This window comes from Phacochoerus africanus, chromosome 9 (assembly GCF_016906955.1).
Source record: "Phacochoerus africanus isolate WHEZ1 chromosome 9, ROS_Pafr_v1, whole genome shotgun sequence".
In the NCBI taxonomy this organism is placed as follows: Eukaryota; Metazoa; Chordata; class Mammalia; order Artiodactyla; family Suidae; genus Phacochoerus; species Phacochoerus africanus.
The window spans coordinates 55,311,105-55,365,353 of record NC_062552.1 but is presented as its reverse complement, the minus strand read 5'-3'; the positions used below and the strand labels follow the sequence as shown (position 1 = coordinate 55,365,353).

At 47.3% G+C, this 54,249-nt stretch overlaps 1 protein-coding gene, 1 long non-coding RNA gene and 1 pseudogene across 2 annotated transcripts; 2 read left to right on the top strand and 1 right to left on the bottom strand.

Moving 5' to 3' along the window:
- Positions 1–10,853: 10,853 nt before the first annotated feature.
- Positions 10,854–13,985, bottom strand: LOC125136380 (myeloid-associated differentiation marker-like). The gene has a single exon (XM_047797148.1). The coding sequence runs from the start codon at positions 13,709–13,711 to the stop codon at positions 12,770–12,772; it is 942 nt and encodes a 313-aa protein (XP_047653104.1). The 5' UTR covers positions 13,712–13,985; the 3' UTR covers positions 10,854–12,769.
- A 507-nt stretch (positions 13,986–14,492) lies between these two features.
- LOC125135852 (uncharacterized) lies at positions 14,493–15,781 on the top strand. The gene is made up of 3 exons (XR_007137065.1): positions 14,493–14,813; positions 15,079–15,192; positions 15,366–15,781. It is a non-coding gene; the product is annotated as an uncharacterized LOC125135852 (long non-coding RNA).
- A 1,097-nt stretch (positions 15,782–16,878) lies between these two features.
- Positions 16,879–17,998, top strand: LOC125135982 (myeloid-associated differentiation marker-like; annotated as a pseudogene).
- The last annotated feature ends 36,251 nt before the right edge of the window (positions 17,999–54,249 follow it).

Genomic DNA, 54,249 nt, shown 5'->3' with positions numbered 1-54,249 from the left:
TGTGCCAGGCACTGTTCTAGGCACTGGACAAAGAGCAGAAAACAGAACGGACAGTTTCTGCCCTCATAGAGCTGACACTTTATTATTATTTTTTAATTTTTTATTGCTCAATGAATTCATTACATTTATAGTTGTACAATGATCATCACAATCCAATTTTATAGGATTTCCATGTCGCAACCCCAGAGCATCCCCCCACCCCCTGAACTGTCTCCTATGGATTCCATAAGTTTTTCAAAGTCTGTGAGTCAGCATCTGTTCTGCAAAGAAGTTCATTGTGTCCTTTTTTCAGATTCCACATGTCAGTGAAAGCATGTGATGTTGGCGTCTCATTGTATGGCTGACTTCACTTAGCATGATAGTTTCTAGGTCCATCCATGTTGCTAAAGATGCCGGTATTTTGTTCCTTTTAATGGCTGAGTAATAGTCCATTGTGTATATGTACCACCTCTTCTTGATCCACTCCTCTGTCCATGGACATTTAGGTTGTCTCCATGTCTTGGTTATTGAAAAGAGTGCATCAGTGAACATCGGAGTACATGTGTCTTTGCAAGCTGTGGTTTTCTCTGGAGAGATGCCCAGGGGTGGGGTTGCTGGATGAAATGGTAGTTCTATGTTTAGTTTTCTGAGGCATCTCTATACTGTTTTCCACAGTGGTTGCACCAATTGACAATCCCACCAGCAGTGTACCATGGTTCCTTTTTCTCCTCATTCTCTCCAGCACTTATTGTTTGTAGACTTTTTGATGACAACTATTCTGGCTGGTGGAAGGTGGTACCTCATAGTGATTTTGATTTTCATTTCTCTAATAATGAGTGATGTTGAACATCTTTTCAAGTGTTTCTTGGCCATGTGTATGTCTTCTTTGGAGAACTGTCTGTTTAGATCTTCTGCCCATTTTTGGATGGGGTTGTTTGTTTTTTTGGTATGGAGCTGCAGATGGTGATTATAAATCTTGGAGATTAATCCCTTGTCAGTTGATTCATTTACAAAGTTTCTCTCCCATCCTGTGGGTTGTCTTTTTTGTTTTGTTTAGGGTTTCCTTTGCTGTGCAGAAACTTTGAAGTTTGATTAGGTCCCATTTGTTATTTTTGTTTTTATTGTCAATACTCTAAGAGGTGGATCTGAGAAGATGTTGCTGTTGTTTATGTCAGAGAGTGTTTGGCCTATGTTTTCCTCTAAGAGTTTTATAGTGTCTGGTCTTATATCTAGGTCTTTAATGCATTTGGAGTTTGTTTTTGTGTATGGTGTTAGGGAGTGTTCTAATTTCATTCTTTTCCATGTGGCTGTCCAGTTTTCCCAGCACCACTTATTGAACAAGCTGTCCTTTCTCCATTGTATATCCTTGGCTCCTTTGTCATAGATGAGTTGGCTGTAGGTGTGCGGGTTGAATTCTGGGCTTTCTATTCTGTTCCACTGATCTCTATTTCTGTCTTTGTGCCAGTACCATATGGTTTTGATGAGTGTATAGTCTGAAGCCAGGGAGCCTGATTCCTCCAGCTCCATGGTTCTTTTTCAGGATGGCTTTGGCTATTCTGGGTCTTTTGTGCTTCCAAACAAACTTGAAAATGTTTTGTTTGAGTTCCATGAAAAATGTCCTTGGTACTTTGATAGGGATTGCATTGAATCTGTAGATTGCCTTGGGTAGTATGGTCATTTTGATAATATTGATTCTTCCAATCCAAGAGCATGGTATGTCTTTCCATCTGTTTGTGTCATCTTTGATTTCTTTTATCAGTGTCTTCTAGTTTTCAGAGTACAGGTCTTTTGTTTCTTTAGGTGGGTTTACTCCTAGGTATTTTATTCTTTTGGATGTGATGGTAAACGGGATTGCTTCCCTAATTTCTCTTTCTGCTCTTTCATTGTTAGTATATAGCAATGCCATTGATTTCTGTGTATTAATTTTGTATCCTGCGACTTTGCCAAATTCATGGATGAGCTCTAACAGTTTTCTGGTAGCATCTTTAGGATTCTCTAGGTATAGTACCATGTCACCTGAAAACACTGATACTATTACTTCTTCCTTTCCAATTTGGATTCCTTTTATCTTTTTTTCTTTTCTGATGGCTGTGGCTAGGACTTCGAAAACTATGTTGAATAGTGGTGGTGAGAGTGGACATCCTTGTCTGGTTGCTGATCTCAGCAGGAATTCTTTCAGCTTTTTACCATTGAGAATGATGTTCGCTGTGGGTTTGTCATATATGGCCTTCATGATGTTGAGGTAGATTCCCGCTATGCCCACTTTCTGAAGGGTTTTTATCAGAAATGGGTGTTGGATTTTGTCAAAGGCTTTTTCCGTGTCTATTGAGAGGATCATATGGCTTTTAATCTTCAGTTTGTTAATGTGGTGTATCACACTGATGGATTTGTGAATGTTGAAGAATCCTTGCATCCTGGGGGTAAATCCCACTTGATCATGCATGATGTACAATCCTTTTAATGTATAGATTGATGTGGTTTGCTAGTATTGTGTTGAGGATTTTTGCCTCTGTGTTCATAAGTGAAATTGGCCTGTAGTTTTCTCTTTTTTTGTGTGGTATCCTTGTCTGGTTTTGGTATCAGGGTGATGGTGGCCTCATAGAATGCATTTGGGAGTGTCCCTTCCTCTGCAATTTTTTGAAATAGTTTCAGAAGGAGAGGTGTTAGCTCTTCTCTAAATGTTTGATAGAATTTGCCTGTGAAACCATCTGGTCCTGGACTTTTGTTTGTTGGAAGATTTTAATCACAGTTTCAATTTCAGTTCTTGTGATGGTCCCATTCATCTTCTCTATTTCATCTTGGTTTAGTCTTGGAAGATTGTACTTTCCTAAGATTTTGTCCATTTCTCCTAGATTTTCCATTTTATTGGCATAGAGTTGCATATAGTAGTCTCTTGTGATCCTTTGTGTTTCCGTGATGTCCACTGCTACTTCCCATTTTTCATTTCTAATTTTATTGCTTTAAGTCCTCTCTCTTTTTTTCTGGATAAGTCTGTGTAAGGGTTTATCAATTTTGTTGATCTTTTTAAAGAACCAGCTTTTTGTTTCATTGATCTTTTCTATGGTTTTATTCATTTCTATTTCATTGATTTCTGCACTGATCTTTATGATTTCTTTCCTTCTACTAACTTTAGGTCTTGTCTGTTCTTCCCTTTCCAGCTGCTTGAGATATAAAGTTAGCTTGTTTATTTGAGCTTTTTCTTGTTACCTGAGGTGGGCTTGTATTGCTATAGACTTCTCTCTTAGAATGGCTTTTGCTGCATCCCATAGGTTTTGGAGTGTTGCATCTTTGTTGTCATTTGCTGCTAGGTGTTTTTAAATTTCGTCTTTGATTTCTTCAGTGATCCATTGGTAGTTTAGTAGCATGTTGTTTAGTCTCCACGTGTTTGTGTTTTTTGCAGTTTTTTTCTTGTTGATTTCCAGTCGTATAGTGCTGTGGTCAGAAAAGATGCTTGATATGATTTCAATTTTCCTAAAGTTAGTGAGGCTTGATTTGTAGCCCAGGATGTGATCAATGTTAGAGAATGTTCCATGTGCACTTGATAAGAATGTGTATTCTGTTGCTTTTGGCTGAAATGTCCTAGAAATATCTATTAAGTCCATCTGGTCTAATGCTTCATTCAGGGCCTGTGTTTCCCTGTTGATTTTCTGTCTGGATGATCTGTCCATTGCTGTAAGTGGAGTGTTAAATTCCCCCACTATTGTTGTGTTATTGTTGATTTGTCCTTTTAAGATTGTTAGCACTTGCCTTCTATATTGTGGTGATGCTATGTCGGGTGTGTAGGTATTTTAAATTGTTATATCTTCTTGGATTGATCCTTTGATCACTATGCAGTGTCCTTCCTCGTCTCATATAATATTCTTTATTTTAAGGTCTACTTTGTCTGATATGAGTATTGCTACTCCAGCTTTCTTTTGATTCCCGTTCGCATGGAATATTTTCTTCTATCCTCTCACTTTCAATTTGTATGTGTCCCTAGGAGTGAAGTCGGTCTCTTGAAGACAGCATATATATGGATCTTGTTTTTGTATCCATTCAGTCAGCTTATGTCTTTTGGTTGGGGCGTTTAGTCCATTAACATTTAAGGTAATTATTGATATGCATGTCCTTATTGCCATTTTATTAATTGCTTCGGATTTGTTTTTTTGCTCTTTTTTCTTCCCATCTTCTCTTGTTCTCTCATCTTCTGGTTTGATGACTATCTTTAGTGTTGTATTTGAGTTGATTTTTCTACTTTGTGTGTGTATCTATTGTTGATTTTTGGTTTGCAGTTACTCTGAAGTTTTGACATAAATATCTACATATACATGAGATTGTTTTAAGTTGTTGGTCTCTGAATTGCAAGTTCATCTCCAGTGTCCTGCCTTTGTACCCACCTCTTCTTGTGATTTCTGATTTTGGTGGCATAATTGGGCATGGATGATTTTGTGTCTTTACTGTATATATACCTTTACTAATCTGGGTTGGAGTTTTTCTCCTTTCTTCTTTTTTCCTTTCCTTAAGTATATCGTGCCACTCCCTTCTGGCCTGCAGAGCTTCTGCTGAAAAATCTGCTTATTGGGGTACCCTTGTATGTTATTTGTTTCTTTTCCCTAGCTGCTTTCAAAATTTTCTCCTTGCCTTTAATTTTGGTCACTTTGATTAATACATGTCTTGGGGTGTTCCTCCTTGGGTTTATTTCATATGGTTCTTGTTGTGCTTCCTGGATTTGAGTGAGTGGTTCTTTTCCCATGTTAGGGAAGTTTTTGGACATTATCTCCTTGAATCTTTCTTCTGTCCCCTTCTCTCTCTCTTCTCCTCCTGGCACCTCTATAGTACAGATGTTGGTGCGTTTAATGTTCTCCCAGAGTGGTCTGAGACTCTCTTCATTTGTTTTCAACCTTCTTTCTCTCTTCTGGCCACATCACTGATTTCCAGTAATCTGTCCTCCACCTTGCTTATTCTTTCCTTTGCCTCTGGTATTCTTCTGTTAGCTGCTTCTAGTGAATTTTTTAGTTCAGTTATTGTATTTTGCCTCTCTTCTTGTTTAAGCTTTATATCTTGTATTTCTTTGCTCAGTGTTTTCTGAAAATTATCCATCTTTGCCTCTGGTTTATTTCTAATGTCTTGCATCTTTTTCAGCATCAACATTTTTTCCAGGAGGCTGAGAATCTCCTCATCGCTTAGCTATTTTTCTGTTTTTTTTTCTTTCTCCCTTATCTGAGTTATAGTTCTCTGTCTTTTTATTTTTATAGTTTTTTGGTGTGGTGACCTTTTTGCAGACAGTAGAGTGGTAGCCTTTCTTCCTTCTTGTTCTGTCCCCCTTGTGGCTGAAGTTGGTACAGGGGCTTGCTGTAGGCTTCCTGATGGGAGGGACTGGTGCCTTCCCACTGGTAGGTGGAGCTGATTCCTATCCCTCTGGTGGGTGGGGCTTTGGCTCTGGATGGGGTTAGAGGTGGCTGTGTGCCTGGGGGGTAGCCTGTTTAGGCAGCCAGTTTGCTGAGGGGCGGAGCTGTGATCCCACCTGGATTGTTGTTTGCCCTGGGGATTCTCAGCACTGATGGGTGGGGCCAGATTTTCCTAAAATGGCCACCTCCAGAGAAAGGAAGGGCTGCTGAATATTCCTGAGAGCTTTGCTTTCAGTGTCCTTCCCTGACAACAAGCCACATTCAGTCCTGTTTTCCCAGTAGGTCCTCCAAGAACTGCAGTCAGGTCCGACCCAGATTCCTATGGAGTCTTTGCTTTGCCCTGGGACCCAGTGCACGTGAAAGTCTGTGTGTACCTTTTAAGAATGGGGTCTCTGTTTCCCCCAGTCCTGTGGAGCTCCTGTGCACAAGCCCCATTGGCCTTCAAAGCCAGATGCTCCAGGGGCTCTTTCTGCTAGTGCCAGATCCCCACACGTGGGAGTTTGAACTCTCACTCCTGTAGGTGAGTCTCTGTGAACTAGTTACTTTCCAGTCTGTGGGGTTTCCCAACAGGGAGGTATGGGGTTGCTTATATCACATAACCATCCCTCCTACCTCTTGATGTGGCCTCCTCTTTGTCTTTTGGAGTAGGATATCTTTTTGAAGGTTTCTGGCCCATTTGGTTCAAGATTGCTCAGCATGTACTTGTAAATGTTGTTGTTTTTAGGCTAGAAGTTGAGCTCTGCCATCCTTTTTTTTTTTTTTTTTTTTTTTTTTTTTGCCGTTTCTTGGGCCACTCCAGTGGCATATGGAGGTTCTTAGGCTAGGGGTCGAATGGGAGCTGTAGTCACCGGCCTTCGCCAGAGCCACAGCAACATGGGATCCGAGCCGCGTCTCTGACCTATATCACAGCTCACAGCAACGCCAGATCCTTAACCCACAGAAAAAGACCAGGGATCGAACCCGCAACCTCATGGTTCCTCATTAACCACTGAGCCAGGATGGGAACTCCTGAGCTCTGCCATCTTAATCCCATCTCCAAGCTGACGCTTTAGGGCAGGAGATGGATAATAAGTGAACCAACATGTAATGTCAGGTCAGTGGGTGATAAATGTCATGGCAAGGGAAAACAGGTGGAAGGAGCATTATTGTTGTGTGGGGGTTAGGGGGACAGTGGAGACTTCTCTATTGATGAGACATTTAAGATGCTGAATTAAGTGACTGGGCCCTCTGGTGACAACTTCTCATTCGTTTCTCTAGACCTGATCTCTACTGACATCCAACGTCACGTCCATCTCTCTTCCTATCTCTCCGTCTGCATGGCTTAAGGCACCTAACACTCATCATGTCCAGTCCAATCTCTTGAACCCCTACCACCAACTCACACTGCCCCTTCCCCATCTTTTCGTGTCTCAGCCAAGGCACCACCTTCAGAGATGCTCCTCACAAAACCCTCATGAATCCACCCACTCTTCTTTGTCTCCAGAGACACCACCTGGTCCAGATCCATCTCCTCACCTGGACGCCTGCCAGAAGCTTCTCCCTGATCCCTTCATCTCTGCGCTTTACCTCAATATCTGCCTTGGACTGAGCTCAAACTGAGGTACTTCGAAGGCTTCTCTTTGCTTTCTTAGGAGGAAGTACAAACTCCACAGGTCACCTCCAAAGCCCTGCAAGCTCAGACCCCTCCCCACCACTCCAGCCTCATCTCCTCCCTCTCTCCAGACACTGAGAACTCCTTCAGTTCCTCCTGGTCATCTTGGGGCCTTTCCCCTTACATCTCACCTGCCCCCAACCCTGAACTGAGACCAGAGCTCAGCCTGGATCACGCTTCCTGTGCTCAGTCAATGCCAGTCTAAGCCTTGGTTTCCTCATCCAGAAGTGGACATAATAGCTTTGGCTTTTCACCTTGAGGGTTCTTAATTACACACTGTAGAAATCATTTTGGCAATAAAAGCAGAGAAATACTGTATTAAAACGATGCTGGGTAGATTGGCAAATTATTAGGAAGGGATCAGGCCCACAAGAGGCTCAGACCAGGAAGGAGGGGGGCTGGGTAGCCAGGGCACAACCAGGGGCAGCTGGTCCAGGAGCCATGGCCATTGGAAATGCACACCGGATGCTAGCAGGCCGAGCACAAGGAATTCTGATCTGAGCTTTTACCTGTGTGTCACTGGCTCCTTAAGTGTGTGTCCAGACTTCACTTTGGGGGAAGGTCAATTTTTCCTACCTTCAAGTTTTTTATCGAGGGAGATGCCCAGTCTCATAAAAATTCAAATTATGGGCATGTCCTCAAATATGGCAGGGAACCCAGTTTCTTCGTGGTTCCCTGCATGCAGATGTTCATCACCCAGGACCAGGGGTTGTGAGGAGGATTCTGGGAGATAACATGTGAATCACTGATTCTCAGACATTTTCCCTAAAGGGCAGGAGGGATGGAATATAGACCAACCAGGAGGTCCAGGGGGTCAGCTCATGTTATATTCCTTCAACTAACCTCACGGTGCTCATCTGTCTCGTCAGCCCTGGGAATACATCAGTGACCAAAAAGTTGATATCCTTTCCTTGTGTGTCTGCATTGTAAGGTTTATCCCTGAAGGCTCCTATTTTACTTTTGAATATGAATGAAGAGCTTTTCATTCTATTTTACAATAGAAGCATAATAATATATCCATCACATATCAGGCTTTTTTCCAATACAATAGCAATAGCTTCCCAGTAAGGGGCAGGTGGCTGAGCTTCCCTGTTTGCTTGAAGATCAGACAACTGTGTCATTATGTGCTGTATTTGGGCAAGTTCTCCCTGACTCTAAGAACAAAGCTGAAACTGAATTTGTGGGAGGGGAGAAGATTAAGCTGGGCTGCCAAGGCCCTGGGGGAGGAGGGCAGAGGGTGAGATGGGGGACAACTGTGGACAGGCCAGCCTCTCCCAAGGTCCCAAAGCAAAACACTCAGGAAGTCCCTCCTTCTTCCTGAAGCACCAGAAATAACCACAAGCTCTCCTTAAGGAATTTGTATAAGGAGAGGTCCCAAAGGAAGGAGGCCCCTCTTCTCTCTCAAAGATGGATTGTGGAAGGTTGGTTCCATGATTTCCCAAGAATTTTGTCCATAGTCAAAGAATAAGAACATCTGTGCCCTGGGCTCTGTCCTGGACGCGGCTTGGGCCACAGTCTGGGTCTGGAGGCAGCTGGAGCCACTGCTGCCTGGAGGAGGCTCCGACCCGCTGGGCTGTGGGTGGGGCAGCTCTGGCTGCCTGCTGATGAGGGAGCTTCTGGCCGCTGCCCTGGGAGACAGGGAGCCCAGGCCAGGCAGGAGCAAGGGAAGCATCTGAGGCCTTGACACAGGGCTTCTCCATCAACTGTGGTGCCAAAGGGCTGGGGGAGGGCCTGGCCACCCAGCAGGTGGGCTTGGGGGCCACAGCTCCCCCTCCCCAGAGCCCTGGACCCCAGGCCCCTCCCTTCCCCTGCCTTTGGAGACAGGCCTGTGTGGGCATCTCTTAGCCCCTCCCCCAGCCTGCCCATAGTCCCAGAGGCAGGGACTATGGAGACCGTCTGGCCAACGAGCCTCCCCTGGACCTGCTTTTCCACTGGGTGTATTTTTCACACTGAAATTGGATTTTCTTAAAAGGTATTGTATTAATGATCTCACTGTGTCTCAATGGGTTAAGAACCCAAGAGAGTGTCCTTGTGGATGTGGGTTCGATCCCTGGCCTCCCTCAGTGTGTTAAGGATCCTGCTGTCTCCACACTTAGAACAGGCAGCGTGGGCAGTGGAAAGACCGCTGTCTGGGAACCAGGACACCTGGGTCCCGTCTTTACTCTGCCACACAGAGGGGTACTGTGGACAAGTCCTGCCACCTCCCTGGGGCCAGTGACACCTGCTCTATGGCAAGAAGATGGGACAAAACAAAGGGCTTAGCAGTCTGTTTTGAGCTCCAGGGTGAGGGGATTGGACCTTGCCTTGGAATCGTGACAAAGGACCCCTCAAACAGGAGGGATGGAGCAGCCGCCGTCTTGAACCATGAGGCTTGGACAGTGAGTCTCAGGTCAGCCCATTCCTGTGTGATTTTGTATTTTTGGTGGGGTTTTTTTTTTGTCTTTTTAGGGCTGCACCCATGGCATATGGAACTTCCCAGGCTATGGAGGAATTGGAGCTGTAGCTGGCGGCCTACCCCACAGCCCAAGGCACTATGGAATCCTTAAGCCACTGTGTGAGGCCAGGGATTAGACATGCATCCTCATGGATCCCAGTCAGGTTCTTAACCGGCTGAGCCACAGTGGGAACCCCCAGGGCAATTCTTCTACTAAAGCACAGAGGCATCACCATCCTCCTGGAAAGTGAGGTTCCAGGTTCTATTCAGTTTGCTTCAGGAAAACATAGGAATTTGAGGTTTCTGTCCACAAACTTGGGGAGGTCAGTGCACACTTGCTTGTGTTGATGAAATCCCTAATCAATTATCAATCATCAAAGAAGTGGGAAGTTTTATGTGAGCCAAGCTGAGGATTATAGCTGGGGAGACAGTCTTTCAGAAAGCTCTGAGATCTGCTCTGAAGAGCAAAGGGGGGAGGCCAGTGTGTATGTGATTTTGGGGAAGGGGTACATGCACCAGGCACACACCCTGGCAACATCACAGCTCTTCAAAGGAACAGACGTCTTAGTTAAGAGTTCTAGTGCCTTTCTAAGTATGGGAAGATGCATGATACTGGGTTCATACAAATTTCTCCTGAAAATATCTAAGGATCTGAGGGCCCGTTCTACCAGTTTTGCCAGAGCGCAAAGTGTCTCATCCTGATTTTAGCCCTGAATTCCTTGCAGGGTGGATTGTAGTCAGTGACTGCAGAGGCTAATGGCTTGATTCTTGTAGGTCTGGGTGGTGGGCAACGTTCCGATTTCACCATCCTCTACCTTTCAGGCTCTATTTCAACCAGGGTGTGGGAAGCATTTTATTAGCCTCTTGTCCCAGGGCACTAGGAAGGCTCATCCCGGGTCAGGTGAGGATTCCATCCATAGGCTCTCAGGCGTATTACTCACCTGGTCCTGTGACCTGCCGCCAAAAGCCTCTGGAGCACCTGTCTCACGGGTCCGTCAGGCTCCAGGACGTGGTTCCCTTTTGTTGCTCCTTCCCACACCTAGAGTCCCACTGTTACCACCATGGACCTTACAGAACCACAGACATCAGGTCAACCCTGTCACATCAGCTGGTCATGATTGTTTTGATCAGAGGCTCAGTGACACACTTATTAAGACAAGAACAAGAATCTTGTAAAAGAGCCCAAATACAAGTCCTCTAGCTAGTGACATGAACAAGGTCAGGAGTAAACAGGGCTGTAAAGAGAGATGGGACTGATGCCAGAAGAAGAAACATGTGTCTTTCTGGGTGAGTAGGTGTTTCTGCCCTTGGGGAGGTCTGGTTCAAGAGAATGCAGAGGCACCATGCACACTAGAGGGGAGGGGGGAGGCGCAAAGTACAGAGACCCCTTTTACGCTCCATATTTTCTTGCCTTGCCTTCACACGTGCATTTTATTTCATTTCATCTTCAGATTTGCCTGCCATGGGACCACCTCCTTGGGCCCTCCCCATCCACCCAACCTGCCCCTGGGTGAGGAGCTCCTGCTTCCTCCCAGCAAAGGAGTGAGAGGCAGCCGTGAGGGTCCCTCCCCTCCCCTCCCCTCCCCCACAGCTCTGCTGCCCTGGGCCCTCTGCCCTGCTGACACTGGGATGCTGGGCTCTGGGGCTTTGTGGCTGAGAGTAAAAGAGGAAGAAGGCCTGGGGTGACTTCCAGGCCCCCAGTTACTAAAAAGTGTTGCTGATCTCAATGCATGCACGTGTACACACACACACACACACACACACACACACTGATAAGCACACAGGCCCACACGTTAAAGAGAGAGGCATCTAGGAGCTGCAGGGCCCCTTCAAGAGCTAGAGGACAGGATGTAGAGCATTGGGGTGGGGCCTAACTCTAGTTTCCCAGGGCTGGGCCACTCCCTAGGCTCTGGCTGGGCAGGGGGAGGGGAGGCTGGGGGAGGGGCTCCCAGAGAGGGACTCTGGGGGGGAGGCTGGGAATCTTCTAGGCCTCTTCTGAGCTCTAGGCACATTGGAGGCAATTAGGGTTTGGTGATGTGTGGGGTTTGTGGTTTTTCTTTCTTTCATCTTTAAAAGGTTAAAGCATAAGGAACTGGCTGGATTTGGGATCAGGGACAAGGCTTTTCTCTATGTCTAGCAGAGGGGCTGATGTGAAGCAGAAGTTCCAGGGAATAAGAGAAATAACTGTATACATTTTAGAGATCGGATTATGCCTGAGTTTCAGAGAAGCAGGAGGCCATAGCAGAAGGCTAGAGGCACATGAAAAACACTCTCACGCCCTGCAGTTTCTTTGACTGTGGCAGAAGCAGTCCCCACCCAGCCCAGCCACCACCCCAAGAGAATTTGCAAAGAAACTTCTCCTTGAAGAACAGGGGCACCCAGCATTTTTGCCCTCCTAGCCAGAAACAAGAAAAAAAAATAAAACACCCAGGCTCACATCAGCTTTCAAGCTGGCAATGGCCATTTGCTTCTCCCTGCAGAGGCAGGACATGCTGCCTTTAGCACTGAGGCAGGAGGGTCACGTCCCTGACCCTCAAAAGTGCTCTAGACAGTTGTCCTAAAGACCTTGGCCTCCTTTGCCAGCTCCACTTTCGATTCCCCAGAGAGTAGGTGGGATGGAAGGAGCCCACCCCTGGCTTCCTCGGAGCCCGCTGTGGATTTTGGTAAGACTGCACAAACTCTGGAGCCAGTCTCAGGTGGGGCTGAGCACCAGGTGGGCCTCAGAGGGTCTCTGTGTGAAGCTTCCTGCTGCTAGATATTACTGAGCTTTGCAGACCTTAACTCAAAGGAGAGGTGCACTGTACACCTCCTCCACTGGGAAAAAGGGGGCCCAATCCCTAGCTATCCACCCCACCCCCCAAATCCACACACACCCCACACCTAAGGCACAGCCAGGGGCACAGGCAGCTTTGGCAACAAGAGCCCTCCCGAGGCCCGGGGTATGAGGAGCTGCACAGAGGGCTGTGTGATGTGCCTTGAGCACCTTAGGAGGAGGGAGGGGCAGAGAAGGAGGACGTCTTGGGGTCCCCAGTGATCAGGAGAAGAAACATGGGAAGACGTGGTCAGCTCACAGGAGATGAGACGACAAAAGACCAGAAAAGCAGCAAAGAGCAGAAAATGTAGAAAAGATGAGAGCAGACAGAGAAAGAGGCAAAGCAGAGTGTGGGCAGCCAGAGAAAAGAGGGAGGGAGACAGAGCAGAAGAAGGGAAGGAAACAGAGAAGAGGCTGGGATGAGGGGGAGGGACGTGAGAAGGGTCAGAGGGCACCAGGAAGAGGCCACCAGAGGACACCAGTAAAGAAACTTCCAGTGAGAATGGTTATCGGGAGCCCCTGGGCTGAGCCTGAGTTCCTACAAGAGCCTCTCGGGCCAAGTACGCGGTGTCAGCCACGTAAAGCAGCAGGTTGATGGCTGTCAAGATGGTCACAGTCAGTCGCTGGTCCCAGATGCAGACGAAGGAGGTGAGGTGATCGCTGCAGCTGGCATCGCTGGACCGCTGGGGCTGGCCGCCCAACTTCTCACTGAACTGGTAGAGAGGCCAGAGGACCAGAGCGCTGGCATAGAGGAGGAGTGAGAGCACGGTCTGTCCCTGCAGGAAGCGGGGGTAACGGACAGGCAGCTTTTTGTCGTTGTCACAGTCAGACCCATTCACGAGGAAGTTCACGGCCCCCAGGATGAAGCAGATGGCATACACGGCCACACACCACTCCAGGGCCGGCTGGTGCTGGTACAGGGAGCGGCTGCTGACGAAGACGAAGATGACGCAGGCCGCAATGTTTTCCAGCCTCCGGAGCATGCCTGGCAAGGTGGGCACAAAGCAGGACATATCGCCAGGCCGGAGACAAACCCAGGCCACTTCAATGGCATAGAGCACAGCGGCGATGCAGGAGAAAGCGGTGGCAGTGATGGCGCGGTCCCGGGTGGGGCCTGGAGACAAGAACTGAATGTGGGCGGTGCCGAAGATGATGGAGGTTGTGAGGCAGACGATGGCGAAGTTAAAGGCATAGGCATAGAGAAATTTATCCCAGATAAAGTTCCAGTCCCGGAGGCGGGACTGGAGCCCACAAAGCTCCACTAGGAAGATGAGGAGGCTCACAGTGAAGCAGAAGCACCAGAGGAACATGTACCAGTTAATGATGTCCCCCTTCAGAATGTCGTCGCTGGCCACCAGGGAGAAGGGCACGCAGGTGGAGAGCAGCTGCAGGAGGCGGAAGAGGACGCTCACGATGGGCATGGAGCCCAGCCTTGAGGAAGCACACATGGTGATGCGGGCGGGCAGGCACTGCTGTAGGAACCTTGCCGTTTCAGCACTAGAAGCACAGCCCACCCCAGCTGGTGGCCTGCAGCAATTGCCTGCTTCCCTTCTTGTAGGATCCTGGCTGAAACTTGAGGAGTTGGTTCTTCCGCATATTAACTCAGCTTCTCCCCAGGTTGCTGGCTTCCTTAAGATAAAGCTGCTTTTCTTTGATCCAGTACTTATCTCTCAGCATTGGCTTCTTGAGTGACAAGCCTGAATTCGGTGATACACGCTAGCCTTCCAGGCAGGAGTCAGATCTCTGAGGCTCCTGGCCCCTCTACCTCCTTTGGGGTGAGGCCAAGATTCCCCTGGGATGGTTGGGCCCCACTGGTTCCGGGTGTCGAGGATCTGCTGAACTTATTTTCTGAAACTTTTCCTGTACCCCACCACTAGTTGCTGGCAACCTGCTTTGACCTTCTGTTGAGAAAAAAAAACTGGCCTCTGAAGGAGCTGCAGTGCCTTTTTTTTTTTTTTTTTTTTGCTTTTTACAGCAGCACTCCAGGCGTATGGAGGTTGCCAGGCTAGGGGTCGAAACAGAGCTATAGCTACTGGCCTTTACCACAGCCGCAATAACGCCAGAACCGAGCCACGTCTACAACCTACACCATAGCTCATGGCAGTGCTGGATCCTTAACCCACTGAGTGAGGCCAGGGATTGAAACTGCTTCCTCATGGAGGTTAGTCAGATTCATTTCTGCTGAGCCACGACGGGAACTCCAAGAGCAGCCATGCTCTTGACTGAGTGCGTCCAGGTATATGCACCCTGGAGCCCCCCGTCCCACCCATTCGGGCACTTTCGTTGCCCTTTGTCCTTTGGGGGTCAGTTCAGATACTGCAGGACTGGGCAATGGCAGTCTGGCCCTCTGGACCTGGCTCTGTCTGAGGGAGAATTTGTTTGTTTGAAATCTGTTCAGGAGAAGAAAGAGAGGTGAAGTGGGGGTGGACCTCCATCCCTTCCAGAAGTCCCCTGGGACACGTCTGAGCAGATTGGCACGATCCTAGCTATAAGCCCATGACCAAGACAAAAGGAGTGAACGAGTATTTACTGTAATATAGCCTGGCCAAGGTATGTTTTGCCTTCGGAAGAATGCTGGCCCCTGAAAGGGTCTCGCAGTTCCTATTTTGCAGTTAGCATGGGTAAGTGGGAGGAGATTCCGTAGGTGCAGGCTTTCCTGCTGCTCCATAATAAGGATTCTTCCAACAAGGACAGGAAATTACTTATGCAAATGTGAGAAGCCTGCTCCCTTTCCAAAGGCCTCTTTGCCTTCAAGCCAGGATGAGAGTGGGTCTGAACTTCCAGGGGACTGAACCTGCTGTGCTTTCTCTCCCAGGGTCTGACGGGGCTGCCTGGGGCTCTGGCCTCCCATGGCCCATCTCTGGGAGGAGGAGGACTCGTGGGGAACCTGGCGGAGGCTCACCACTCCCCCTGTGTGTGGGGAAGCAAGGTGTGAGATGGTCTCTGCCTTTGACACCTGACAGGGCACTCGGTTTGGCCAGTGTGTGTGCCCTACAGGGGCGGTGGGTGGATTTCCTTTAGGACAGGTCCCTGCGGGAGGCTCTAATGCCCAAGGGCAGCCAGTGGGCTATTAGTGGACTTCTACTCTGTTTTCCACCTCAGACCTACCCAGCTGGAAAAAGCCAGGCTTCTGTACGGAGATGATCCACAAAAAATGGTGGAAATGATCCTTCGCGTTGTTTTTCACACCACTGCCCAAGCTGGACCCGTGTGCAGGCATTGGTGAGTACAGGCTGACAGCCCAGGAACAGCCCTGGGTTCTAGACAAAGCCTGGGAGGAAGCGGGTTGCCTCCACCAGGAGGACTCGGCCGACACCCGCTCCCCTGGGATGCCCTGAACGGCTCCACATCACACGTCATCCAGACGCAACACCCTCGTTCATCTCCAATCCCTGCTTCCCAGCTTGGAAGCTGCTAACCAGTCTCCCAGGCCAGACACATCCCCCCTCAGCTGGTACTACTCCCAGATCTTTCCAGACACCCACCTGGACGGCAGCTTTGGGGCTCAGCAGCCAGACTTCCTGTCCATGGAGTCTGCGTTTCCTCCATGAGGCTCCACCTTGGAGTAATGGGCTTGGGGTCTCCTCTCCAAATGGGGGAGAGGCACATGTCCAGGCAAATCTGGCGGGAGGGGAACAAACCGGTTCCCACTTCCCATGTCATCTTGTCCCCACTGCCTTGCTCTCCCCCAGGGCCTCTCCCTGCTCACCTCTGCACCTGCCCTCCTCTGGGTGGGGCTGTGTCCCCTGAGATGGCAGCTCCTTCTAGAGGTGGCTGCAGGGAGGAGAGGCCAGACCCCTGTCCCTTCAGGTTGCTGTGAAGGAGGCCGTGGCCCTGAGTGAGGTCCTGGATTCCCAGAGCCCGAAGCTTTGGTCGTGGGCTCCCACCCACGGGACCTGCTGCAATGCTGGGCTGGAGAGCACAGGGCTCAAACCCACAGCTTTGGCACAGTTGTCTGGGGTCCCACTCCTCGCCTTTGGAGTTTAAGGAAGGCACTGGATTTCCTAAACCTTAGATTTCTCATCAATAAATGGAGTTAACCCTAGAACCCACTACTCCAGATATGCTCCTGAACTGAGAATTCTTCAGCTTCAGTCAGGTGACATGGTGCCTCTACTCTGTAGGACGTAACACCTCACTGGGGTCTGAAAGTGCCTTGTAGTAAAACACATTGGTATTTCCACAACTGCCCTTTTGCAAATGCCCACTAAGTCAATTAAACAAAGACCATTAATTTTCTCATGTCTGTTTAGATCAAAATTTGTTACAAAGCAATTTAAGAAAAAATTCATTTTCAGTTTTGAGAGACTTGAAGTTCTGGGATTGTAGATAAGGACCCGCCTATGCTGTTTCTCCATAGATAATGGCAAAAAGCTCAAAAAGGTAAAAAATGTTCATGGTTTGAGGCCAGACCCAACCCAGCTGTGAGGTTTGAGATCAGACGAGTCCCCTGACAAGCCAAGGGGGATGAGGGGCATTCTGGAGCAGCTGTGATATTACCCACAGTTCAAACCCCGCAGATCCTGAGCCTCAGCCACCACAGGCCCCTGAGCCTCTTCCAAGCGTCTGACTGAATCCATCTCCAGGGTGGGTCTTTCCCTGACAGGTCCTGAGCAAAAACCACTGGCATACCTGTGACCTCAACCTGCCTGAACATCACACCTACCATGTCCACCTGGTTGATAGATGAACGTGATTGTTTATCGGACTGCTGCCTCCAAGTGTGTCCGCTCTTCTCCCCTTGTGTGGCTTTCTTCCTGGTGGCTGACATGGGCATTGGGCAGGGGGGCTCTAGGTAACTGGACCCTGTCCATCTGGTGCTTCTGTTTCGCTGTGACTCTCATCATCCTCATGCTCCAGATTTGGAACCTCACGTCTGATTTTCCTTCCGTCAGGTACAAATATTCTGTCACCTATGCCGGTTAGGCCTGGCATGGTGAGCCCATAGTAGGTGACATCATTGAACCAAAAAAATCTGTCTGGTAGAAACATTCCGGCACCTTCGCCTGTTATGCTGCTCTCCTCTGTCTTTCTGCCTCCATCATCTATTCCATCGCCTACGTCCAATTCCTGCCTTATGGGCCTTACTGGGACCGGGCCATCACTGCCACTGTATTGATTCTCTTGCATCACATTTCTGCTTTATGCCATGGAAGTGGGAGTGATCTGGAGATTTTTTTGGTTCAATGATGTCACCTACTATGTGCTCACCATGCCAGGCCTGCTGAAGGTGCTGGAGACCTTCACGGCCTGTGTCATCTTCGCCTTCATCAGCAACACCTCCCTGTACCAGGAGCAGCCGGCCCTGAGGTGGTGCGTGGCCGTGTACACCATCTGCTTCCTCCAGGCCGCCGTGGTCCTTGTGCTGAACCTGGGGGACTGTGAATACAGGCTGCCCATCCCCTTCCCCATTTTCCAGCTGGGGCTCACCCTGCTCTCCGTCCTCCTCTACGCCAGCGCACTGGTCCTCTGGCCTCTCTACCAGTTTGATGAGAAGGTGGGTGGCCAGCCCCAGCGGTCCAGCGATGTGACCTGCTCAACTATGGGTGACCCAGCTACTACGTGTGCCCCTGGGACCAGCGACTGGCTGTGACCATCCTGACTGCCATCAACTTGCTCCTTTACGTGGCTGACCTGGTGTTCTGGTCCTGTCGGGTTTCTGTGGGGACTGAAGATCCTCCCAGGGGCTCCTGAGTCACTCTTCTCACCAGAGGTATCTTTCTGGAGTCTGATGCCCCCTGAGGTCCTCTTCCTGGCTCCCCTCACTCCCTTCTCGCATCCTTCCCCTCTCGTCTCACTCCCTTTTCTGTCTCCTTCCCTCCTCTGCTCTGTCTCCCTTCCTCTTTTCTTTGGTGGCCCACATCCTGTTCTCCCTCTTCCTCTTGCTGCTCTTTTCTACATGTTCTGCTCTGGCTCTTTCTGGTCGTCTGTTCTTTTCTAATCTCCTGTGCGCTGACACTTCTTTCCTCTTCGGATCAATAGGGGCCCTGAGACGTCTTCCTTCTCTGCCCCCCTCATCCCCTAAGGTGCTGAACTCACATCACACAGGCCCCTGTGCAGCTCTTCCTACCCTGGGCCTTGGGAGGGGCCTCATGGCCAAAGCCGCCTGTCCCCTGCTGTGCATTAGTTGGGGGTGTGTGTTTGGTGGGGGTGGGTGGCTAGGAATTCAGCCCCCTTTCTCCCAGTGGAGGCTGGTGTGCAGTGTACCTCCCCTTTAAACATTAAAAAAAAAGAAAACCTGTGGAGGTCAATAATTTCCAGTGAGCAAGAGGCTTAAAGCAGAAACTCTGGGGCGGAGGCCCTGCCCGCCTGGTAGCACACCAGTCCCACCTGAAACTGGCTCCAGAGTTGTTGCAGGCTTATTCAAAATGCTCTGACTAGAGCCCATTTACAAGGTAGCAAGGAGCAGGTGCCTTCCATTCCCGCTGCTCTCTGGGGAGTCAAAAACAGAACTGGCCAAGGACTGAGTGCATTGTCTTCAAGACAACTGTGTGAAGTGTTTGTGAGGGACAAGCCTGTGACCCACCAGCCTCAGTGGCAAGACAGCTGGCCCTGCCTCTGCAAGGAGAAAATGGCCACTGCCAGGCTTAAGGTGGCGCCAGCCTGGGTAGCTTTTCTGCTCTTTTTTCTCATCACAAGGGCCAAAAGTACTGTGTTCTCAAACTAGCATACTCTTAAAGGGGAAGTATCTTTCAGATCTCTTGTGGGGAGCGGGAGGATGGGAAGAGTCAAAGTACTTGTACTGCTTGACGGTGCTCTGCGCACATGAGTTTCTTGTTGGCCAGTTGTTTTCTGCTGCTGCTTCCTGCTTCTCTGGGACTCCCAAATAATGCAATAATACAAATGCATATCATTGTTAAAAGGTTTCCTGGAGCTCCTGGCTCCCATCAGCCTCTGCTGTCCATCAGAGAGAGAATTGTCCCTTCTCCCAGAGCCGTGATGTCCTTTTTTAACCTCAATCCGAAAATAAAAGACAAAGGCACAAAATCAACTTTTCCTCATTGACCCACATTTGCCTGGAGTTCAGAAGAAACTGAGTAGATTTCCATTCTCAGACAAACCAGCATCTCTGCAAGCCTGCCCCACTGCCTCCCAATTCCCATCTTAGGCAGAGTCTTAGGGGCTTGGCCCAGCCCTGGGACACTGGTAGTTTGGCCTCACCCCAGTGCCCAACATCCTGCCCCCTAGGTCTGAAAGGGGCCCTGCCAGCACCTGGAGGCCTCTGTGTAAATGTCTGTGCACGCTCAGGGTGTGGAAAGCAGCTCCTTACAGGAACTGGTGGCTGCGAGGCACCACAAGCCTTCTTCCTTGCCTGCTCTCAGTGCAAAGCCTCAGAGGCCAGCATCCCAGTGTCAGCAGGGCAGAGGGGCCAGGCCAGCAGAGCTGTGGGGGAGGGGAGGGGAAGGCCCCTCACAGCTGCCTCTCACTCCTGTCCTGGGAGGAAGCAGGGGTTCCTCACCCAGGGGCCTCACATGGCAGGAACATCTTAAGAAGGAATGAGATAAAATGCACATTTTAAGGCACAAAAAATTTAAACCTAAAATGTTTTCTTTGCTCTTTTGTCCTCCTGCCTCCTAAGGAGGGTGTATTGTGCATGTGCCTTGTGTGTTAACCAGAACCCCAAGGGCAGAAGTGCCTTCTCTAAGATATCCTCTCATGGCGGATTTCCCATTGCAGCACAGCTTAAACAAATCCCACTAGGAATCATGATGCTGCGGGTTTATCCCTGGTCTTGCTCAGCGGGTTATTAATCCAGTGTTGTCATGAGCTGTGGTGTAGGTCTCAGATGCAGTGTGGATCTGGTGTTGTATGCCTGTGGTGTAGGCAAGCAGCTGTAGCTCTGATTAGACCCCTAGTCTGGGAACCTCCTTATGCTGCCAGTGTGGCCCTAAAAAGACAAAAGTAAAAAAAAAAAAAAAAGAAGAAATGTCTGGTCTACCATAAAGATCAATGTTTCTTCTTCTAGCACCTGGCATGTCACTCCTTTACAGATGACAGTAGTTACTGATGCCTTTACTAATGTCACTAGTTCTATTATTTGTATTCTTCCTATTTTATAAGATTATTGTTTCTTGGATAAATAGTTGAGTAATTGAGTTCCAATAAAAAATGATGATGACTAGTCTACTAGAAATAAATGACCTGATGTATACCTCTATAAAACTATTGATTGTAATAGTAAGAGTGTGACCTTAGACAGGGCTAGAAGCAACAATAGGAATTGACTTCCTAGAGGCTGATGAGCCAGAGAGAGGTGGTCCAGTGCCTTTTGGCTGCTGTTCCCAGAACCAGGTGAGTCATGGCACCTTGAGTGGCTTATCAGTGAAATCCTTTCCTGACCTGGGAATACGCATTCCTAGAACAAACTGATCCCAAAATGCCTCATGTTGGCTGAAATTCAGACCAAAAGGGAGGGGGTTGTGATGAAAAGAATGTTGCTCACCACCTGGTTCTACAAAAGTCCAGCCATGAGCCACAGCAGCACTGACCTATAATCCAGCCTGAAAGGGATTCAGGGCAAAGACCAGGATGAGGACCTACAAAGGTCTCTGGGAAAAGTGGCAGAACCAGCCCTCAGACAGTTAGATATTTTCAGGAGAAATTTTTCTGAACCCAGTTGCATGCATCTTCCCAACTTCGAAAAGCACTAAAACCATTGACTTATTTCTCCCAAAAGAGCAATAGACTTCTACCAAGATGTGTGTTTGGCTGTTTTCGCTCAGACTCCAGGCACACTGGCCTACCTTTTAGCTCTTCAGCCAGGTTCTCAGAGCCTTCTGAAAGACTATTTAAAATCCCTATTTAAAATCCGCAGGTTGGCTTGAAAGAAAAGTTCCATTTCTTTCTTGGTTAGACTTGATATTGTCATGCACAAAGCAAGTATGCATTGACTCCCAGAAGTGTGGGTGCAAAGAGTCTTATATCAATGTTTTCCGGAATCAAACTGAGTGCAACCTCCCTTCCCAGGAGGATGGCGATGCCTCTGTGCTTTAGTCAAAGAACTGCCCAGAGTGGGCTCACCTGAGGCTCATGGTCCAAGCAAGTCTCATGGTTCAGGAGGGCAGCTGCTCCATCCGTCCAGTTTGGTGGGGGTTGAGGGTCATTTGCCACAAAGGCAAGGTCCAGTCTGCTTACTCTGGAGCTCAAAAGAAAGTTTAAATGTCCTGTGCCTAGTCCCACCCTCTTGTCATAACGAAGGTACAGCTGGACCCCAGGGAGGTGGCAGGTCTTGTCCCAGTCTCCCTGTGTCTGGCAGAGTAAAGGCAGGACCAGGTGCCCTGGTTCCCAGGCAGCTGTCTTTCTCTCTCTTACCTGAAATATGTGACGAGAGTCCAGGTTCTTGTTCACAGAGCTGAAGAATGAACTTGACAAACACACAGGCAGCAAGCAAGCAAAAGTCTTTATTACAGGAAAGCAAATAGCTCCCAGCACAGACACTGTGCTGGGAAGGGGAGAAAGAGTCCCCCCTCTCTATGGTTCTATGGGGGTTTTTGTCTCTTAAAGACACGAGTACCAATGTGGGGCCCAGGTATCAGTTCTTCTTCCCCTTGGCCTTGCCCAGTTTACCTATATTGGGTCTGGTCCAATCGGGACTTTAGACTTAGGGGATGCTCCATAAGTTTTACGGTCCTTTTAGTCTTTTTTTCTCTAGACTTAGAGTCACCAGTCTTTACAATTCTTTTGCCAACAGTCAAGCGTATAGGTCAGGGGTTAGTTCCCACCTCGACTTAAAACAAAGGTACTTTCAGTAGTTAATCTTGCAATAAGCAGGGCCTGTGTGTCTGGATTAGTTTTTACAAATCTTAAAACATGAACATTAATCAGGGACTATATCAAAGCCCATTTTCTCTGCCTCATTTCTACTGCCCACGCTGCCTGTTCCAAGGGTGGCAGCAGCATCCTCCAGGCTGGCACCAGCCCCATCCTCCCAGTTCTGCGCCAACCTGCCACCTTACCCTGAAGGGTCACTCACCGCTGGGGGGTCTGTTTCCTCCTAATCAGGATTGGGGAGAGGGTGCCAGAGACTCCGGGTCCCCTCCCAATCCCAAGTCTTCCCGGTGCCCAAGGAAGGGGCAGGTCTTGGAGACACAGGTGTGGAGATGGGAGCTGCCTCCCTCCCCTGCGTTCACCCTCTCTGCTTGTTTCCTTTGGCTGCTGGGTGCCTGTTTGTGGGTCTCATCCTTCCTGATTAGACAGACCCTCCTTCCCCAGGACAATTGCTTGACAGTTGACGTATGTCTCTTTCACAACACCTGTTTTCTCAGTCACTTCCCAGTGGTCTGACTCTCCAGTGATTCTTCTCAAAAACAGAAAGTGCCTCCAGCGTCTCCAGAGTCTGAAGTCTCCCAGCCTCCCTTGTTCCTGCACATCCTCGACTTTTCACTTCTTCAGAGTCCAGATCAGCAGCCCCAGGGCTCTGGTCCTGTGTGGGGAGCTCGTGTTTCCCTTATGGACCCCAAAGTCCTTTCTGCTGAGGGTGCAGAGGGGCTGATCCCAAGAGGAGAAGGGGGAAACAGGAGCCCAGAGTGTGAGAGAAGCAGACCAAGGATTCATCCCTGGGTCCAAGTCACATCTACTCCTGACTCCAGTCAAGTGTCCCCGCAGCCCTGGTCGGGTCACACTGGAGATGCAACGTGAAGAGCATTGTGAGCAGAGCCCAGGAGATCTTGTGTCTTGTTCCAGTTCTGCCATAGATGGTTCATGACCACAGATGAGTCTTATCCTTGTTCTGAGCCTCAGTTTCCCATTTATGAAATGATCACATAGGACTAAAATCATGGCTTTAAAGCTGTGGTTTTTGGAGCACTAGGGTTCTGCTGAGGTGGTGGAGGTTGCATGTAGGGTGTTGGGCTCGCCCAGCACTTTCTCTAGCCAGAGCAGCACGAATCAAGCTCCCACTCAAGATCTCATCTGGAGGTAAGAGTGGAAAGACTGGAAGCTATCAATGTGCTCATCGTCAGGATTCAGGGGAAGGAATCATGGTGGACACACAAGAGGGAGCATTGTACAGCTGCCAGACATGCAGATGCCCTCAGATAATAAGGAAATATCTCTGGGATACATTACGTAAGAGCAGTGTGATACAGAGTGATGTATGCTAATCAATTTCTATGTAATAAAAGGGAAACAAACACATCTGAGTATACTTGACTTGTATCAAGAGCACAGGACGTTCTCCCCTGAGTCCAGTGGGGCAGCTACCTGGTGTGAGTGGGTGGGGGGTATGGGAGCTGGGACAGAGTGGATGGAGCCACAGACAGAAGGGAGGTTTCCTGGCCTTTTTAAGCATTTTAGGTTTTTTGTTTTTGTTTATTTATTTATTTTTTTGCCATTTCTTGGGCCGCTCCCGCGGCATATGGAGATTCCCACGCTAGGGGTCTAATTGGAGCTATAGCTGCCGGCCTACACCAGAGCCACAGCATCCCAGGATCTGAGCCACGTCTGTGACCTATACCACAGCTCACGGCAATGCTGGATCCTTAAACCACTGGGTGAAGCCAGGGATCGAACCTGCAACCTCATGGTTCCTAGTTGGATTCGTTAACCACTGAGCCACGACGGGAACTCTAAGGATTTTAGTTTTAAAACATGTAACTACAATAACTTTAAAAAAATCTTTTTGGAAGTTCCCGTTATGGCCTAGAAGTAACAGCCCAACTAGTATCCATGAGGATGCAGGTTCGATCCCTGGCTTTTCTCAGTGGGTTCGTTGCTGTGAGATGTGGTGTAGGTTGAAGAGGTGGCTCAGAAACCAGCATTGCTGTGGCTGAGGCATATGTCGGAAGCTGCAGCTCCTATTTGACCTCTATCCTGGGATGTTCCCTATGCCTACACACAGGCACAAGGTTAGATCAGAATTCTTTCTGATGGGGCCTGCAAGAGCATCCAGTATGCACCACCAAGCCACACGGGGCCTGGACCAGCTGCCCTGGGCTGTGCCCTGGATGCCCAGCACCCCTCCATCCTGGTTCCACCTCACAAACCCCATAGACTTCCCTACTTTCACTGTTCCCAACCCAGGCTGGAACCCAGACTACCCCTTCAGCATGGCCACCTCAGAGGGTGATTGCAGTGATGAAATGATGTACCAGGACCTGGATCACAGCAAGTGCTTGAAAGACAATAGCAAAGTGTGATGATGAAGCTGTTCTGCACTCAGTCCGTATGGATCTGGCATCTCCTGTGTGCCGAGGGCTGTCCCAGGCCCTGGGGACCAGGGAGGAGGATGAGCTGGATGTTGCCCGGATGCCCCCGACCATCTCCCTCCTTCGTCCTCACACCGGAGCTGCCTGGGTTCCCCTCCCCTAACCCTGCTGTCTCCTGTGACATCCCTGAGGGCAGGGCTGCTCCACTGCTCACCTCATTACTCCCAGAACTGTCCTCAGACCCGCTGCTCTGCCGGTGAGTGAGGAGACAGGAGAGTGATGGAAGGAGGGAGGAGGAGCGATGAGTCCATCCTTACCTGACCTGGGAACCAGAGGTCTATGTGCGACCTGAACATCCTTCCCTCCCTGTTCTCCCCCACCTGACAGAGCTCCTCTCCTTCCCTGCGGGCACGTCACACCCAGCACAGCAGGAGGACCAAGGGACACACTGGTGACATTTATCGAGGGGTTGCTATGCACCAGGCACCTATCAAGCACAAGGCACAAGGCAGCATCTCCCAGTTGAAAACCAAACAAAAGCAAACCCTCCATCCTACACCCTCCAGGCTATAGGCTTTGCACCCTTTCCCCACAAGCTCGGTGGACATGACCGACACCCCCTCTCCATTTTCCCTCCTCTCATTTGCTCCAAGCCCCTCTCTGCCCTCTCTTCTCTCCTCTCCAAGGAAGCCTTGCTCACCAGGTCATCAGGGAGCCCCACTGGGCAACTCAAGGTGTATTCGTGTTCTCATCACTAGATCTCTCAGCACAATTCAGAAAACCATTCCCTGGGGGGATGTTCCTCCAGCTGCTCAGCCTCTCCTCTGTCTTCCTCTCCCTCCTCCTCTCCCACGTCTGAGTGTTTCAGGTCCTCAGGACTTGTGCCAAGACCACGTCTGTTCTGGGCACCTGCTCTTCTCCCTCCAGGCAAGTGGCTTTAAGATTCCACAAAGTCAGCAAATATTTTTGTGCACCAAGTGTGTGCCAGGCACTGTTCTAAGTACTGGACAGAGAGCAGAGAACAGAACGGATAGTTTCTGCCCTCATAGGGCTGACATTCTAGTGCAGGCGATGGATAATAAGTGAACCAATATGTAATGTCGGGTCAGTGAATGATAAATGCCATGACAAATGGAAAACAAGGGGAAAGAGCATTACTGGGGTGTGGGGGTAGAGGGACAGGGGAAGGTGCTCTAATGATGAGACTTTTACGAAGGTGCTACAGGAAGTGAATAGGCTTTATGGTGACACATCCCCAATATCTGTCTCTGGATCTGACATCTGCTGAGACTCAAAGTCGTAAAGACATGTCCATCTCTCTCCCGCTCTCTCCATCTGCATGGCTCAGGGTACCTTTCTCTCATCATGTCCAGTCCCGTCTCTTGAACCCCCACCCCCAACACACACTGCCCCATCCCCATTTTCCAATCTAAGCCAAGGCACCACCTTCACAGATGCTTCTCACAAAACACTCACGAATACACCCACTCTTCTTCATCTCTAAAGCCACTGCCTGGTCCAGATCCATCCATCCGCTCACCTGGACGCCTGCCAGAAGCTTCTACCTGACGCCTCCATCTTTGCTCTTTACCTTAATATCTGATTTGGTTAATATCTGATTTGGACTGAGCTCAAACTGAGATACCTTGAAGGCTTCTCTTTGCCTCCTTAGGAGGAAAAACAAACTCCAGAGGTCACCTCCAAAGCCCTGCAAGCTCAGACCCCTCCCCACCACTCCAGCCTCATCTCCTCCCTCTCTCCAGACACTGAGAACTCCTTCAGTTCCTTCTGGTCATCTCAGGTCCTTTCCCATTACATCTCACCTGCCTCCAACCCTGAACAGAGACCAGAGCTCAGCCTGGATCACGCTTCCTGTGCTCAGTCAGTGCCAGTCTAAGCCTCGGTTTCCTCATCCAGAAGTGGACATAATAGCTTTGGCTTTTCACCTTGAAGGTTCTTAATTACACGCCATAGAAAACATCTTTGGTAATATAAGCAGAGAATAATTGTATTAAAATGATGCTGGGTAGATTGGCAAATTATTAGGAAGGGATCAGGCCCACAAGAGGCTCAGACCAGGAAGGAGGGGGGCTGGGTAGCCAGGGCACAACCAGGGGCAGCTGGTCCAGGAACCATGGCAATTGGAAATGCACACCGGATGCTAGCAGGCCAAGCACAAGGAATTCTGATCTGAGCTTTTACCTGTGTGTCACTGGCTCCTTAAGTGTGTGTCCAGGCTCCACTTTGGGGGAAGGTCAATTTTTCCTACCTTCAAGTTTTTTATCTTGGGAGAGGCCCAGTCTCATAAAAATTCAAATTATGGGCACGTCCTCAAATATGGCAGGGAACCCAGGTTCTTCGTGGTTTCCTGCATGCAGATGTTCATCACCCAGGACCAGGGGTTGTGAGGAGGATTCTGGGAGATAACATGTGAATCACTGATTCTCAGACATTTTCCCTAAAGGGCAGGAGGGATGGAATACAGACCAGTCAGGAGGTTCAGCCTGAGCCTGATGCTGTCCGCTCACGTTATATTCATTTGACTAACCTCACTGTGCCAGTCTTCCTTTTCAGCCCTGGGAATACATCAGTGACCAAAAAGTTGATATCCTTTCCTTGTGTATCTGCGTTGTAGGGTTTATCCACGAAGGCTCCTATTTTACTTGAATGTGAATGAGGAGTTTTTCATTCTATTTTATAATAGAACCATAATAATATATCCATCACATATTAGGCTTTTTTTTCAATACAATAGTAATGGCTTCCTACTAAGGGGCAGGTGGCTGAGCTGCCCTATTTGTTTGAAGTTCAGACAACTGTGTCTTTATGTGCTGTATTTGGGCCAGTTCTCCCTGACACTAAGAACAAAGCTGAAACTGAGTTTGTGGGAGGGGAGAAGATTAAGCTGGGCTGCCAAGGCCCTGGGGGAGGAGGGCAGAGGGTGAGATGGGGGACAACTGTGGACAGGCCAGCCTCTCCCAAGGTCCCAAAGCAAAACACTCAGGAAGTCCCTCCTTCTTCCTGAAGCACCAGAAATAACCACAAGCTCTCTCTAAGGGATTCATGTAAGGAGTGGTCCCAGACTAGTGATAAGAGATTGACTTAAAGGGGGCAGAGGTTTGTCTGATGGGCAGCTGGCCGAGGCTGAACATAGACTTGGACCTTAGGTGGCCTGAGGGATGGTGGTGCTGGCAGTAGAGGGCAGCCAGGAGCCCAAGGGATAGGCAGCATCCTGATTTGACAAGGGGAGTGATTTCTTGGCAGTAGTGCTAAGAGGGTAGGCGTGACCCTAAGGGTGATCAGGGCCAGTATTGGGAAGGAAGGAGGCCCACAGAGTCCCGCCCAGCCCATGAGCAGCCTGGTGGACCAGATGGGTCATTTAGAAGAACTTTGTTTCCTGAGGAAGTTCACTCCCCTTCCAGGCAAAGCACTGGACAGATCTGTGGAAACAGATGCTGTTGGAGTAGGGGTGGGGGATGGGCTTGAACTGAGCTTCCCCCACCTCCCACCCCTGCTCATGAGCAGACCCAGAAAAGACCAACTGGGATCAACCCTCCTCAGCCCAGCCTGGCTCTGGAAGAGGCCCCAGCTTGCAGCTCACACATTCTGTCAGCTCAGAAAGGGTCCCTGAGCCCTGGGGCTGCAGCGGGGTGGTGTTGACATGACAGCTGTGAGAGGTGACACACACAGTGCTCACTGCAGGGCAGGTCTGCTCCAGATGCCCTGGTTCCTCCCAGCAGCCCTGTGAGCCATGTCCTCACTGTCCCCATCTTCCCAGGCACCGGGAGCATCACTGGCCCAAGATCGCACAGCCTGTTAAGTGGCAGAGCTGAGATTTCAACCCCAGAACTTGTGTTCAGGATCTTAACCACTGCCTGACACTGACTTTATACCTTATTCCCAAAAGGAGGGAGTTAACCTATTTTTTGCCTGTATGACTAGGTGACTTACTACTTCAGTTTCATTTCATCTTCAGGGATATTATTATTGTCATCCTTGTTTTATAGGTGATGAAACTGAGCCTAGAAAGTACATTCTGTTGTTTACTCAAGGTCACACAATTACTCACTGATATGAATACAAGTGTGTCTCCTGCAAAGCTCAGCACATGATAGACAGATAGATAGACAGACAGACAGATAGATAGATATACACACACATTCTTTTTCTCATATTATCCTCCATCATGTTCCATCACAAGTCTCTGGATATAGTTCCCTGTGCTATACAGCAAGATCTCAGTGTTTATCCACTCCAAATGCAATGTTTGCCTTTATTAACCTTGACTCCCAGTCCAATCCATTCACTCCCCCTCCTCTTCCCCCTTGGCAACCACAATCTCTTCTCCAAGTCCGTATATATTTTTTTCTGGTGGAAAGGTTCTTTTGTACCATATATTAGATTCCAGATATGTGATATCATATGGTATTTGCCTTTCTCCTTCTGACTTACTTCACTCAGTATGAGATTCTTTGTTCAATCCATGTTGCTGCAAATGGCATTATTTTGTTCTTTTTTATAACTGAGTGATATATATAGATATATAGATACATATAGCTATATATCTCACATCATCTTAATCCTTTCATCTATTGATGGACATTTAAGTTGTCTTGGCTATTGCGAATAGTTCTGCTATGAACATATGGGTGCATGTGTCTTTTTCAAGGAAAGATTTTTCTGGATATATTCCCAAGAGTGAGATTGCTGGGTCATATGGTAGTTCTATATTTGGTTTTCTGAGCTACCTCCATACTGTTTTCCATAGTGGTTGTACCAATTGACATTCCCACCAACAGTGCAGGAGGAGTCCCTTTTCTCCATACCCTCTACAGCATTTGTTATTTGTGGACGTATTAATGATGGACATTCTGACTGGTGACATGGTAGTTTTAATTTACATTTCTCTAATAATTAGGGATGTTGAGCATTTTTTCATATGCTTGTTTTCCGTCTGTATATCTTCTTCGGAGAAATGTCTATTCAGGTCTTTTGCCCATTTTTCAACTGCGTTGTTGGCTTTTTTGCTGTTGAGTTGTACAAGTTGTTTGTATATATTAGAGATTAAGCCCTTGTCAGTTGCATCATTTGAAACTATTTTGTCCCATTCTGTAAGTTGTCTTTATGTTTGTTTTTATGGTTTCCTTTTCTGCGCAAAAGCTTGTCAGTTCGATTAGGTCCCATTGGTTTATTTTTGCTTTTATTTCTGTTGCCTTGGGAGACTGGTCTGAGAAAACATTTGTAAGGCTGATGTCAGAGAATGTTTTGCCTATATTCTCTTCTAGGAGTTTGATGATGTCTTGTCTTATGCTTAGGTCTTTCAGCAATTTTGAGTTTATTTTTGTGCCTAGTGTGAGGGTGTGTTCCAGTTTCATTGTTTTACATGTGGCTGTCCAATTTTCCAGCACCACATGATGAAAAGACTGTCTGTTTCCCCTTTTTATATTCTTGCCTCCTTTGTTGAAGATTAATTGGCCATTCATGTCTGGGTTTATTTCTGGGTTCTCTATATTGTTCCACTGGTCTCTGTGTCTGTTTTGATACCAGTACCACAATGTCTTGCTTACTGCTGCTTTGCAATATTGCCTGAAGTCTGGAAGAGTTACATCTTCTGCTTTGTTTTTGTTCCTCAGTATCGCTTTGGTAATCTGGGTCTTTTGTGGTTCCATATAAATTTTTGGACTGTTTTTTGTAGTTCTGTGAAAAATGCCATGGGTAATTTGATAGGGATTGCATTGAATATGTATTGCTTTGAGGAGTATGCCCATTTTTATGATATTAATTCTTCCAGCCCGGGAGCATGGAGTATCTTTCCATTTCTTTGAATCCTCTTTAATTTCCTTGATTAAAGTCTTACAGTTCTCAGCATATAAGGATTTCACCTCCTTGGTCAGGTATTTAATTTTTGGGGGTGTGATTTTAAAGGTATTTTTGTATTCTTTTTCTAATATTTCTTGTTAGTTTACAGAAATGCGACCAATTTCTGAATGTTAATCTTGTATCCTGCTATTTTGCTGAATTCGCTGATCAGCTCAAAAGTTTTTGTGTGGAGTCCTTAGGATTTTCTGTAATAGTATCATGTCATCTGCATACAGTGACAGTTTTACCTCTTCTCTTCCAATTTGGATACCTTTTATTTCATTTGCTGTTCTGATCGCTGTGGCTAGGATTCCAATACTATGTTGAATAAAAGTGGTGAGAGTGGGCATCCTTGTCTTATTCCAGAATTTAGCAGGAAGACTTTCAGCTTTTCTCCATTGAGTAATATATTGGCTGTGGGTTTATTCTTAATTGTCTTTTGTTACATTAACGTGTGTTCATTCCCTCTATACCTACTTTGGTAAGAGTTTTTATCATGAGTGGATATTGGACTTTGTCAAATGCTTTTTCTGAATCTATTGAGATAATCATGTGGTTTTTGACTTTTTTTTTGTTAAAGTGGTATATGATGTTGATTGATTTGTGTACATTGAACCATCCTTGTGAACCTGGGATGAATCCCACTTGGTTGTGGTGTTTGATCTGTTTTATAAGTTCTTGGATTCGGTTGGCTAAAATTTTAAGAATTTTTGTGTCTATATCATCAAAGATATTAGTCTATATTTTTCTTTTTTGGTAGTATCTTTGTCTGGTTTTGGTATTAGGGTGACGGTAGCATCACAGAGTGTCTTTGGGAGTGTTCCTTCTTCTGCAACATTTTGGAAAAGTTTAAGGAGGATGGGTATAATTTCCTCTTTGTATGTTTGGTAGAATTTGCCTGTGAAGCCATCTGGTCCTGGACTTTTGTTTGTTGGGAGTGTTTTTTTTTTATTACATATTCAATTTTATTTCTAGTGATTGGTCTGTTCAACTGATTTATTTATTCTTGATTCAGTTTGGATGGGCTGTAAGTCTCTAGAAAGCTGTCCATTTCTTCTAGGTTGTCAAATTTGTTGGTGTACAATTGTTCATAGTATTCTCTTATTTTTTTTTTTGTATGTCTGCAGTGTCCATTGAGATTTCTCCTTTTTCATTTCTTATTTTGTTTATTTGGGTTTTTTCTCTCCTCTTCTTAGTGAGTCTGGACAGAGGTTTGTCAATTTTGCTTACCTTTTCAAAGAACCAGCTCTTGGTTTTATTGATTTTTTTTATTGTTTTTTGAATCTCTATTTTATTGATTTCCTTTATGATCCTTATGATTTCCTTCTTTCTGTTGACTTTAGGTTTTATTTGCTCTTTTTTTCTAATACATTTAGGTGATGGATTAAGTTTTTGATTTGAGATTTTTCTTCTTTTTTGAGGAAGGCCTGTATTGCTATGAATTTCCCTTTGAGCACTGCTTTTGCAGCATCCCATAGATTTTGAAAGGTTGTGTCTTCATTATCATTTGTCTCAAGGTATTTTTTAATTTCCTTTTTGATTTCCTCATTGACCCATTGGTTTTTTAGTAGCATGTTGTTTAGTCTCCATGTAGTCAGTTATTTCTCATTTCGTTTCCTGTGGTTGATTTCTAGTTTCATAACATTGTGGTCACAGAAGATACTTGAAATAATTTCTATAGTCTTAAATTTGTTGAGGTTAGTTTTTTTCCCCCATTATGTGATAAATCCTTCAGGCTGTTCCATGTTCACTTGAGAAGAATGTATATGCTCATTTTTTTTGCATGTAATGTCCTGAAAATATCAATGAAGTCTAACTTTTCTATTGTGTCATTTAGGATCTCTGTTGTCACATTGATTTTCTGTCTAGAGGATCAGAACATTGATGTGAGTGGGGTGTTAAAGTCTCCTACTATGATTGTATTCCCATCAATCTCTCCTTTTATGTCTGTTAGTGTTTGTTGTGTATATCTGGGTGCTCCTATATTAGGGGCATATATATTGACAATTGTAATGTCCTCTTCTTGTATGGATCCTTTTACCATTAAATAGTGTCCTTCCTTGTCTTTCTTTATGGCCTCCATTTTAAAGTCTCTTTTGTCTGATATGAATATTGCAACTCCCCTGCTTTCCTGTCTTGTCCATTGGTATGAACTATCTTTCCCCATCCCCTAACTTTCAAAGTATATGTGTCCTTTGCCCTTAGATGAGTCTCTTGTAGACAGCATATTGTAGGCTCTTGCTTTTTATCCAATCTGCCACTCTGTGTCTTTTGATTGGAGCATTCAGTCCACTGGCATTTAAGGTAATTATTATTATCATTATTTTCTATTTTTAGGGCTGCACCTGTGGCATATGGAGGTTCACAGGCTAGAGGTCTGATTGGAGCTACAGCTGCCGGCCTATGCCAGAGCCACAGCAATGCCAGATCCGAGCCGCATCTGTAAACTACACCACAGCTCATGGCAATGCCAGATCCTTTAACCCACTGAGCGAGACCAGGGATCAAACCCACAACATCATGGTTCCTAGTCAGATTCATTTCTACTGCACCATGATGGGAACTCTGACATTTAAGGTAATTATTGACAAATTTGTATTTATTGCCATTTTAAACCTTGTTTTTCAGTTGATTCTATGTTTCTCCTTTGTTCCTTTCCTTTTTTGGTTGGATGATTTCCTTTTATTTTATGCTTGTGTCCTTTTCTTTTTTGTTTTTTGTGAATGTAATGTTTGGTTTTGATTTGTGGTTGCCCTCTTTTTCAAGTATGTTAACCCCTTCCTATATCTGTTTGCTTTAGCCTGATAGTCATATACACTCAGATACATTCTAGAAAAAAAGAGTCTAGATTTTATTTTCTTTTCCCACATTCTGTGATTTTGAAGTCCTTTTTTAACATCTTCATGTTCATTCTTTTGCCGTTCCTTGTGTTTATCATCATTTTTACAGTAAGTTTTTTTTTTCTTTCCCTTTTTAGATCTGTATTCTGGCTTATTTAAGTGTTTGCTTTTCCACTGTGATTTCCTCCAACCCCTTTCTTCTTACTTGTTTGTTATTTAGAGAAGCCCTTTCAGTATTTCTTTTAGAATGGCTTTAGTATTATAGTATTGTTATACTCTTTTAGCTTTTGTTCATTGGAGAAATTCTTTATTTCTCCTTCTATTTTAAATGATATTCTTGCCAGGTAGAGTATTCTAGGCTACAGATTTTTCCCTTTTAGGACTTTGAATATATCTTGCCACTCTCTTCTGTCCTGTAGTGTTTCTGTAGAGAAAAACAGCTGGTAGCCTTATGGGGGTTCCAAAGGATTCCTGCCTTTGGAATCCTCTCTTTAACTTTTGCCATTTTTATTATAATATGCCTTGGTGTGGGTCTGTTTGGGTTCATCTTGTTTGGGGCCCTCTGTGCTTCCTGTATCTTCATATCTGTTTTCTTTAGATTTGGAAAGTTTTCAGATATAATTTCCTCAAATTTGATTTATAATAGTATATTATTTTCAGGTGTACAACATATTGATTCAGTGTTTTTGCAGATTATAATCCAGTATAAATTATGACAGTATTACTGGCTATAATTCCCTGTGCTGTACACTATATCCTTGTTGTTTATCTTGGATGTAAATTTTCATTTCTCTTTGATATACAGAATTCTAGGTCACAGGACACCTCTAGGTTTAACCTTTGGAATAAATGACAGACTGTTTTCCAGACATGTTGCATTATTTTTCTATCCTACCAGCAACATATGAGTGTTTCAATTTCTCCACATCATCAACATTGGTTCACTTTTAGAACTTATATTTCTTTCTGAGAATTTTGTTGTTGTTGTTTTTTAAAAATAATTTGTAATTTACTGTGGCAGTGTTTTTATGATGGCTGTTTAAAAATCCTCGTCAGGTAATTTCAACATCGAATTCTTGGTATTTGCAACAGCTGATTATCCTTTGTCATCAAAGTGTGGTTTCCCTTGTTCTTCACCACTATGTGTCTGTGAATAGGCTCCACCTGTGGCCCCAGTCACCGCAGAGGTTGGCAAAATAAGAGGGCACTGCAACCAAGCACCACCCATTGATGCTCTCACTCCCCTGGGAACACACCCACCCTGCTGCTGCCACTGCCAAATGTTTCTTGGCAGTGGCCACACATGCTGGATCACTGTCACTTCCCAGGGCCCTGCAACTAGGATCAGTCTGTGCAGCACCTCCTGCATGGGCTAAGCAGGACAGGTTGCTGCTTGCATGGTCTACAGGTGGTGGGGGCAAACCACTGCAGTTATCTCTGACTCCAGAGGTGGGCATGGCATGCCTCCAGTAGGGGTCCATGAACAGGCACTGTTGCAGATCCAGTCACCTCAGAGGGAACCACAGAGGAGGACATTGTGACCAAACATCATGTGTTGTTGCTCTGAATCCCCTGGGAACTCACACACTCTATCACTGACACTGCCAAATGCTCTTGGCACTGCCTAAATCTGCCTGAGGCTCATTACCACTTCCCAGGGCCCTGCAACTAGGAGTAGCCTGCACCACCTTCCTGCAGGTCCTTGCATCTGTTAAGAGCTCTGAAAACAGGCACTGACTGCTAGCCCTGCCCATTGCCTCCTTCTTCCTGGAAACACACTCAGAACCTTATCAATGGGGTATACTTCTCACACTGAAGAAAGAGACAGCAAATATCCAAAGTCCCGTGCCAAAAATAAACAGTAACCTCCCACAGAATACAAAGGGGTGCTCTCACATAGAAATATCCCTCTAAGACTACAGTTTGGTTTCCCTAAACTCACACAGAAAGAAAAACATAAGCAAAATGAAGAAGCTCAGGACCATTCCCAGTTAAAAGAACAGGAGAATTCACCTGAAGCAGCAAACAATGAAACAGACCTCTGCAGTCTAAAAGACACTGAGTTCAAAAAGGAGATGGCAAAAATACTGAAGGAATTAAGGGTGAATATGAAGGAATTAAGAGCAGATATAAACAGTAGCACAGATTACTTTAGACAGGAACTAGAAAAATATAAGGAGGAACATAGAAAAATTAGAAAATTCATTTGCAGAGAGGCAAACAGAGGTAAAAGTCACAAAGGAGCAGAATGAATAATGTAGAGAAACAGATTAGTGACCTGGAAGATAGAATAATGGAAATCACCCAATCAGGACAGCAGACAGAAAACCAAATTAAAAACATGAAAGCAATATAAGAGATTTATGGGATAATATAAAGCGGGGCAATCTATGCATAATAGGAATGCCAAAAGGAGAAGAAAGAAAAGAGGATTGAAAATATATTTGAAGAAATTATGTCTGAAAACTTTCCAAATCTAAAGAAAACAGATATCAAGATACAGGAGCCACAGAGGGCCCCAAACAAAATGAACCCAAACAGGCCCACACCAAGACATATTATAATAAAAATGGCAAAAGTTAAGATATAGAGAGGCTTCTAAAGGCAGCAAGAGAAAAACAAAGTGCTTATTGTGAGGGAACCCCCTTAAGGCTATTAGCTGATTTCTCTACAGAAACACTACAGGCCAGAAGGGAGTGGCAAGATAAGTTTAAAGTGCTGAAAGGAAAAAATTTGCAACCTAGAATACTCCCCCCCAGCAAGAATATCATTTAAAATAGAAGGGGAAATAAAGAATTTCTCCAATGAACAAAAGCTAAAAGAGTATAACAATACTAAAGCCATTCTAAAAGAAATACTAAAAGGGCTTATCTAAATTTAAAAAAAAGAAGTAAGAAGAAATAGGATGGAGGAAATTACAATTGGAAAGCAATCACTTAAATAAGCCAGTATACAGATCTAAAAAGGGGAAAAAAAAAACACGTAAAATTGATGATAAATGCAAGGAACAGCAAAAGGACAAACATGAAGATGTTTTTAAAAAAGTACTCCAAAAATCATAGAATGTTGGGAAGGAAAGTAAAATCTAGACTCTTTTTTTTTTTTAGAATGTTTGAGCCTCTCTGATTATCATGCTAGAGCAAGCAGATATAGGAAGGGATTAACATTCTTGAAAAAGAGGGCAACCACAAATCAAAACCAAACATTACATTCACAAAAACAAAAAAGAAAAGGACACAAGCATAAAATAAAAGGAAGTCATCCAACCAAAAAAGGAAAGGAACAAAGGAGAAACATAGAATTAACTGGAAAACAAGGTTTAAATGGCAATAAATACAAATTTGTCAATAATTACCTTAAATGTCAGAGATTCCATCGTGGTGCAGCAGAAATGAATCCAACTAGGAACCATGAGGTTGTGTGTTTGATCCCTGGCCTTGCTCAGTGGATTAAAGGATCTAGCATTGCTGTGAGCTGTGGTATAGCTTGTGGACATGCCTCAGATCTGGCATTGCTGTGGCTCTGGCATAGGCCGGCAGCTATAGCTCCAATCAGACCTCTAGCCTGGGAACCTCCATATGCCATGGGTATGGCCCTAAAAAGAAAAAAGACAAAAGACAAAAAAATAAAAAAATAAACCCGAAGCAAAAGCCTCTCTATTTCAACCATGTCTCTGTTTGGGATTCTTAATTAACGTAGTGCTTCTGTTCTGTCACTTTCTGTGTTCTTGTCATCGCTCCCCAAGAGGCCAAAGTTCACACTCCTTTTTGCCCAGGACCTGTGCTAAGCCTTCATTCATGTAAAAGTGCTTCAGCAAATCAACTTACATTTAGCCTTTTACATTTATAATTATAAATTACATTTAGGCTATTGGTACAGATCTTTTCTCACATGTGTTTATGTAACTTGATGCTCTATACCTCGACAAATCATTTGAATTTTTTTCAAAGTGTTAAAAAACAAAATTCAACTCCAGAGTAAATTTTCAAGCCCTCATTGGCTTGATTCAGTGATTCCTGAATCTGGCACCATCCTGTCCAGCAGGTAGACAGGAGCTTACAGAGCTGAGCAAAGCAAGAGGTTTTACAGGGGAAGGGAGCAGGAACAAGGAGATGCACTAGCAGCAGGTGGGCTGGTGACTGCGGGTACCTTCTTTTGGGGGATGGGAGGCTCTCTCAGGCAGATGGTGTACCTAGTGCTGCTCAGGAGAGTCCTGACTGAGTGGTTCAAGACTCTATTTCTGAGCTCCAGGTAAGCTACCTCCCAGTTTGGGTCCATGGGGCTTAAAATAGCAACTCCATTTGGGGCCTCTTATCTTGTTTTTAATAGAAGGCAGTTCCTAGGAGATATATTTTCAAATTAAGGGAATAACATTCAGAATTGAAACATTTAAACTTGGTGACTCCATGTCAGAACAAATAATCCAACCGAAGTTTGTTACTTTATCATTTTCTCCTGGGAGATTTCAAATCCTCCTGGGAGATCACAAATCCTAGTGATCCTTAAATTGCTTCTCAGATGCTTTTCCACTGCAGCAAAGCAGCAGGGCTCCCCCCATTGACCTCCCTGAGATCTGTGATTTCCACCCATTCAACAGAATGAGCAAGGTGGTTAGATGAACTCTGCTCTTCAGGCAGCAGCTAGAGGTTTGGAAGGAAGAATCTCACTCTCACAGTTGAGCCCAGAGGAAAAGGTTCATCCACGTACTGAGGGTGAAAATTTGTCTCAATCAAAGCCATTCTTGGCTGTACCTGTTTACTATTTTTGATCTTGCACATTAAGGCTTCCTGGTTCAAAGTATGTTTCTGCCCATTTCTTCCATTTGTTGGTATACAGTTGTATATAATAGTCTCTTATGGGAGTTCCCACTGTGGCCCAGTGGGTCAAGAATCCAACCACAGCAGCTTGGATCACCCCAGAGGCCAGAGTTTGATCCACAGCCTGGCACAGTGGGCTAAAGGATCCAGTGTTACTGTAGCTGCAGTGTAGTTCATAGTGCAGCTTGGATTCAACACCTGGAGGAACCTCCACGCACTGAGCATATATGGCCATTAAAAAAAAAAATTTTCTTAATGATCCTCCGTATTGCTGCAGTGTCAGTTGTAATGTCTCCTCTTTATTTTTTATTGGCATCTTCTCTTTATCTTTCTTTGTTAGTCTAAAGTTTATCAATTTTATTTATTCTTAGTTTCACTGATCTTTTCTATCATTTTTCTAGTCTCTTTTCATTTCTTTCTGTTCTGATCTTTATTATTTCCTTACTTCTGTTAACTTTAGTTTAGTTTGTTCTTCTTTTTCTAGTTCAATAATGTGTAAAGTTGGTTTGAAATCTTTTTTTTTTTCCTTAATGCAGGAACTTATTGTTATAAATATCTCTCTTAGAACTTCTTTTGCTACATCTTGTGAGTTTTGGTATATTTTGTTTCCAATTTCATTTGTTTTAGACTTTTTTTTCCCTCTTTTGGCCACACCCTCAGTGCATGGAAGTTCCCAGGCCAGGGATCAAATCCAAGGCACATCTGTGACCTATGCCTCGGGTGCTGCAACACTAGATCCTCAACCTAGTGATCTGGTCCAGGATTTAATCCACATAGACAAGTTGGATCATTAACTCACTGTGCCACAGCGGGAACTCCCAAGATACTTTTTATTTCCTCTTTGTTTCTTTTTTGAACCATTGGTTGTTCAGACATGTGTGTCAGGGGTTTTTTGTTGTTGTTGTTTTAATTCAATGAATTTTATTATAGTCATAGATGTACAACTTTCATCACAACATAATTTTAGAATATTTCCATTCCCAAACCCCCATCCTTCCCTATCCCACCAACCTGTCTCCTTGGTAACCATAAGTCATTCAAAATCTATGAGACTGTTTCTGTTCTGCAAATAAGTTCATAGTAACTTTTTTATTAAATTCCACATACAAGTGATAGCACATGATGTTTGTGTCTGTCTGACTCATTTCACTTAGCATGATAATTTCTAGGTCCATCCATGTTGCTGCAAATGCCATTAATTCATTACTTTTATGGCTGAGTAATATTCCATGGTGTATCTAGTACTATTCCATTCCACATCATCTTTATCCACTCTTCTGTCCATGGACATTTAGGTTGCTTCCATGTCTTGGCTATTGTGTGTAGTGCTGCAATGAACATTCGGGTACAGTATATTTTGATTCATGGCTTTCTTTGGATAGATGCCCAGGGGTGGGATTTCTGGATCATATGGTAATCCTATTTAGTTTTCTGAGGCTCCATACTGTTTTCCATAGCGGTGGCACCAATTTGGATTTCCAAAACAGTATAGGAGGGTTCCCTTTTCTCTACACCCAATTCGGCCAGCATGTATTGTTTGTAGACTTTTTGATGATGGTCATGCTGGCTGGTGTAAGGTGGAACCTCATAGTAGTTTTGACTTGAATTTCTCTAATAATTAGTGATGTTGAACATATTTTCATGTATTTTTTGGCCATCAGCATGTCTCTGGAGAATTGTCTGTTTACATCTTCTGCCCGTTTTTTTAGGGGTTGTTTTGTGTCTCTGGTATTGAGCTGCAGGAGGTGTTTATATATTTTGGAGATTAATCCCTTGTCAATTGCTTCATTTGAAAATATTTTCCTCTGTTGTGTGGGTTGTCTTTAAGTTTTATTTAGGGTTTTCTTGTCATGCAGAAGCTTTAAGCTTGGGAGTTCCCATCACGGCTCAGTGGTTAACAAATCTGACTAGGAACCATGAAATAGCAGGTTCAGTCCCTGGCCTCGATCAGTGGGTTAAGGATCTGGCATTGCTGTGAGCTGTGGTGTAAGTCGAAGATGCGGCTAGGATCCTGTGTTGCTGTGGCTGCAGCTCCGATTGGACCCCTAGCCTGGGAACCTCCATATGCAGCAGGTATGGTCCTTAAAAAAAAAAAGAAAAAAGAAAAAGGTTTAAAGTGCACATCTTCCCTAGTGATAGCACATGATGTTTGTGTCTGTCTGACCCTAGAAAAGACAAAAAAGACAAAAAGAAAAAAACACATTGTTTATCTCCTGTAATATTATATAGCATACAGAAACATAAACATACATACTGAAGGAGCTTTAAAAAAACTTTTAGGGAGTTCCCGTCGTGGCGCAGTGGTTAACGAATCCGACTAGGAACCATGAGGTTGCGGGTTCGGTCCCTGCCCTTGCTCAGTGGGTTACCGATCCGGCGTTGCCGTGAGCTGTGGTGTAGGTTGCAGACGCGGCTCGGATCCCGCGTTGCTGTGGCTCTGGCGTAGGCCGGTGGCTGTGGCTCCGCTTCAACCCCTAGCCTGGGAACCTCCATATGCTGTGGGAGTGGCCCAAGAAATAGCAAAAAGACAAAAAAAAAAATTTAAAAATTAAAAAAACCTTTAATTAGGTCCAATTTGTTTATTCTGTTTTGATTGTCACTACTCTAGGAGGTGGATCTGAGAAGATATTGCTCTGATTTATCTCAGACTCTGTTCAGCCTGTTTTCCTCAAAGACTTTTAAGTATCTGGTCTTCAATTTTGGTTTTTAATCCATTTTGAGTTTATGTTTGTGTATGGTGTTAGAGAATGTTCTAATTTTATTCTTTTGCATGTAGCTGTCAAGGTTTCCCAGCACCACTTATTGAAGAGACTGTATTTTCTCCATTAGGTATAATGGAGAATATTCTTGTACATTCTTGCCTCCTTTTTCATAGAATAATTTAGCATAGGTGCTTGGGTTTATATCTGAGCTTTCTATCCTGTTCCATTGATCTATATTTCTGTTTGTATGGCAGTACCATACTGTTCTGATGACTCTTTTTGTAGTATAGTCTGAGGTCAGGGAGCCTGATTCCTCCAGCTCCATTTTTCTTTCTCAGGATTGCTGTGGCTATTCTGGGTCACCTGTGCTTCCAAACAAACTTTAAAATATTTAGTTCTAGTTCTGTAAACAATGCCATTGCTAATTTGATAGGGATTGCATCGAATCTGTAGATTGCCTAGGTAATGTGTTCATTTTGATAATATTGATGCTTCCAATCCAAGAGCATGGTATGTCTTTCCATCTGTTTGTGTCATCTTTGATTTCTTTCATCAGTGCCTTCTAGTTTTCAGAGTATAGGTCTTTTGTCCCTTTCTGCAGAGTCATATCCCTAGGTGCTCACTGTCAGCATGTTGCTTCCTTTCCTCCATCACTGAGAAGAGTTATCCAATAAACACATTCATTGTACAGGGTTAGGAAATAAGAATAAGTAACCTTCCCAGGAGGCATTCATGCTGTAACCACTCTAATAGGAAGCTCCATGAAGACAGTGCTTGGTCTCTCTGAGTAAATGCCTAATAAAAGAATCTAGGTTGAGAAGAGAAATTCCTAAAATGAAACCATATGAGCACTTTCCATTACTTCGGCAAGTCTCATGACAACAGGAATGCCACTCACAGGTGCTTCACTGCTGTTATCCAAGATGATTTTCACAAAAACCTCCCAAAGTAGAAAGACCCTATGCCTATGAATACAGACATATTAAGGAGCCAAGCGCTCATGAACACAGACATATTAAGGAGCTGAATAAGGATTGGAGCACAGGTCTATCCAACTCCAAGACCCATGCTCTCTAGTAACCTATGTCCCATCTCGCATAAGAATAGTTTACACTATTGCATTTAAGCTCAAGCCTAACATGAGAAGATATCAGCAAACATTTCATAACATGATTAAAAAGAAAAGGAAGGGCAAGGGATTCTTCCAATCTCCGTGCAAACTTAAAATTAGCCTTGAAGACATGAAAATGTCAGCTTGGAACAAATTTCTTAAGATCAATGGGAGAGTATATTAGAACCACCTCAGTGCGGACTTTGTCTCTGAACCTTAAAAAAAAAAAAAAAAAGCAAATAAAAGCAGAAGCTCCTTTTTCTAGTGAAAACATACATTCCATTCAACAATGGTACACATTTTTTTCCCCATCAACACGTGGGACATTCATGAAGAGAAACTATATTACACGCCACGAAATAACTCTCAAATTCAAAATAAATGCAAACCAAGTAGTTTTTTCTGATTACAAAAGAGTTAAACTAGAAATCAACAACAGAAATACATTTGCAAAATCCCCCCTCAAGAAAAATTATTGGAAATTAGACAATACACTTCTAAGTAAACACTTATAAAATAGAAGAACTAAATAAAAACAAAAATGCAACATCAGAAGTTGCAGTGTGCAGTAAAAACGCACATAAGAAAATTTATAACATGAAATGCTTCTATTAGAAAAGAAGGCACAATCATTTAAGTTTCCACCCTAAGAAATCAGAAAAAGAATAAATTGAAACCTAGACCAAGCAGAAAGGAGGCAATAATAAAAAACAGAAATCAATGGCATAGAGAACAGAAAAGCAATTGAGTAAATCAATGAAATCTGAATCTGATTCTTTGAAAAGATTAATACAATTGATAAATCTCTATCTAGATCGATCAAAGAATAAAAGAGGGGAAGACAAATTACCAAGAATGAGACGGCAGCCATTCTTCTTGCAAATTCTACAAAGCAAAAGGATCAAAAGGAAGTATTATGACATTTATGCCAAAGACCTTGACAACTTTGAGGAATATGACACAGCCTAAACACAGTAAAGAATAAATACGCAACCTAATTAGTCCAATAACAAAAATAAATAAATAAATACATTTCTAGATAAAAATCTTCCCACGAAGACAACTCTGGGCCCAGATGTCTTGACTAGCAAATTCTACCAAAAATTTAAGGAAGTTATTATACAAATACTGCAGAAATTCATCCAGAAAATTAAAGAGGAGCACACACTTCCTGCCTTAGTCTGTGAAGACAGCGCCAAGCCGATAGGTAAACCAGCCAGTGTCATTATGAGAAACAAAAACTACACACCAGCAGCCCTCTGAACACAGAGGCAAAACTCCTTAACAAAATACTAGGAAATCATTTCAAACAGTTTCTCAAAAGGAAAGTACATTATGACCAAGTGGAATTTATCCCAGGATTGTTTTCACATTCAAAAACTAACTTACATCATTTTTATGTATTTGAGACAGAGCAAAATCATATGATCATCTTAGTAGATGAAGAAGTATCTGACAAAATTATACACCAAGTCATATGGGTTCTCAGCAATCTAGGAAGAGAAGTGAATTTCCTCTCCCTCATAAAGAGCACCTACCACAAACAAACAAAAACAATTCACGGTTAATATAATAATTGTGAAAAATTAAATGATTTTCTCCTAAAATTATGAACAAGGCAAGAAAGTCTGCTGCACAATTTTATTGAGAATTGTACTGCCGGACCCACGAGGCGTGGTATGAGAAGAAAAAGAAATGAAAAGCATTTGGGGGGAAGGAGAAGTAAAACTTTATTTGCAGACAACTTGGTTGTCTATGTAGAAAACAAGGAATTTTAGAAAAAAGCAACTTAGAAAATGTGAGAACAGGTTACAGGATGCAAGGTCATTATGCAAAAATCTATTTAATTCTAAACAGTAGTGATCAAATGGAAATTTAAATTTTCTTAAATGTATGAAATATTTAGGGATAATTTAACAAAACCTGGGCACTGAAAACTACAAAACATTGCTGAGAGAAATTTAAAGTTGAGAGAAATTAAAAATGCTGACGGAGGTGTGGGTGGCTTGGAGGCCGGTGAACGCGGGACACACCTGCCCTAGGGAACTCTCCACCTGCTGGACTTGGCCCACTCCTGGAGCTGGACGGCGGTGGCGGCAGCGCAGCTTGGCTGGAGGTGCCAGGCCGCTCTGGCTGTGGCGGGAGGATCGATCGGCGCAATCCGGAAGGTGGCGTCTGCTGCTGCTGCTGCGTCTGGGTGGCAGTAGGGAGCAGCACTGCTGGGAAGATGATGGCAGGCTCCGGCTTGTTCCTTGTGCCAAGCTCCAGTAAGTTTCAGCCTCTGTCCTGGCAGCTCGGAAGCCCAGGCAGCGCGGGGCCGCCCCTGCAGCTGGGGGGCGGGTACCAGCTCGGTGGGGCTCTCCTGGGCTTCCCCGGCCTGCGCGGTCGCCCCCTCCGTGTGCACTGCAGCTTGCAGCGGGCTGGCACGCTTCTAGAAGCTGCCTGGTGTCGGCAGGAGCCAGGAGCGCAGAGCCGCCTAAGCAGAGGGGAGCGACAGTTTGAGGGGCCGGGGGGGTGGGGGTGGGGGGAGAGCTCTCTGCCGGAGGCGGGACCTATGGAGCATCCCTCAGCTCCCCCCAGGTCTGTGGCCATAGCCTGGAGCTCAGCTCGACCGCGCTGGGCAGCCTGCCTGCTGGCGATTCAGGCAGCCTTCCTGCTGGAGAAAATTCATTGGCTCTCCGCATGTGCCTCCGGAGTTGAGAAGCTCAACACAGGCCTGAGCTGCGGAGGAGGGGAGCTGGTGGCAGCGAGCCAGACATCCGGGTGCTGGGGACACCCGGTTTGGCTGCCCCTACTGGGCACTAGGTGCTGGAACAACGCCGCATCCGTCCTCCTCTGAGTGCTGGGGCGGGGACGCGGATGCAGGTAGACAGTGGATGTGGACCAAAGGACTCCCTTGCCGCTGACAATCCCCGTCGCAGGCTGCAGCCAGTGTCTGGAGGGACCCTCACCGTTGGCAGCAGAGCCTGGAGCTAAGCCCCAGGTAAGAGCAGGGTGAGAGGCAGCCGGGAGCATGGTCTAAGCGCTGGCCTTCTTCCTGTGGAGCCCTTCAAGCTGTCCCCAGCCCTGCTCCGCACCTGCTGGGTGCAGGGCTGGGGGCTGCCTGAAGCGCGAAGGGGGGAGGGGTGGGGGAGGCCGTCTGTCCCCCAAGGCTCTGTGAGGAGCTGCTCCAGCACCTGACAACTTGTCCTCACTCCACTTCGCTCCCCCCCCCGCCCCCGCCAAAGCCCCATCCAGCCTCTCTGCACACCTCCCTCCCCGACTCCTGCATCAGGGCTTCCCATCCAAGAGAAGCCAGCAAGAACCCCATTCACCTTCTCCAGCATCCTGGTGATTGAGACCACAAGCAGCAGCATCTCTTTTACAGTCTAGGGGGTTGGGGCACAGGGGAAGGGCTGAGGGGTGGGAGGCTGTGTTCAGAGAGAATCCAAGGGCCCAGCACCCGTGATGGCCACAGCAGGCTGGCCAGACCCTGAGGGTAAACACAGAGGGTAGGTGGACAGACCCTACAGAGGAGGGAATCACAGCCTAATGAAATCGACTCTTTCCCAGGATGCTGAATTGGCAGAGTTGGAGTCTAGAAAGATCTGGATATGGTGGGTCTGGCCATTTGCAAACCCATACTGGATCCACACAGGAGAGAAGATGCAGGGAAACATTTCCCAGAGAGGATGTGGGGGTGGAGGGTGTGGTCAAGGAGGTGTGGTCAGGATGATGTGGTCACAAAGGGCTGGGTGGGGGCATCAGAGAGGGCCAGCTGTGAGTGCTGCAGCTCCTGGCACAACACCTGAGCTGGTCCAGCACTTTCTGCAGATGAAAGGAGAGGTGACCAGGAGCTGGTTCATCAGAGACCCCCCACCCCACTCCACATCCCCCAGGAGAACCGTGCGGGCAAGAGGCTGAGAATGAGGACAACTGAAAACAGTCGGCGCCCACCTCAGACCCGGGTGCAGCAGAGAGGGGGCCAAAAACAGAACCTGGGCCATGGTGGGCACCTGAGTGATGTTTCTGAGGTGAATTATGATGACTGATACAATAAATCTCTTGAAGAATTGAGGAAAATGAAAGCCCCACCCTCTGGTCTTGCGGAGGTCCCTGTGGTTGGCTCGTGGTCAGCATGTCCTGGGGCAGAGGCTGCCCTGTTCGTCCTTCCCAGCCTGAGCTGTGAGGAGCCCCACCTCTGTTTAAGGACAGAGACACACACTGGGGACCCTCAGAAATTCCTCAGGAATTCTGGGCCCTGGCTTCTTGCCGCACGGTGAGGCTGGAGGCTTGGTCAAGGACTGGATGGAGCGAGCTGACAGTGTGCTGCTGCGCGCACATCTCTGCCCACCTGTCTGCTCAGGCCCCTGCAGCCGCTGGACATGGCACTGGAGGGACAAGCGCAACCACAGAAAGAAACCCACATAAAAATCTAGGACCTCCCTAAACTCTGAACACCAAGCCTATGATGGAAGTGAGAGTCACAAACACACAGAGAGGCACTTTGAGGATCTTTAGATGTAGGGGCTGGCCGGAGAAAAGCCTTGGGCGTAGGAGCAGTACAGCAGGAAAAGCACCAGGGATGCCAAGGCGCAGAGGTGCACACCTGCGTTGGTCAGGGGGGCCCTCTCCTCCGCTTCCCTCTCCTCAGGGCTGAGCAGGGGCTCCTCTGCGTCATCATACTCTTCCTCCAGCTCCAGGGCCCTGGACACTCTGAGCCCATCGTCCTTTACCCCCATGGGGACAGCTCCAAAGACCTCATAAACACCTTCCGAGGGCAGACTCCCCAACGTTCCGGAACCTGCAAAGGCCACACCAGAACCTTTTAGCAGAGAGACTCCCCACAGTTGAAGCCCATCGGCGGGGTGTCTCATGCACACCAGGACCCTCTGGTCCCACCAAGAGCACTGTCCCCCCACCAGGGGCCACACGTTCTCCCAAGAACACTAGGTCCTGGGTGGGAAAGCTTCCCAGATACACATTCACCAGAGGGGTCAGGACACCCTTGGAGCCCTGTTCTTCCACCCAGGCAGCCCCAGGACTGCAGCTCTTGTCACCCAGCCCCTCTCAGAAGCAGAGAAGGGCCCTGGTGCCCTGTTACCAACAACCCGTGGGTCCGCTTTCAGGAAGCTACAAAGGGCCGCCCGGGGGCAGGGGTGATTCTGAGTTGAATCCAGCACACAGGACAGCGCCCAGGACAGAGGACCTGTGGTGGGCTGGGGTGTCAGAGAGCCTGCCCTCCCCCCAGTCTCTCCATGCCCAGGGCCTGGTGCCAATCTCCACCACCATGCCCACCTACCCCTGCAGGCTCCTCTGCCCTGGAACCACCGTGCTCCCAGGACCAGTGAGATGACAACCAGGAGGGTGCCGAGGACCACACTGAGAGTCATGGGCAGAGTCTCGGCCTGGCGGGCAGGTCAAAGGGCCACAGAAGGACCTGTAAATACAGCAAGAGGTGGGGTCCTCCCTATATGCCTGCTCTGCCTGCGTATTGTGACCTTGGACCTGAACCACCTGAGTCTCTAAGGAGGGGGAGGGGCACCCTTGTGCTGCCCTGAGGTCACAGGGCTGAAGTCAGGAGAGTGTCCAGGAAGGAAGGGCCAGGAGAGCAGCTCTTAGGGTCCTGCCTGCGTTGGACTCAGAGTCAGTATCTCAGAGGCCACAGTGGACCAGAGCCAACCCCCCCCAGTCAGCAAGGGACAGGTGCAGAGAAGTGGCCAGCAGGGCCTGGGCTTGCTGTCCCTCCCTATACTGTCCACCCAGCCTGGCACAGGGGGACCCTCAGGGAAGGGCGTCTCCCACACCATGGTCCTGGTCTTCCTGACCTCTGCCCATCAGCCTGGGCGAGGGCTGACTGGGGCATGGCATTCACAGGGAACTCCAGAGCACCTCTGGGTGGGGCGGGCAGCAAGCCATGAGCTGAGACCTGAGGAAGTACATGCCTGCCTGATGTGGAAGCAGGACTGTGGTCCCTCAGTCACCTGCTGGAGAAATGGGCTGGATCTGAAGGCAGCCTAGACCTTCACCCAGACTCTCAGCTTGAGCTGGAGATCATGGAGGCAGCCTGTGCCCCAGCGTCCAGAGGGATGGGCGCTGGGCAACCTCAGGGCTGTGTTCTGGGGCATCCAGGATGGAGGGGTACTCCAAAAGATCCCTCCTGGCTTCCCTTCCCCAGCCCCCAGCAACCTCCCTCCTACCCCCCTCCCCCCAAGGAGGGGACAGAGGGAGTTGCAGGCCCCTCCCACTCACCTGAGCAGTGCCCTCCATGTGCTTGTGCCAGCAGTCTCCGTGACCAAATGGCTCTGTGGGGCAGCTCCAAAGGGTGACTCGCTGCCCCGCCACCCCACCTCCTCCAGCCACAAGGGTCCAGAGCCTGGCCCAAAGGTGGCCCCCACCAGGGTGCCCACAGCCTGGCTATTGCTCAGGTGGCAGCATACAACCTTGGCGTCCTCCAGGTCTCAGGAGTCCTCGCACCCTAGGAGCCGGCATGCCAGAACGCCACGCAGCAAGAGGGAGCGGTGGTCCTTGCCACTGTACATGCGCAGCTCGCCCTCCTCTGCAAAGGAGGCTGTGGTCACCCCGCTGCAGGATCTGGATGGGGCGTGGACAGGGAAGTGGCGGGAGGGATACCTGGGCACCTGTCAGTGGATGAGCAGTTGAAGGTCTGCCTGGAATTCTGTGTTGTTTTCTTTGACAATCCTGTTGGATTAAACAGTGACCCACTCAGGGTAAATGCCATGAAAAGCTTCAGAATGAAGCTTGTGGAGCCCAAGTGACCCCACAGCCCCAAGCCATGGGTCAGGGGCAGCCCCTGCAAAAGATTTGTCAGGATAGTTCAGCTGCCTCCGGGACCCCCAGAGACCTCCAGGGCTCACCTGAGCAGGTGATCCAGATGGCCTCTCCATGGGCACAGGAGCAAGGGTGCCATGGGGCTGAGTGGCACTGCCACAGCGTGGAGTTTCAAAGCCTGACACACCGGGTATTGTCCACACAGGAGGTGCCCAAGCTAGTGTGGACCGGCCTGTTCTGCAACCAGCCTTGCCCCCCACAGCTCAGCTGCTTGCAGATGATGGACAGGGAAGTGTCCTTCACACGGACTGTGCCTGAGGGCCAGGCGCAGGTCTCTGGGTCCACATGCAGACAGACAGGCAGGTGGGGCATTGGCTAGAGCAACAAGTGCGTGGTGAGGATGCTTATGGTTCCCTGGGGCCACCTCCGAGGCCTGGGCGCAAAGCCAAGTCCCCCCACCCCTAGCAGAATGGTCCAGAAGGGTGATGGGCAGCAGTCCCCATGGGCCCTGAGCAGCCCCATGTCCTCATCCCCACAGTCCAGTGGTTCCTCCTCTACCTTCCTCTGCTGCTGGAGACCCCATATTATGGATGAACTCACTCCCTGGCAGGGGATCCCCCTTGTCCATCTCTGCCTGGAGCTGGCGGCCCCTCCCACCACCCTATTCTGGATTCCAAACAAAGGTCATTTCTCAGTATCCACCAGAGCCCTGTGGCCCACCCCTCTCCCCAAGGCCCCCTCATCTTCCTCACTTACCTCTCCCCACCTGACTGGCCACCCACCACCTACCCAGCTCCCTCTCCTTGGGGCCACCTCCTGAGTCCCCAAGGGTCTGAGCTGCCCCCAACCTTCCCAGCCCACCAGGACCAAGGATGCCTTCCCCCAACCACATCCCTTCTAGGCTTCTGCATCCTGGTCTTTCCCACAGAGCCCTGGGCGTCCCCACCTCATCACAGCCCCTGGACCTACATCCTCAAGACCCCCTCCTGGGTTTGTGCACAGGAAATAAAACAGCCTCCGTGGGGACCTAACCAGGGGCCACCCCAGACCACCTTCAGGGCCTGTCCTGACCTCATGGGGAGGAGAAAGAAGACCCCTTCCCAGTACTGAGGAAGGCACATTCCTCTCACCTGCCCAGGGCCTTCATTAATCACTGCCACCCCTACTCTAAGGCCCCCTCACCCCCTACCCCTTTCCTTTCGACATAAACAAGCACAATGTCTGCCATTTTAACTCAAAGAAGCCACCCCCCATCTAGCCCACATCACCGTTCTCTTCAGAACCAGTCCCTCTGCCCTTCACACCCTCTGGCATCACTGCCCAGATTCCCACCCCCACCCAATACACCCCTTCTGCCCAGCTCATAGTCACTTCCATGCTGGACCCTGGATTAGCCTGCCCAGTGATATGTTCTTCCATCAGCTTCTAGGCCTACTCTTGCATTCCACTCCCCACTCCAGCCCCGACACACACTCACATGTGTGCACACAGTTGCTCACACTTTCTCACCCACATACCTGTCCACACTCAACATTCACACACTCCACCCTTAAAACAGCTCCCACACCACCGCAGCCTCCCGAGATTCACTCACCTCTAGCTTCGCTATTCCATCCCCTCTGGAAGAACCTCCTCTCTACAGCTTTGGGCCCATGACTTACCCTCTTGGCTTCTGGACCCAGCATCACCCTGTTCCCACCCTGGGTGATATCTCTGGGACTGTGCCTCTTTTCCATAGCCCATGAACAAGCTCCATGCTTGCTCTGTGGCCAGGCACTGCCAGCTTTCTCAATGCCCCACCCACCCCCCCTGCCCTGCCGTGGAGCAGGAGAGGGGGCAGCCCCTTTGCAAGATCCATCAGCACCCCTGTCAATCTGGGTCACTGGGACCAGATACTAGCTGTGCCCCTCAATCCCTCTCTGCCCTGACCCAGCCCTGCACCCTGAACTCCAAGCAGTGGGACTGAGGGATCTGAGCTCCCCCTGGAATTGAGCCTGTTCACTTAGTGTATGGACAAGCATCTCCAGGGTTTGGACTTTGGAGTCCATGTGCCCACAAGCCCTAGGCTGTCCCATCCCCCTTTTTGCTGAGCAAGACCCAGGCAAACAGCTGGTCACAATAGGGGATCCTCCCACTTCAGCATCTATGGTGCCACTGCCTCCAAAGGCTCCATGGACAAAAGAAGGAGGACCCTACCATTGGGAGTGCCGACAGCAAGGAGAAGGACACCAAGTCCCAAGGTCCAGAGAGCTGCGCTCATGGCCCCACATCTCCAGGGCCTCAGCCAGCTCTAGCCATTCAGCTGGGGCAAAGGCACAGATCATGGTCCAGAGCCAAATACACAGAAGTGGAACCACCAATGGCTTCCTGGAACCAATGGGACAGCGAGGGCATTTTTAGAGTATATCTGCGGTTTTATCTCGCTGTCTTTTAGCAGAGCAGCCAATGGTCTTAGTGGCCCTGAGCATTGCCAGACACAAGCAAGGGGTCCAGGCCCTGGGTTTCCTCCCACACTGGTAACTGCTGATGAGTTAGCTTCACTCAGACCCCACAGTCAGGCAGGTGGTCTGATCTGCCCACAGCCATAGCAACATCCAAGCCCTGCCCTCCACTCAGGTCAGTGGCTTCAGCTCCGCATCATAGATAGTTACAGTGTGACACCAGACATCCTTGGAAACAGCAGGGATGAAGTGGGGGCCCCACAGCAGAGAAGAATGAGGCAGGCCAGGACAGCTTGGTTAGGGCTCTGAGATCTAAACTATCATTGGGGAGTTCCCATCGTGGCGCAGTGGTTAACGAATCGACTAGGAACCATGAGGTTGCGGGTTCAATCCTTGCCCTTGCTCAGTGGGTTAAGGATCCCGTGTTGCCGTGAGCTGTGGTGTAGGTCACAGACGCGGCTCGGATCCTGCGTTGCTGTGGCTCTGGAGTAGGCCAGCGGCTACAGCTCCAATGAGACCCCTAGCCTGGGAACCTCCATATGCTGCAAAGTGGCCCAAGAAATAGCAAAAAGACAAAAAAATAAAATAAAAAAATAAAAAAATAAACTATCATTGGAACTAAAGTCACAAAAGAAAACTAGAACCTACACCCTGAACCTAAACAAGTGATCACCTGCTGAAACGGAAGATTTAAAAAGAATCAAGAGTCTCCTGACAGCACAACCAGTATGCCCACACTACAACTGAAAATCACTCACCATGTGAAGAACCAGGGAAACCACACTTGTGATGACAAAGGATAATCAGCAACATTAATATATTACCTTTTAAGAAAGTAAAATTTGATAGAAGGATCAAGATGGCAGAGGAATAAGAGGTCTTGCTCACTTTCACCCACAAACACATCATAAAAAAAAAAAAAAGCACATCTACATGTAGAACGATTCACACAGAATATCTACTGAACACCGGAAGACCTTAAACCTCCAAAAAAGGCAAGAAACCCTCCACATAACTGGGTAGAACAAAAGGGAGAAAAAAGAGTGAGAGATAAAAGGAATCAGGATGGAACTAGCGCTCCTGAGTGGGAGCTGAGGAAGAGGAAAGCAACCCATAACCTGGGAAGCCACCTAAACACCAGGGATATTGGCCGAGATGGAAGGACCTCTAAGGGCTAATAAAAGCACAGCAGCTGTACTGAGGAGGGTAAAGGAGGTGAGAGCCACACAGACCATTTGCACCAATGCCCCAGACACCACAGCATGAGACACTTGGGCAGGTGCTGTGCACTGAGACTCAGGCTCTGGATGTCCATTCCAGGGGTAGGACTAAGGGTTGGCCATGTGGAACCAGCCTGAGGGGCTAGGGTGCAGTGTTCATGGGCTGGGGAGCAGAGTGCCACAGCCAAGAGAACCAGAAGGAGGTTTGGGCCCATAGGAGAAGCAAGAGGCCATTGTTGGGGAGGGTGAGAGGAGGAGTGGTGGACTGCCATAGATGTGCCGTCTCACAGAGGCCAGGGTGCTATGGGTGGCAAGTGGCCACTTTCTCTGGCTACAGGAGACCGGTGCCTCTTGTGCGGGCTACAGTTGGCCAGGCACATCTTGTGTGGGCTAAGGGCTAAGTGTGACACAGCTCCTCTTGCATGGTCTACAGGCAATGGGGGCAAAAATCAGCAGTCATCTCAGAAACCAGATGGGACTAAACAAAGGGCTTAACGCTCTTTTGAGCTCCAGGGTGAGGGGAATGGACCTTGCCTTGGAATTGTGACAAATGACCCTCAACCCCCACCAGATAGGAGGGATGGAGCAGCTGCCCTCCTGAACCATGAGACTTGGACAGTGAGGCTCAAGTCAGCCCATTCCTGGGGAATTTTTTTTTCTTTTCTTATTTATTTATTTATTTTGTCTTTTTTAGGTCTGCACTTGTGGCGTATGGAGGTTCCCAGGCTTGGGGTTGATTTGGAACTGTAGCTGCTGGCCTAATCCTCAGCCATAGGAACACCAGATACGAGCCATGTCTGTGAGCCACATCATAGCTCATACCAATGCCAGATCCTTAACCCATTGAGTGAGGCCATGGATCAAAACTGATTGCCCGTGGATGCTAGATGGGTTCTTAATCAGCTGAGCCACAGTGGGAACTCCCAGGGCAATTCTTCTACTAAAGAACAGAGGCATCGCCATCCTCCTGGAAAGTGAGATTCCAGGTTCTGTTCATTTTGCTTCAGGAAAATGTAGGAATTTGAACTTGTGGAGGTCAATGCACACTTGCTTGTGTTGATGAAATCCCTAATCAATTATCAATCATCAAAGAAGTGGGAAGTTTTATTTGAGCCAAGCTGAGGATTATAGCTGGGGAGAAAGTCTTTCAGAAAGCTCTGAGATCTGCTCTGAAGAGCAAAGGGGGGAGGCCAGTGTGTATGTGATTTTGGGGAAGGGGTACATGCACCAGGCACACATCCTGGCAAGGCCACAGCTCTTCAAAGGAACAGACGTCTTAGTTAAGAGTTCTAGTGCTTTCTAAGTATGGGAAGATGCATGACACTGGGTTCATACAAATTTCTCCTGAAAATATCTAAGGATCTGAGGGCCCGTTCTACCAGTTTTGCCAGAGCGCAAAGTGTCTCATCCCGATTTTAGCCCTGAATTCCTTGCAGGGTGGATTGTAGTCAGTGACTGCAGAGGCTAATGGCTTGATTCTTGTAGGTCTGGGTGGTGGGCAACGTTCCGATTTCACCATCCCCTACCTTTCAGGCTCTATTTCAACCAGGGTGTGGAAAGCATTTTATTAGCCTCTTGTCCCAGGGCACTAGGAAGGCTCATCCCGGGTCAGGTGAGGATTCCATCCATAGGCTCTCAGGCGTATTACTCACCTGGTCCTGTGACCTGCTGCCAAAAGCCTCTGGAGCACCTGTCTCATGGGTCTGTGAGGCTCCAGGACGTGGTTCCCTTTTGTTGTTCCTTCCCACACCTAGAGTCCCACTGTAACCACCATGGACCTTACAGAACCATACATCAGGTCAACCATTTCAAGTCACTTGGTCATCATTATTTTTATCACAGGCTCAATCACTCATTTGTTAAGGCAAGAATCAAGAATCTTGTAAAATATGCAGAATACATTAATCAGATCACAAGTAAGTAGTATTATCTTTTAAGGAACTACATGAGTGGCACTAGAAGAAAAATTCATCTTGGAGTGCCCTCGTGGCCTAGCTGTTAAAGGATCCAGTATTTTCACTGCTGCGGCACAGATTCAGCTCTGGCCTGGAATTTCAGCACAGCTAAAAAAAATAATCA

Coding starts and splice junctions, on each gene's coding strand:
- LOC125136380 (XM_047797148.1), bottom strand. CDS start 13,711: ATGTGTGCTTCCTCAAGGCTGGGCTCCATGCCCATCGTGAGCGTCCTC.